Source organism: Ambystoma mexicanum, chromosome 5p (genome assembly GCF_040938575.1).
Source record: "Ambystoma mexicanum isolate Mex_15411 chromosome 5p, UKY_AmexF1_1, whole genome shotgun sequence".
NCBI lineage: Eukaryota > Metazoa > Chordata > Amphibia > Caudata > Ambystomatidae > Ambystoma > Ambystoma mexicanum.
The window spans coordinates 1,004,278,439-1,004,350,527 of NC_090930.1; positions in this window are offsets into that span (position 1 = coordinate 1,004,278,439).

Sequence of the window (72,089 nt, forward strand, 5' to 3'; positions counted from 1 at the left end):
AAGAATGGATAATAATGTACTGTTATATAAACGAGCATACAACTTTGGGACAATTAGGAGTCACCTCGTCTTTTGTGCATGTATTCATCAGTTTACCTGTTTCGTCATACTTTCTAAGACACAGGCGACTTCTGTATTAATGTACTGTTGGGGTATGTTATCCTATGGATTTTGGGGCATGTGTTCCTGTATGCCACATAACAGTTGTGGCAAATTCCTACTGCTTCAATCCCCAGTGTCGTATGACACGTTTTTCAGATGGTATTAGTGGCTGAAAAATTGGAACTGTTTTGCCGTGATGCCAACAATTTGATGGAGAATTCAGAGGACATCTAAGTGTTTTGCCTAGATTATTTCTTGGTATTTTTGGAAGGCTCTGCTCTCGTAGGGTAAGCTTTAAGGGCCCAATTCATGGAATATTTGCCCGGTTCAAAGTGAATTTGCGCTGCTGAAAAGTGACGTTGCACTGCCAACACAAACCCTGATTCATGGAACCATGCAAAGTGTATTTTGTACTGCAAAAATGACTATGCGTTGACTTTGCACTGCAAAAATACACTTTGCATGGTTTCATGAATCAGGGTTTGCGTCGGCAGAGCAAAGTCACTTTTCAGCAGTGCAAATTCAATTTGTACCGGGCAAATATTCCACGATTCGGGCCTTAAGTACAAACAAATGGACAGTATTACAGAAACTCTGCATCAGTCCAAGTTCAATTAACAGAAGGGTCCAAATATTCTCTAGTACAAAAAATATGCATTCTATGCATTTTTGTGGCAGGACTAACGACTATGACTGGAGCAAACATTCCGATGACACAAACATGCATTTCAAGAATATTGGCGGTATTACGGAAACTTTGCACTGGCGTAAGTGCAATTAGAAGTAGGGGAATTGTTGCCTAGCATTAATTGCACTTGAGAAAAGGGAATGTTTCGATAATAACGCCATATTATTTTGCACTATGCCAATTGTTTCCCTAGTGCTATTTGCTCTTGTGCCACCCATAGCCCATTTCAAGAAGTTGAGTAGGACAGCCTGCTAGCTGTTAGTAGAATAAAAGTGGATTTATGAGGACAGTTCTGTTTTGCACCAACATCAAAAGGTGATGAATTGAGAGATTTTAATTAATCACGATCAATTGGAATTCATCTGGACAGAATTGCATTCAGAAAAGTTTATTTCACCCATTCCATTTAAAGAAATGCATGCAAATCAGACTCCATTCCACACCAAAATGGCCCAACCAGCTAGAAATGCTAGGTCAGACTCCTTCAACATACAGGACTGTTCACATGTTGTAGACTCATTAATTGTCATAGCCAAGATGTGATTTGGGATACTAGGCAAGGTGAAACGCTTGCCACCGAAAGAAAATCTGTGACTAAAATCTATGCTTCACTACTTGGATTCGATGTGATTACATTTCTCACTCCGCACAAAGCACTTGGATTACATTTCCTGTATGATAATTATTCAAAACCTTCAGTAGTTGCATATGCATGCCTTGTGCAATGCTGACAGCTTATTGACGCCCGCCTCAGCAAGTGAATTGACACTTGGTGCCCAAAAAAACACATTATTCGTATTCAACGTACAGGTACTCATTTGATTGAATCCAAAGGAGGGCCATTTGAGTGGTTCCTGTCAGGATGTAAACCACTCATTTGCAGATGTGTATCCGTTTGTTTAACCCACTGATCTACCTCACTGCTTGTGCAAAGCCAATCGACTGTATGATCTTGCTTGTACCTCTTTGTTGTGGCACCAAGCAAGCAAGCGAATGTTCATGTTTATTCGTTTTGGCTATTGGGTGGCGCTTAAGCGCCAAGCATAAGCCAAACTATTGCATAACAGTACAGCTGGGGAGAAATGGTATATGAAGAGGGACACAAAGTGTGTAGATGTTGTTTGGGTTTTTACCCACCCATTGACCAGCCAAGGCCATGTTAATCCCTAAGGCCATTCCCACCCACTTCCTTCCCCTCCCCGCCAAAAGAACATCCTCCTGGGATCTCTATGAGCTGACTTTGTCAAGCCTTACCATAACACTTTGGGCTTGGAGTCACTGAAAAGTGTTTTTTCAAGGCAGTCTTCTGAGACTTATTGACTTTGGAGATGTAAATGTGATGCTGGTGTAATAAAAATGTCACAACCAGGTCTGCCTACAGCCACTCGATTTATAAGCACTATGCATGTCCTTCACTGAAGTCCTGTTAAGTCCTGTAAAAAAAAAAAGCATTGGCCTAGCCAGCAGTTTTAGCTTATGATAAAGTACTACGCATTTGCCAGTCACTGCTATTGTATGCCCAGGTATTCCATCCACTGACATCGATTGCCAGTTAATACCACTACACGGTGCCAGACGATTGCCAGTTAATACCACTACACAGTGCCAGGCAAATGCCTTTCCCATACTTACACAAAACCGTTGGCATTGCCAATGCTTGTCTTCTATTGTGGTGACAGTGACTCTGCATATCCCATTGTGCTATTAATTGTGAAACAGGAAGACAGTAAAGATGCATTGAAATTGAGGTGCAATTAAACATATAGCATCACATAAACAATCGATGTATTCATGCTGCTTAAAACTCTCTTAATTTACGATGTATCATTTGGAAATATATTGTCCTCTCTAAGGAGCATATAGTGAAATAAGCAAGGCATACCACCCTGAGCAGCGCGCACCATGCTCACATAGTTTTAACTACCTAGCAAAAACACACACACACACGCACACGTACAGTACACACACATACATTCACACACAAACATATTTCAGTATAAAACAATATAATCCTTTTCGCTCAGTTGCTCCATTTCTCAAAGGCTAAATGAAACTTTGATTCGAAACTGAGTTTAATTTATATTTCTGGACTGGCCCATTTTGCCTGTCAGTCTCTGTTCTATCAATGTAGTAAGTACACGGACTGGAAATCTGCTTTACCTTGAGGTCTCAATAAAGAAAAATAAATGAGTTTCATTTTTTCTCCTTTATCTGTCAACAACTGCTAGGTTGGTATGAATCCTGGCAGGATGTAATCAAAGGCCTGTGTACTGCAATAACAGAGCTCCTCCACTACACTCCCTGTAATTGTTTTCCTCTAGCATGGAGGCCTCTGATGCTATTAATACACTCTTTCATATGCTGGTAAAGTAATATACCTGTGACCGGAAAAGGAAACCGTGCTACATGCCTTTATTTCATTCTTTCATCCAATGCATTCACGAGCGGGATGCTCGCTCCTTGGTCCAATGGGAGACGGGTGCGTGTAATGGAAGCGCGCGCCCTCTCAGAAATCAATCCACGAAGAGGCCGCAGCACAAACTGCGCCATCATCGCTGATAACAGCCGGCCACAGGCGCTGATTCACAGTCTCGCATTTGACGCCGGGTCATGACAAATTGGCATGGCACCTTCCAGGTCAACGGAAGTTAACATGTGCCCGTAGGTTTCTGCTAATTCTTAAAGTTCGCTCAATTCTTCCAGTCGAGGAGGATGGCAGCGTCACACCTTGAGGTAAATTATAAATACGTTATAAACAGTAAAAACGGGTGATATTTCAAATGGCAACTATTTTAACCGAGCATATACAGTACGAGGTGGTAATTACAAAATTATGGTATTTACCACATGACACCGTATTAACCACCCTCCCAGCTCTGAGTTATCCAGCTTAATACCCGTGGTATCCAATGATTGGGCTCATTCTGTGTGTGGTAGTAACAATAAAAGCAGGCAGTTTGTCATCACCTAATCATATATGAGGGGTCATTACAAGCTGAGTTCACGTGTTACAAATGGAAATATTGACCAAATACCACTATTTTTTTTAACCTGTTTCCCAGTCATGATCTGTCTAGGGAAATACCTCACACGTTTTCAATTACCACGGGATGTATTAGAAGTTGAATTTTCAAAACTGAAATCGGACAATATTTATTTACTTCAAAGGTAAAAAAAATGCTGAATTGTAAATTGGTGCCAAAATCATTCTAATGGGCTAATTGTACAATAAAATGCTAACTGCAACATCCAAAGATAACACGTTTACGCTGTTGTGTTCCTTTTATGCAAAAGTAAAGAGTAAAAACAGGTACATCGTCTTTATTCTTTATTTTTAAAATCCGTTTTGTAAAATATGTAAATACTACCTCAAATAATGCTTTGCACACCGCATTCACAATGGATTGCGCAGGAATTCGTTCATTGTGCTGCGTAGGAAAATGCCCTATTGGCGTACAACGAAAAGGTTTTGCAGGCAGAGCAGGGAATCCCAGGAGGAAATGGATTCCTCGTCCTGTCTCCCACTTTTACTATAAATCCGTTTCGAAATGACCCAAAGCAGTACAACAATAAGTAAACTGATTTACACCGTGGGCCTCATTACGACCCGGGCGGTAAGGGATTACTGGTACCGGTAAGGACACTGGTACCGGTAATCCCTTACCGCCCTACTACGAGTTCCCTTTGCGGTTCCTCCCTTAACGCCTGGCTTTACCAGGCGTTAAGTACAGGACCCGCAAAGGGACCTTAGAGCTAATAACGGTACCGCAATTTGCGGTACCGTTATTAGCGCCTTCCCCATTCCCATTGAGCCCTAAGGAGGCTCAAATGGGAATGGAGAAGTGCCCTGGTGAATGGGGAATTACCGCCCCCGCCAACCTTGGGATGGGGCGGTAATAGCTCCAATCACCAGGGCCGAGTCGGTGAGGTTTTGGAGGCAGCCATGGCGCTATTAGCGCCATGGTTACCTCCAACCTCGTAATGACCCCCCCTTGATTTTACACCTTAGTTTACCGCTCTGGGTGGTTGGCAATGACCCCAGAAATGTTTTTAATGCACAAAAGAGAAACTCCTTCCCATCAATACAGTGAAAACAGCGTTTACATTGGGCCATGGCAATAAGGTGAACAGGTGAGAATCTGTGAATCCTCGGTATCGCTACATGATATCCCCAACCAAAATATACGAGCCAGTACTGTACATTATCACCATCAATATGAGGGCGGCAATTCTCATTATTTGCTTTTAAATCTAGCAAGTGGCATTTCCGGAATATAGCTGGTAAGATTCCAGGAATAAACTACATTAGCCCTGAGCCTGAGGACAATTCCAATTTTAATTTTTAGTAATAATGTACCTCAGTACAGGTATAGTGGTAACTGAAAAAGCAAGATATAATTTAAATGACTCCCATTTTTTTTGTTTTAAATACCAACTGTTTACAGTTTGCAATCTCATCACATATTTACAGCCTGGGTTACACAGGAAAGTAATACATGGAGTAGATAACCCAGATCTCTGGGGAGGATAGCTCAGGGGCAACGTGCTCACCTTGGACGCAAGATGACACAGAGCAGCACAGGTTCAATCCCCGGGTCCGCGCTTAGAAACCTCTGGGTATTAAGCGCGTTGTAAATAACCCATCATATCATATTTACCACACGCAGTCATTTGTATGTACTGCTTGCCAAAAATACTTCCCGGGACCCCCCCAACATGGAATTTGGTAGTATTTTAAAAATAGGAGGTATTCAATATCCAATTGTTTTTGCCGTTACCACCATACCTGTTATGAGGCCCAATGCCACCAAAGTCATTTGTATCGCTTGCAGTATTCCTGAACAAAATCTGCCAACATCGTAATGTCCCCTAAATAGTAAAGGTTTTACTTTTTGCAGGCATTTTTGAATTCTGGACGTGATTATTGTTTGAGATTCAAAGCACTCTCCCTGCCCACCCCTCTTCCCCCGGTCATTATTATATTTTGGTCCAGTAACTAAAGGCCAGGGCTGACACCTCCCCTTGGCTTTCATGACAAAAAGCTGTAGACCAGCTGCGAAGGGTTGTGAGAATTGCGGCATCTCCGATGCCCACAGTCCGACACATTGCGTGCGTGAAAATTATGCACAATGCGCAAAACTAGAATCCCACCCCACCGTCTCTTAATCTGGGACTCACACACAAAATGGGCGGATTTCATGCACAGCTCATGATATCACTAAACCACACAGACCCCCTGAAGTAGGCAGTCACTGCCTTGCCTCAGAAATCATGAACTCAGTATGAAATGTGCTGGTTTGCCCACACATGCGTGTATTATTAACACATGACATACAAACAGTGGTGAGCTTCAGTTAAAAGGTTGCACGTTTAAAGTCTCTGCGTTTTCACAGTTGTGCTAAGGACCTGAGCCCAGTTTCACAGAAGTCATCTTTTACAAAAGCAGCGAAATCTTTTAAATGTACCAGGACGTCTTAATCGCTGTGCTTCGAGGCCGTGTTTCAGAGATGGTGAAGCTAGCCAATATGTCAGCGGTGACAGAGAGAGTTGAACACCCCAGAGCACTCTGCACTGACTCCAATCTCTACTTGCATCCCCTGTCACCAAGGCATTTTATCAGGCACCTGCAGCGCGCCAGCCTTTTGATACGACATACACCTATCTTCAGAATTTCCACAGGAGAATTTTGGAAGACATTCAATAAAGTCGCCCACTGCCAGACTGAGGCAGCAGAGCCTCTGGCACTGTTAACAGAAGGTTATAAGACGTCTTGCTATATTTCATTGAGGTGTGCCCGCACCTGTGACAGTGTCTCAGTTACTGCGGTATCCCTTGATCGTCCCAAGCCAGTAAGTATGCATGCACCCAAAGCGAGAACATTAGGATCCAGGTCCCCGTTGCCCAGTTCACAAAGACCCAATTGATAATGAAAGTCTACTAAGGAGAATACTTGCCAGGCGCCTCCTCAAACATATGCTTCCTTTATAAGATTCGATGACAATAATAACAATATGTCATTGCAGCAGTCAAGTTTTTGATCGAAGTCTTTCCAGAGATTGGAAGTGTAAAACCTTCTTGATTGGATTTATTTTCTCTTCTCCTCTTTTATGACCGTTCCTCTTTTCTTTTTTCATGTATTTATTTTTCTTGTTTTTATATATTCAAACATCTGTTTATGGAAATGTTGTTTTGCTAAAAAATTGTTGATTCAATTTTAATGCAAATAAATAAGTAGTTCACAACTTTATTATATTATGTTTTTTTCGATTACAGGTGTATATCATTTTCATTACTGAATGTCGAAATGCTATAATAGTTTTATATATATATATATATATATATATATATTTATATATATATATATATATATATAACACCAAGAAAGTTATGGTGGGGTTAAAAAGGTCAATTTGAGCCAAGTCACACATTCCACAATGCCACCATACATAGCTTAATCAAACCAACACATACATTATTGGGTTGGGTTGATTAAGCTATGTATAAAGTAGCACTGCCCTCTTAGACAAAGACAATTTAATGGAGAAAAAGGTTTGCATTTGGGGTAATTTGCATACCCACAATCACTTGCTGTTGTGGCTCAGAACTAGAGGTGTACTTCCAGCAATGGCTACTAGGTGGTGTTGTGGAATGTGTGACTTGACTTAAATGGACCTTCCTATTTTATACATATATATATTTTTATACGGTCCGTCATGCCACCCTGATAAATCGACTCTGTGATACCCCATCATGGAACTGGCTCTGGACTGGTTGACCTCCTTCCTCTTGGACCGACCTTCCCAGTTTCAACTGGCCCTTTTCTCTCCTCCATCTCACTCTCCCCCTGCAGTGTCCCTCTGGGCTCTATCGTCTTGCCTTGGCTTTTCAATATCTACCTGGCCCCTCTAGCCCACTTGATCTCCACCTTCTCTCCTAACTTCCAGAGTTATGCGGATGGCACACAGCTCTTCTTCAAGCTTCCATCCTCTGCCCTTCCTCTTCCTCTCTTATTCCTGACAGCCTGTCTGCTATTCAGGCATGGTGCACTGTATTTTAATCTCTGCCTTAATGCCAGTAAGACAGAGATCCTTCTCATTGGGACCCCTGCTCCCTCTTTCCCTCCCACATTCTGGGCTGCTTCGATTGGCCCCCTCCCCTGAACCTCTTCTGAGGCAAAACACTGGGGTGTCATCCTCGACTCCTCTCTCTCCTTCTCTCCTCACAAGAAGGCCCACTTTCACCTGCACCTCCTCAGAGGCATTCTCCTTTTCCTCACGTTCCCCCAGAAACTCAGTGTCTCCAGAGCTCTGGTCCTCTCCAGGCTGGACTACGGCAACAGCTTCTTCCTCAATCTGCTTAACTCCTCCCTTTGCCCCTTTATCTAATCCAGAACAGGACTGCAATACTTATATTTGGCCTCAAGCCCAGAGATCACATCTCTCCAGACTTAAAATATCTCCACTAGCTCCCGGCTGCTGCGTGGATCAAGTTCAAGACCCTCTGCATCATCCAGAAGGCTTTCTGGGGCCTGGGTCCCCGCTACATCCAATACTCTCTCTGCCTAAATAACTCCCTGCTAGAACCCTTTAGTCGTCTAGCTCTAACTCCCTGCAGATAAGGGTACAATGTCATTTCATCACCGGATGTTTTTTTGCGGGGTGTTTTTGCCGCAGATTTTTTTTAAAAAAAAATCATCGCATTTTTTGGGGGGGTTAAAAAAATTATATAAATTGGGTGTGGGTGTACAGGGATATAAAAATAATTAAAGGGGATGGGGGTTTGAAAATAAAAATGCAATGATTTTTTTGGAAAAAAAATCAGCAGCAAAAAACCCTGCGATGAAACAGCAGGCGATGAAATCACATGGAACCCAGTTAACATGCTTTTCCAAGGAGAGAGTGGGGCCACCCTTTGCAGGTGCCTTCCTCTGGAATGGTCTCCCTGCCCCTCTCAGACTTGAGCCAGATATCCTTAAGTTCTGAAAGCTTCTCTAGACCTTCCTTTTCTCTTCTTCCTTCCCTCTCCCACTCCCCCGCCAATGTCTCTGTCTGCCTCTTGACTGGCTTCCTGGGTCCTTCAGAGTCTTACAGGGCACCAAGCCCCCTAATTCCAGTCTAACCCTACACTTGGTCTCTCCTGGCCCCCACCTCCCTCAACTGCACTTGTCCATCCGGCCCTTCCCCAACACTAGCCTTGATGGCCTGCACCCTTGTAGCCCTTTCAACACCTTACCTTGCACTTAGCTTGTGGACCTTCCTTCCCCTGCACTCTCTGCTTCCTCTGGCTCTGTCCACCTGGCCTACCCTGGCACTCGCTTTTCTCCCGGGCCCTTCTGCTCTAACCAGCACCCCCCTACCCTCTTCCTTGCACTTCTTTACTGCACTTGCACGATCCGAATGTCACAAGGCCTAGTAGGATAGGTTTTTGTTTGTGTGCTCCCAGTTCCCCACCCTCTTGGCTTGTTGTGCCTTGAAACACTTGTATAGAGGTGCATTATAACTACCTAATAAAATAAAAATTAAATAAGTTGTATATGAACTCTAAACAAGTGAAACATTATAAAATGAATGAAGCCATCGGGAATATGAGATTAGGGATTGCGGTCAAAAATCAACATTCATTTCATAAAAACTCCCAAGAACCCTACTCATCCTGGAGTAAGAAATACAACATATTCAGTACATCAGTAGGGAATCTGATATTCTCATGGGTTAGTTAAAAAAGATGCTATTCCAAATTCATTGATAAATATAATCTACGTTAGGTCTATGCCCTCAGCACTGGCTTCATTATAACAAAATCTTTTAGAACAATTAATCACAAATGGTTATCAAGGAAAAAATCCTGGGTCAAAATCAAGCCATAACAATATACTGACAGATTAAATAGAGCTTACTTAGCATAAAAATAATAAAAATCACTAATTGTACTTCAAATGTGCCCTCATTTTTCTTTACACGCAAAGAAAGGACTGCAATAAATAAGTGCATACCATGAGCAAAAAGTGGGCCTGATTCACAGAGTGTTTTCCAATAAGATTGCACCATTATAAAATTGTTCTGTGAATCAGGCCCAGTGTCTCATTCCAGACCGCTTCTACAGGGAGAGAAGAGGTGTGTATGTGCATGTACTGTGAGGGTAGTAGGAGCTCTATGGACATTCTTAGTGCAGGAGGACCAGACACCTGTATGCTTGCACTGTCTTTAACCTCTTGCACAGTGGACTGAACATTGTTTAGTTATTGGGGTAGTGCTCTGGTGTGTGCATGGGCCTGCTTCAGGTTGTTCCTGTGCACACTACGTTCTCCTAATTGGTTTGTAAAAATATCCCCAAGAAGGCATCTCTAAGTAACAGGTTGACATAATGCAAATACTAAGAAATATATCAATGTGATATGGTTTATTGTAAAGTGCAGCATAACTAGTAAAGTGGCATTTTCAGTAGTAACCGACATAAAATAGAACAAAACACATGACCTACATGCAAAATGAAATGTTGGGTACTCGTCAGTCGATATGTGTGCTCAATTGAGCTGTTGGCTCATGACGAAGTGACAGGTTTCCAATCCATTTAAGCTTCACATCCAGTGAGGAATTCAACCATTGGCATGGGGAGTTTGCGCTCATCTGGCTTTTTTGAAGTTTTGTAATTAAAATAAATGATGGGAGATCAACCTCAGAAAATATGTGGGGCTAATCCGCACACATTTTCCTATGCTCGCTGCACAACAACACATAGTCAAGTGTACTCTGTGGGGACACCTTCTACAAGCGCAGTCCTCCCTGTCACATTTAGCTGGAATGTGACAGCCATGGGTACATCAAAGCATCTCTGAAGGGGGAAGACAACACCTACCTCCGGCCATGGCCAGCCTAAATAAAATATCAAAGGCTCCATAGATCTTCCTCCTCTACTGTCCAAGTTCTCCTGGTGGCAGTGCATACTGATGAGAGTTAATTGAAACAGGCATGCAATAGGGCTGATAGCAGAACTAACAAAATGGGACAGGAAACCCCAACACCTCTTTGATATGCAATGTGTCAACTTGAAGCTAAATCCCACCCCTCTGTATGAAGGGCAGTGAATGGCATGTCTGAGACAATTCTTTACAGTAGGCAACCCCTGCAGGAAGACCCCCTTTCAGAGGAAAGAAGTATGTGAATTGATCGAGACAGAAAGTCTCTTCTTGCCACAAACTTCAAAGGAGACCTGCACTTTGATCAGGAGTCACAGAGAGCTCAATTAACCAGAGAAACTCTTTGATCCACAACCGACAGGAAGATGGGTGGGACTTTGTAGTACATGTTGTCCTCCCTTACCTTTCCTGTTGCAGAGCACTCTGGTTATGACCTCATACATAATAGAAAATTGTTGGTGGTGACCCATGATTGGCTCATTCGGGTAGGCTTAGCCTTCATCAATCACTGGGGCCCATTTGGCTTTAAAAGAGGGCTGAACCCCTCACATAGCAGATTGTACGACGGCTTTGAAAGGAGTAAGAAGAAGGACTCATTTGGACCCTGGCTGAAGGTACAGTCTGCCTTACAGCTTCCACCAGTGAAGGAAGGGCAGGATTTCCAAGAGGGAATCAAGATCCCCTAAACATCTCCCAGGGAACAGAGGGAGATACCGACCTCAGAAGACCAGTCCAGCAGCTCCAGAAACTGTACCTAGTCAGCACAAAGCGTGCCATGCTAGGTTCTGCCAGCAAACTTCCTTGGTGGGAAGTGCCAGAGTGTCTCTGACCAAAGGACAAGGCCATTGCGTGAAAACACTCTCCTCAGCTTTGGGCCCCCCACTTAAAAGGATGTCACATGCCCAGCGAAGAAGCTAAGAGGAATGCCATGACAAGCATCAACTAGCGTCCATCTTTTCAGGACATTTATGAGGCAGTCGAGCCCTCGAACCGAGTGCGTCTGTACCACTGACTGTTGTTACGCTGCAGTGGCTAAAGCCATCCGAGGCGCCTCGACCAGTGTTCCAGATCTGCCAACCAGCATAGAAACAACAATTCTTTACCCCGAGCTACAGTGTAGGCCAGCCTGCAGCCGTCTGTCCTGCCTTGCTTGCTGAACTGCCTGCCGCTTGATACCCACAGCTGCTTGAACTCTGTCGCAGGAGCTACAAAGCACCCTGGAACCGTCTCGATGTTGTTGAGCACCAAGATCATCTCAAGCACCAAGTACATTGTGGTTCTGTCCCCCTGGTCCTTCTCTGAAGGCCCCTACTGACATTTATGACCCTTTGCTCCCCTGGTGCTGAAACCAAATAACCTTGAACAGTTAAGATTGTTTGCTTTTACCCTCCTGTCAGTATTCAAAGTGCATCCCTTTCCTTCGTGTAATGGTCTGTCCTCTGTTTTCCTTTACAGGATGGGTTGTATTTTGTAGTGTGCTAGAATTGTCTGTTGAAATAATAATAAAGTAGATATTTTTTATAAAACCTTCACTGGACAGTCCCTTTTATCATTGGCTAACAATTGTATTTCCCTGTGTTGTAACGAACCAACGATCCACGAACTTGCCTAGATAAGCCTGCCAAATTGGACAAGGAGGTTTATAATTGACTTGTGTTTCCAATCTGTTCGGATCCATTCTGGTGTACTAGAGGTGTTTGGCTGATTGATGGTTTAGAAAGCAATATTCATCCCTGGTTCACTGGTTCCCCTGCAAGTTGATTCGTTACACATCCAAAACTCTGAAACTTACATGACTGACTATGTATAGCTCATGGTTAAAAACAATTTGATGCTAGGGTGAGTGTTGAAAAAAATGTAATGTGCAGCAAACATAGTCTGCATTATGCACTTAGTGATCGAAAGCATACAATCCTTGTATCAAAGGGACATCTGACAAGTAAAATTAGCTTTGGTAATTCATATGTTTCTAAAATGCTCTTTGATTTTAGGCAAATAAGCCAGGAACACTTATGGGTGCTACATAACCACACCCTCTTTATCATAGGGGTATCTTGAAAGAATACATCAGGGGTGTACTAGGTTGTGCATCTTGGAATGTCAAACTAACAGCAGGAAATTATTGAAATGGTTAATCTCGATTGTGATCATTGCCATTTCTTGGTAAACCAAGTGTAATTTTCTAATCGCATTTACAATATATATATTACCATTAGAAAATAACAGTGCTGTTTTAAAGAGTATGTTTACAATATTAGGACAATTTACCTTTTTAATAACTTCTTTTGGCCGAGACGGCACAACAAGAGATCCACATATTAGTCTCTGATATATTTTGATTTTTCCAAAGATATTCGTTTTGTTTGTCACACCCAGTGTTCCTTCCAGGTGCCTATTGCCCTGTAACTTCTATGCCCCATTTTCCTTTTGTGACCATCAAGGGCCTATTAAACCCTCTACTACTGTGCGTGCCTCTGTATGTCAGGAACAGTCTCTTTATTCTTGTTTGGGTTCCTGTGGCCCAAATAACTCCCCAATGAAGAACTCTTTTGCTCATTCAGAATTTCAATATAGATGATGCTCTTTAAAATCTTTCTTCAAATATTTACATTGGGTTTCATGTATGCATATCGAATGCTAAATGTTAGTCGCATAACCATCTAACCGAATGCCTAAACGTTTACCTAACAGGATCTGCAACTTTTCACTCTCCAGATGTTTTGGAATAGAACTCCCATCAGCCCTAGCCAGCATGGTCAACAGTGAGAAATATGGGAGTTCTTTTCCAAAACATCTGGAGAGCAACAAGCGTCATACCCAAAAAGCCCCTGTGGATGTGTGCTATTACAATCAGTGACTTCAAATGTGGGCAATATCGGCAATGCATTTGCTGCTAATTTACGTTAACAGTCCATCCTTTATTAGGGACCATTAACTTTCTTTGCTGGCAGTTCAGTGCAGGCGTTTCCCACACCCCCTGTTATTGGCAATATATTATTTGTGTGCTTTTAAAGACTTCTGAGGTAAATCCTCTTCATGATGAGGCCCAAAAAGGCTTAAACATGTCTGGGGATGCTTGTGGTCTCGTGCAGAAGGGATGTGATCGAGCAGTTTGGGTTGGACTACCCCTTTCGGGTTGGGACCAAGCCTGATTTGTATATGGTCTTTACTGGACTGGCAGGCAAAGAACAATCGTCTTGAGTGTTGCCCACAGCAATGCCAGAGGTTAAGATGTATTATAAACCTTCCAACCATCATCTGTTTTGTTTTGCTGATATATAAAAAGCCTGTATTAAGAAACAGATTTTTTTAGTGATCACAATAAATCATAATGAACATATCCTGACATATCTAACTCGATTACTCGCCTTAAATAATGTGTTTCAACCTGCTGTGTTTTTGGCTTTAGTTATAACAATGTATTTTGTATCCAATCAGACTCCACTAAAAGTATATATTTAATAAAACATTTCAAACTTTTCTTTCCTATCACTAAACAATCGTTTTTATTACTACAGGTTATTTATATATTAGGCCAGACAATAACTATGAGTGGTGTTTTTTGAATAAACCGATTATGAAAACATATTTAGAATCCTCAATGATGGAAATTGCATGTTGATGCACACAGAAACCAATGGGTCCATTTTTGCATATTGGCATAGATACCAATGGCATTTATGAGGGGACACACACGCCAATCTCCTTCTCTGAGTAGATCACACAGATTCAGCAGAGGCGAATGCAATAATTTGGTTTCTCACATTCCGTGTATAATTCCACCAGAGGAATTAGTGCCAGGGAAATTACCAACATTTGGAAGTAATTTCTCCAGTGCTAATTCCTACGAAGGAATTACCACCAAAATTAAAATGAAAGAACTCAGAACTTGGTGGAACAGTAAAAGTGGCGGTAATTTCATTAGTGCCACCTTTCCATTAGTGCAGAACTCCTAATGAGGCCCCAACTCTTAGTTAGCTGTCCAAGCTGGGGCCGCCTGAATCCCAGGACCCGTTTGAAGAAAGTTCTGAGGAGTTCATCTGCTATGTCATCAGCACTCTGGTGCTGAAGTAGGAGGTGTGTTGGAGCTCCAGGGCCTGCCTACTAGTCTGTGCATTCAGGTACCGTATATAAAGAAAACAAATAGAGGCCTGCCTCCTGGCATCCCTCAAAGCACATTTGGATACAATAAGGGAACACCAGAGGAGGGAGGAAGTTTGTATCCGCTGCACTCCTCTCAAGAATTTGAAGTGTTTCTCCTATGTCTTCTACTTCTTCATTTAGGCAATAGGTTGAACTCAAAACAGTTTCTACATCATATGTTTTATTATTTATTTCAAATTGAAACGCTAACGTAATTGAAACCTAGAGTGATTTGTTTTATGTGAGATTCTTACAAATTGTGCATAAATACAATACAATACAATAGAATATAATACTTTAAAATGGCACAGAAAAACAATGAATTAACAAAACTCAAAGATCTGGGATCCTCCAATGAGACAATAAGATTATACTTGAGGTACAACGCCACTCTATATAACATAAAAAAGCAGAAAACAGAAATGCAAACTACAACCCTGCACTTGTCTGACTGTTCAGAAAGGTGGGTGTGCAAACAACTTTGCAACATTAATTCATGTCATGCCTTCTCCAGGAGCAAACTTAAGAATATTTGGTAAAAAGTCCAAACATTTTTATGGGAGGATGCATTCACAAAGATGTTCTTCAATTGTCCAAATCTTAGGTTTTTATATAATTCACAAAGTCATCAAAAGGATGTGGGATTGGGTTTATATTCATCAGCCTAGGTTTAAAAATGAAACATTATAAACTCTGTACTCTGTTTTTTTTGTTTAAAGAAGTTAGAATACCCTGATAAGAAAATGAAAGAGTTCTCACTTCATTAACTTTAAGTTCCAGACTAAAATCTACTATGAAGGTAGGCACTAAAAATACACAACCACAACAGTAATTATTTTGATGTAGGCACACACCTTAAGCATATAGGTGTGATGGTACAGGGTAGACAAATGAAAACAGAATATATGAATCTCTTTGTGTCAGAATTCCAGTTAATGAAATCTTCAAGAATAATTGGATGGTCTAAATACAATAAAAGTATCCCAAATGATTTTAGTTGTTAATCGCAAGTATAAAAGTGTGATATTCGAATCCAGCCGATGGAAACATATAGTAATAAAGTCTTACATGTAACAATGATTCAATTTCAACATTTAAAAAGTTATTCAGCTTTGCTGCATTTAAGTAACACTTATGTTCCAAATACTGTAAGACAATAGAGGATTCATGCTGGAAAACTGATAGTGCAGTTGCAGATCGATTTACTGCAATTCTGAAACTGATTAATATCATCTCCCACACAGGTACGGTGCTTGATCATAAATAATGATCTATTCAGTGAGGGTCCTCTTGCCCTGATTTATGATGTATGTGGACACACGTCCATCTGTGGCATATAATAGACACCCAGTGCGTCTATACTTTGGGAATGAATCAGGCTTCTGTTTTATAAACTCTTATCACATGCTCCTTGCGTCACAAATTCCCTGCTCTTTCTCACTCTCTTCTCTTGGGACAGGGAGAAGAGGCTTGTAAGCTTTCAGGGACTTGGTGAACTTTAGAACTGGGAAGCGGACTGAATACCAACGCTAGAAGTAAAACCACCAGAGTTTGAATACCAAGAGGTACTAGACAATGTCAATAATGGATGTACCAACAAGTAACACAGAGCAGCAGGTGCTAGTGATTCATTTATCAGATCTTATTATTATACAAGAAGAAGAAAAAGTGCTCAATAACGGGTTACGTTTTGTGATCACAAACCAGCATGACCATTTTAGATTTAGAGCCGAAATCTTCCAATTGATCAGAAAATGAAAATGAACATTAAAAGAATACTTTAAAGATCAGGTTAACACGCCCTCAGATGAAACTACAGGATTCCAAAAACCTTCCACTTTTTATCCACCTCCACAGATATTTTTGAATGAATCCTTATTGTTTCAAAAAAGGTATCACAATATATATCTCGTCTTGAACAAGCAAAACTGAAATCATGGTCTAATACCAGTCGCAAAGACATTTATACCCTCCGTAGATTAGTGGAGCAATAGTGATCCACAACGAAGATTACATTTGTGAATGGCATTTTCAATTAAAGACTAATCCTGTTACCTTAATTTAAAACAAAACCCTACACAATCCCTATTAAAACTGATTACAGAGAAAGTATTTAAAGAATTAGGTGAAGGTTGGATCTGCAAACAAGAGCAATATTCTCTTATTCAAGATAAACCCAGCATAAACATGTTCTACATACTTCCTAAAATTCACAAGACCCTGAATGATCCATCTGACAAGAACTATATTCTCAGGAATTACATCACTACTTAAGCCATTGTCCACATATTCAGAATTGTTCCTAAAAATATTGGTACAAAAAATGAAATAATATCTAAAAGACACCAAAAGCGTTCTACAAGTGGAATATTTCCCTTTAATAGAGGATTTGACATTCTTATCATTCTAGATATAGAATCCCTATACAAATGGATTCCACAGTGAGCATCAATTAAAATGCTCAACAAACACCTATTAGACAGACAGGGCATCTTACCTGTCCCCAATCTGTTTATCCTATGATGTATTTAAACAGCATTGACCCTAAATTACTTCCAATTTCTTAATGTATGTTACCAACAAATTGAAGGCACCACCATGGGTTCTGCCGAGGACACTAGCCTGGCAAACATATATGCAGAAATGTTTTAAATAAGTGTAATTTAAGCTGAGACAAACCTGTACTTAAGTAACATCACAAAATGGCTAAGATATATTGATGACATATCGATAATCTGGACAGGGACTGCCACATTAGCGGACAGATTTATAACATGGTTTAGTGAACAAAACACATATCTTAGATTCACCAAGTCCATGAGTAAAGAAGAACTAAAGTTCCTTGACTTGACAATTTATGTAGATGGCTCACTACTGAAAGCTAAGCCTTACCACAAACCTATTGACTGGAATGCCTTAGTTCATTTTGATAGTTGCCATGCATGCACATCACATCAAAGCTAATCTTCATTTTGTCCAATTCCTTAAACTTAAAAGGAACAGTACCTATGTAACTACTTACAGAGAAGAAGCTGAACCCTTACAGAACAAACAAATCACACTGGGGTATTCTAGAAAATGCGTAAAAACTCCTTGAACCAAGCACTATTATGACGGTGATGCTCTACTTAATTTGCAACCAAAAGAAACAGCTAAAGATCTACTGACGTGTGCTACAATTCAACCATAGATTACTTACCATAATCTATTTTTGCATTTACAAAAAGCACCACCATTGACAATACAGTAATGAAAAGTGATATCTCAGAAAAACTGATGCTGCCTAAATCTAATACAGAATTATGGGGTGTAAATCTGATAAAGGGACATTAACCATGCAACCAATGCACTATGCGCAGTAAGATTGTAAAAACAAATTCCATAGATATAAGGTTTCGCAACACCAGGGCCAGTCTTTGCGTCAGTCAGCCTCTAGGGGGCTCTGCACCAGCAGTCCACAGTGCCAGTGCTAGAATACACGTGTAGCATGTTTGTTTCCTAACATTATAAAAATGAATGTGCCTGTTCATTTTTATAATGTTAGCAAACGAACGTGTTACACGTGTATTCTGCCACTGACACTGCTGCAGGCTGGAGCCTCGGCCAGGGCAGTTTCTAGTCCATTTGGTGCCCATGGTGAAACACTAGGAATGCACCCCCCCGCACCTCATCCCATGCGCCACTCCCACAGCACCCTGCGCTCCACTCCCGCCACACCCTGCACACCACTCCCACCGCACCCCGCGCACCACTCCCACTGAACCCTGCGTGCCATTCCCAAACTACACCGTTAAGGAACTCCTACCCAAAGTCAAACCGTCCATCACACAAGGAATGAATTGCCATTTGCAACGGTGGGCCACTTTTTTCACTGGTGCCCAAGGCAATTTTATGCCCCAGTCCCACTTAGGCTGCAGATAATGAGGACTGGGCACACCAAGAGACCATGAATATGGCATGGGATGCAGTATATACAACCAACAAAGAACACAAGATGCTGAAGGGTGTTTGGAGGCAACCTAAGCCAAAAGGGCAATGACAAAGAGACACCTGAACCCAATAAACAATTATTTTAACATTCTTTGAGTGGGAATCAAGTGTATGCTTTGATACAATAAAGTCTTGACTGTTGTAAGGATACATGGACCAGGATTATTTATTTATTCATGCAATGTTTGTCGGGTACCTGCACATTTATTTATTTATGCAATGTGTGTCGGATACAGGTATCCGACAAACATTGCATAAATAAATAAATTATCCATCTCCATGGACCTGACAAACATTACATAAATAAATAAATAAACTGGTTTGTGGCTTAAAGAATATTTACTCAGCAACACTGGTCAAAACTATTATCTGCAGAGTGAAGTAACTCATCACCAGTGCCAAGGAAGTGGTTTAAAGTGTAATTGATATATAGTTTGGAAAAGAAGCGGCATGAAAGAAATAGCGCTGCTTTAAACTATTATTTTGGCCATTTTCTGGGGTTGCAGGGATGCAACATGGGCCCAAACGGGTCTCCGTTTGTACCGTGTCGGGGCCCACGGTGCGTCCCTACAAGGCACGCCCACTCCCCACAGCCCACTGCACCTCGCCTACCATCTCAATGCCAACACAAAACCATTTAGTGACTAATGGACCACCATTAGCAGTTTCCTGCCGGCTTTGTGATGGAAGGGGCTGGTCATAGCTGCAGGGGGACCTAAAGGGTTTTTATCGGTGTGCTTATGCCCCCCACCCCAAGTGGGGCAAAAGTGGTCAGAGGGAGCCTCTGACTTCTGTAATGTCACGTAGTACTTTTGTACTACGTGACATTACGATCGGAAGGGGCAGCGGCAGCACCTGACCTGCGGAACTTTCCCCACGTCAAAGCGCCGCCCCACAAACTGGGGAATTCCATCCTCTCCAGAGGCTCCAGGGACCGGGGCAATTGGGCCCCCTGGGGCTACTGCGCCCTGGGCAGCTGCCCGCCTCGCCCGGGCCAAGAAACGGGCCTTGCCTCGGCCCTCAGGCAGGGCAGGGCAATTGGCAAATAAATTAGCAACATTTGTTGCTTTATTACCTTCCGTCGGCCCCGGGTGGCACCGGCACCACTGGCACCAGCCAGGCCCATGGGCGCACGTGCGGTGTGCCCTCCTCCAGGCAATGGGCGCGCTACAACACTGAAGTGTGGATTGATTGGGGCCGGCTGGTGTTGTCAGCCCCAGCCATTACAGAAAAGAGGAGCGATTAGACCACTGAATCCTGAAGTTGTTCCCATCACAAGCACACACTGCCAAGCAGCAGCAGAATCAGCAAATACAAACAGTTGCTGCATCCTGCCCTCGCTGATTTGGCCTTGTTTCAGGAAATCCGGCAGTTACTATAGCCTCCCGAGGCAAGTACACTTCTTTCCTTACGCTCCCGTCCAGGGGAGGCCTATTGCTGCATAGGTGTTTTATTTATTTTAAAATGGTATTGCAGAGATGACTGGGCCAACCAAGAATGGCCTCTGGAGGCCACAAAGCTAGACACTTTTGTCAAGGCTCAAGCAGTCATGAAAAAGGAAGCGAGCACTGGTGGTGGACTCTCCTCAGGAGATCAAAAGGCCGGTTCTCGGAAGACCTGGGCAGAGTGTCATCGTCAGCAGATCTTAGACAGTTGCAAGTTCCAGCAGGGTTGGATTGGTCCGTCCGTCGGCCATTCGGCCCGAGGCCAGGCCAAAATCACTTCAAGGGTGAGGCCCTGGGGGCCGGTACCACGCTTGGGCCAGTTTGGGGGTTACTACACCCCCCCACACCTTCCCGCTCCCGAGCGTATTATTCGTCGTTCCCTCTTTCCTGGGCATGCACTGCTCACTTTATTTTAGGGCAAGAGTTTAATACAAATCACTGTTCGCTCAGACTTGTCTTATACTCTTCTTTGTCGTTGTGCTTCTTTTGTTTGGAATAACAATCACGCTAGTCTAACGAGATAAACAAACACCTACATGAACACGCCTTGTGAATTATGGTGTGAAGGATGGATGCAGGCGCTGGACCAAAAGCTGAGAGAAGTCTGCACAGCAGCTGGCCTGGGAAAGCAACTCAACAACTACAGTAGAAACCGTCTCCGTGGACGGTTGGCCCATCTTCCGTATAATGCAAATACCTAGACTTGCAGAATGCATGCTTCACTTTCTTTGTTCCATTGGGGGCGACATGCTGTAGCATCAATTCATGGCCTTTAAAATACCCCGCACAGTGCAGCATCTGATCTCCTTTAACACAAACGCTGGGAAATGGCCATGACTAGCTAACGCCACATTAATCAAAGCCAGGTATTTAAAGTATGGTTCATGTGTTGGGGAATCATCTGCTCACACTTTCTGTCGTGTGACCAACCAGTGCGCAAAAGATGTTTCAGAGCGTGGGGCTCTTGATGCCACCCATTTCTGCATTTGATACACCAGCAGCTAAACACACCCTGGGGAGGCAGCTCCTTCTGATAGTCCATTTCTCTCCCAAGCTCGGGACAATGTTCTTTACCATAATGGAGAATGTGAAAAGCGCAGGGCTGCAAGGCTGGGGGGGGGTGAGGGTGGAGGGCAAATCGCACTACGCTTTGGGTACACTGGAGATGCTTCCCCTGATACCAGCAGTACTCCAAGTCTCTTGAAATTAAATGTGTCTATACACTGCACAATGTGCAAGGGCCGCTGGTATTCAAGCAGCACGCAACTAGTAATTTACAAAAAGTAAACTTAACGAGTCCCAAGAAAAGGTTGCATTCCACCCCTTAATAATTTGATTGTTTTTGTTTTTATGTTGGGATGGTAGACATCGTTTTTCTTTGCGATTTTACAGTTTCATGGTGCTGTCGGGAGCTAAAATGAGTGATCACGAAGGAAACATTTAAGAATTTTGAGAGTTCACAAGCATGAGCGAAGCAAACCCCAATACTCGAATTGCCATTTCTCTGCTGCAGTAATGCACTGCAGTGTGTTTCAATGTAAAGTCCACATTGAATGTCATAATTTTTGAACGCCACCTCACCAACATTAACCTTGGGAGCTATGTTGAATTGTACATGCATGTCAACTCTCTGCATATGTTTAAAGTACACTTTACCACTCACATCGAGTAGTGATATTGTTTACGTGTGTCCCTCCTAAATATATTTAACTTCCTGTGAAATATTTGATGCAATACATATTGCATAAATACATGTATTTTAATGGTGAGATAGATGGGCTTGTACAGCTATCGGTGGGTATGTTGCTGGTGCTTGTTCTTGGAGGTTAGAGTAATTTTCAAGACCAGTTGATCACCTTTTAAGAGTGGCTAAATGTTTAAGGTCATACAAATGACATTAGTGTAGATCTGAAATTGTCGAATCTCTGACCTGAATCACAGCAGCAAAATGGTCATTGTTACTAAAAAAGAAGAGCAAAAGCATACTAACATAACCAGGCTTGTTCGGGTTTGGTCCTCTTATTGTTGTTTTCTGACGTTCATGAAATTCAGCAGATGCCAGCATTGACAATTTTGTTAACTCATAGTCCCCACTTCTGCTGCTCAGCCCATGACACATGCATGAGATCACAGGTCAGGGGATGGTGGGGCGCCAACGATGCTTCCCACCTGGGATGCAATCTGTTGTAAGACCGGCCCTGAGGAACACCTAGATACTTCAATATTTCACAAACTGTTTCACAAGAAATGTCATCTACGTGATTCATTGCCCTTGTGGACTAAGACATTTTGGTGAAACCACAAGAAAGGTAAATGCACGGATTATAGAAAACAGAAGCTGCCTAAAGAACAATATCCTAACAGTCCTACTGGTAAAGCATTTCTTAGAAGCTGCCCATAATTACAACAACTTCAAATGGGTAGTAATAGCCAAAATAAGAGGCACAAACCAAAATGCCGTACATAGTAAGCTTTCACAACTAGAACAGACATTTATTTTTTATAAAAAGTAGTAACACTAAGGGTCTACACAAACTTATTAAATGGCACAACATCACATTATAACCATGGCTCATATCAGGCATCTTGCTATGGCTATTATGACAAAGGAGGTCAAGCCTGTAGAAACGAATGTTCAATTCCCATTACTTCTGCATGATTGAAGGATCACGACTTCTATTTCCAAGATAACTCAGGGACATCAGGAGATGCTGAAGTACATTTTCCAGATTAAAATATTAATCTTTTAAGTCCATATCATCTAAGCAATTTAGTGAAATAGTGATTTATATACTTAAAATCTTGTGAAATCCTAATAAACAGTTTAATCACATTTTAATTTTATCTATAATAGAGTTTTTAGGCAACATAAATATACAATCACAAACTAACAGTCAGTCACAGACTACAATCGATGGTGCATCAGTGAGATGTGCATACATGATTGGATGACGGGAACGTGATGATGTTATCACAACCATCATTACGCATACAAAAATGAGGCTGCCATGAGGTATAGTTGGTGTCCACAAACCAGTCCTGCTAGACCTGACACATGATATGGATGTCGAAGGGTAAGAACATGAGTTTTAAAGTGCTCTAATAATCCTAGCTGATGCTTCACTTTAAACTTGACTTACCATTAGTCAATTGTACAGCCACAAACCTAACTACAAATTCATATTTTGCTCCTACTAGAATCACACCACACAGAGCATAGTAAGCCAATAAACGTTTAAATAAAATTACATAGAGAGCAGGAGAAGTTAACCGAGAAAATTCCAATTCCAAGTATTTAATTATATTTCTATAACCAGTTACTAAGATATAATCGAGCAGTACATATATAATTTCACACTAACTGTTTTGTGACTTTACATAGGTTTAGCAGGATTTTATTCTTCATTTCCATAAACAAAGTGACAGGGAGCAGCTACCTACACCTTACGCACAACTAAAGGTAATTCAATCTTCTAGATATGCCAACATATCATTAATGTATGTTGGCATGTGATTGCATGCATAGCATCTGATAAATATTATTGTTTAATTTTCAGTTGGGCCTATGACAAGAAAATATCTTCACCACAGAAAATTATAATACAATATGAGATGAGATGAATTCTCCCTAAACAATTGTGCCCTTCGCTAAATTCTGATGAAATTAATTCTCCTTAAACAATCCTACCCTTGTCTTAAGTGTGTACATTGAATACTCTAATTTAATAATCTGTACAATAGTGAGTATGAGTTGTAACAATATGTTTGGGGATTACCTTTCCTTTTGGCATGTTACAAGAGTAACACTTTTATAAGTTTTAGGTTTATCATATATGATTGAAACTGGCAATAATTGTTTTTGATTTGAATATTCATTCTTTACGTGTTTTAAATGTATCAAAGAAAATATATGTACAGCTAGTCAAACTCCACTATTTTTAATATGTAGACCCTACTAATTTTAGTTAAAGGTTTAGGTTTTGATAATGTGTTTTTCTGAGAAATGCAAGCATAACATTCTTATAACAACTACAGTATATACTAGAATTGATATTCAGAAATTAACATGGCAATATTTTAAAAAGAGCCACTTTATAATTGTTAAAGAACTAAATTATCTCTCTTTTTATAACTTCTTTAGCAAAAAAAGCACATCCTTCTCCCTTTGAAGATAAATGTGGTTTTCTATGGGTGCACGAATGTCAGCAACGGATGCAGTGGCTCTGTCAAATGTGCACCTGATAATGTGAGTCCAGCCATTAGAAATACCTAGGGCACAGTTCATAGAAAGTTTTGCGTGGCGCAGAGGGAAAAGCTACACTTTGTGCCGCGCAAAACTCATGTTGTCAATTCATGGATTGGACTTTCCGTGGGTCTTCATTTCCTTTGCGCAGGTCCTTACCAACTGTGCGCGGTGATGAGTGCTTGTGCAAAGTGTGGGAAAGGCCAGTGCAAAGAAACAAATAAGGATGGAACATGCATATTCCCTATTTGTTGCGCAAAATGAGGAAGAACAGGGAATAATATGGGTGTGTTGTGGGACGCACCACAGAAAAAACTAACATGCTTAGTCAAGCACAAACATAGCCCAATTTATTAATTCCTAACTGCAACTTCCCGGGGTGAAAAGGCACACACAAACCTTGTGATCTCACTGTCACATGATCCACAATGAAAATACAAAGCACAAAAGTCATGTATAAAAGTGTGCAATGCACACCGTTACAAAATAGGACTCCCAGGATGAATCCCGCTGTAGTGGCCATGATCATTCATGTTCATTGAAGAAGGAGGAGGAGGCGCTTGGTGAGGGATAGGATTTTCCATCCTTGCACAACCCCATTTTAGATGCCAGACGAGGAGGTGGATGCAAGGTAAAGACCTGGTCAGGTAGTGTGAGGAAGACCGTGCATCACCCACCATCTGCTCCCATATACTCACATCACTTGAGAAAGTGTTAACAGCCCTACATTTTTTGTCTAGGGGCTCATTTCAGCACACCCCTGCCATTGTTTGGGGATATCGCAGCCCACGTAATCCTGGTGCCTACACCAGGTATTGCACGGCATAACATAATTTGTGCATTGGCACAAATGCATGCCACGCTCACTGCAGGCAAGGCAGAGAGTAATCCAGGTGTTTTATGCCATAGCACACTTCCCACGGGTGCTAGGAGCCATTGATTGTACTCATGTTGAGCTACATCGCCACCGACAGAGTGAGCACATGTACCGCAACTGGAAACATTGGCATTTAATCAATGCACAGGTCATCTGGGATGTATAGGGATGTAAAGGGAGTTATGATGCACATGAATGGAAATTTCCCCAGAAGCACACATTATAGCTTCATTTACTGCCATTATCCACTGTACAAGGACCTGGCATCGGGAACCTTTGGCAACACCTGGCTCATCGGTAAGTATCAACTATCACACACATACTAGCAATCACATGACACGCAGAAGACCAGCCCATGATATGATATGATACGATATGATAGTTATTCATAACACACTTAATACCCAGAGGTTTCTAAGCGTAGACCTGGGGATCAAACCTGTGTTGCTCTGTGTCGTCTTGCTTCCAAGGCGAGCATGTTGTCCCTGAGCTATCCTCCCGGGACAAAATGACAATCCATGATAACAACAACCATTTCCACCTATGCAGGGGACAGTGCCTACCCGCTCTCACAATTCTTGCTCACACCATTTAGGAATCCTGCCACCCCAGGTGAGGTAAGGTCTAATGCAGCACACATAGCCACTAGGGCCATATTGGAGCGCATGTTAGGGGTGTTTAAGTCATGCTTCTGCTCCCTTGACCACTCTGGTGGCATATTGGTTTATGCCCCACCAGTAGTATGCCATATCAGTGAGGCATATTGTGTTCTGCACAATGTTGCCACACAGCATAGCATACCAGTAGAGCTGCAGGAAGGACATCACATTCAGCCACAGGCACTACCAATCGCCTTGGCAGCCCAAAGAGCACAGCGTCAGGAAGCACACAATCAGGTCATGTAAACCTACTTCACCTGAATAGCAGGCCCTTTGGAGCACACACAGTGATGAATCAAGGCTAATCCACCTTGCCCATAACAACAATTTGAGAATGTGTGTCTGGGAGAGGTAAACAGTGTGTGTCCATAGTCATCAAATCAAGTGCACAAACCAATGACAGTTATAGCATGTGGAAACAAAAGTATCCTTATTGCTGACTCAAAAGCACACAACACTATCAATGAAAGCTGTTAGCAGTTTGACATGCTCACCACCAATAATTGTGCACTCCGTCACCCAACAACACACAGGAGACCAGAAGAAGAAAGGCACCTCATATAAGGTATGTTGGAACAAACACTTGCGAAGACTGCTCTGGTCACCCAAGGCGTGTCTTACCCTAATAAACAGGTGTTTTGGCTACTCCATTCTCTACCAACAATACGGTTCATGAAATACATCCAAATATAAATGGTCATACAGATTGAGAAAAGTCCAAGTTCATTTCAAGAAAGATGTCCATCCCACATGGCAGCTTTTTCCCTTGCGAGTCTGTTGCAGCTAAGTCATGTAGCAATGAACTTCGCTGAACCAGCCTAGACTGTCGAAGTGTGGGGTGTGCAGGACTTCCACAATCCTGTGTCCTTGCATAGCAGCTACCATCTTCCCTTGTAGAATGCCTCAGAAGAAAAGAAAACACAAGGTCAGTGCAGATAACACATCACTGCACCCACTGACACTGTACCCTGTGCCCTGTGCCACACTGAGTGCCATGAAACAACTGCAATCAATGATTTACCAGCCTCCCATCTCCATGTCTCCCTCCACACCCATGCTGCTGAATCAGCTCAGCTCAGACCAACGCAATCAAAATCACCCCACAGAGTGAAAACAACCCCACACACAACAGTACCGCTGTCTGGCCCCCTGAGTGCCATGCAATGACTGCAACAAATGACTCATCTGCCTCCCATTTCCATGTGTCACCCCACACCCATGCTGCTGGACCTGCTCACCTCAGACCAATGCAATGAAATACACCCCATATAGTGACAACATCCCCACCCACAACAGCACCACTGTGTGCTCCACTGAGTGTCATGCAACAACTACAACAAATGACTCATCTGCCTGCCATCTCCATCTTGCCTCCCTCCACACCCATGCTGCTGTACTGCTCACCGCAGGCCAAAGCATATGAATACACCCAACACAGTGAACTCATCCCTGCCACCAATGACACTGTGCTCTTGTGAGTGCCATGAACCAACCTGCACAAAGGACACACCTGGCTCACATCCACATAATGTCTCCCTATTTCCCCTTCTCAGCTTGCATAGACATGGAGAAAAACAGCTGGACAGCCTTGAGGTGTCCCTTATGGAACAATGTAACTCGACAACTATGGTCTACACAGGGGCAAGAAATGGTGGGGTAGCACCCCTGGCCATCCAGGTCCCTACCCTTGATGCCTTTGAGCTTTGCCCTCCAGAGTGGGTTGAGAGAGGAACTGTGTTGAGTAACGTGGCTGGCACAGTGCATCAGAGTCAGGTGCACAATGGCTGGGCTAGCACCCTTGGACTGCCAGGGCACTGGCTGGGACACCTCTGAACTATGCCCTCTGGAGACACCTGGGCAGGGCTTGTCACACCTCCTCGTCTGCTTCTATAAGCTTGCATGGGCATGCAGTGCAGAATAAAACAAGGACATGGTAAAATAATACTGCATGGAACTGTGAAACTTGACAACTGTGGTCTACTGAGCAATGCCCTTTGCGTGCCTGGGGTAGGTCCTCAGCCCTGAAAAGCTTGAATGTATTTTGCAGCTGCATGCCCTGCCAAGGTCCCTGCAGCTTCCCCCCACACCACAAAACCACCTTGGCGTTCACTCCTGAGACCACACAGAGGGGGTGGTTCTATGCCAGGAATCCAAGGGCTGTACCTGCTCAGCAGGCTCATGGAAGAGCTATATCGTGCCCTGGCCTGAGCATCATGATGGATGGAGGTGCTGCCCCCTCTCATGAGCACCTGCCTCAAATGTGGGTCAACCGTTTGCCTGGCCAGCTGTTGATTCAATGAATCCTGCCAGGGTCCCTGTACCTTCCTGGAAGGAAAAACACAAATGTGCCCTGGCTAGATCACCACTGCTGCCCCTTCTCAATCCAACCCTGGGGTGCCTGGGTTGCCTACGGGTCTACTGCAGCCACTACCCAGTGGGTTCTGCTGACCCTTGGCAAAAGGGGTCCAAGGACCTTATTTTCTGGTTTCACTTTATAAAGGAACCATCTATTGGCTTCGGTAATGCTTGTTCTGCTTGTGACTTCAGCAACTTCTACAAGTCTTAAAGTTACAAGAGTCAATTTTCACTTCTGAAATGAATTTAGGTTTATGTGATTTCTCTTTGATGACAAAGAAAGACAGTCCTGGTTACCTCGCAATGGGTTAATTTGAAACGTATGCATATAATTTGAGTCCCACGCTGAGTGCGGTTGGTACAGTGAGATTATTATTTCAGTGTAGTCTTATAGGGCCTCATTACACGGATGGCGGTAAGGATTTACTGGTACCGGTAAAATACCGGTACCAGTAAATCCTTACCGCCTTACTACGAGGTCCCTTTGCGGGTTGGGGGATTTAATGCCTGCTTTTTGCAGGCGTTAAAAACCAACCCGCAAAGGGACCCAGAGAGCTAATTACGGTACCGCAATTTGCGGTACCGTAATTAGCCCCTTCCCCATTCCCATTGAGCCCTATGGGGCAAAAATGGGAATGGGGAAGGGCAATGGTGGAAGGGGGAATTACCGCCCCGCCAACCTTGGAATGGGGCGGTAATTCCCCTTTCCGCCAAGGCGGTGCCGGTATTTTACCAGCATGAACCATGGCGCTAATAGCGCCATGGTTCTCCGCCATCCGTGTAATGAGGCCCATAGTCTTTGTGGTGGTCAGACGACACCTGTTTCGACCTCGAGGGGTCTTTATCGAGGCAAGGTTTGGGATTAGCGTGTGGAGGTATTGCCCCAGCTTTGGCTCCCTTGGGGTTGGAAGTGTCCTGTAGGGCCCCAGTTTTGGGTCGTCAAATTCACCTGTGGCTGTATTTACAATCCCCAGTCTCTTCTAATGGAAATTAGGGTTTGTGAGCACAGGACCAACTCAGAGCCTGCTGGTGAAATCTGCTGTTCCTTTGCTCTGGCATCCCTTCTGTGGTCACACTTTCTAGTGCTCTGTCTTCTGCTATTCTTGCCACCCTTCAAGCTCCTGGGGCAACTTCTTTTTACAACTCTTTCCTATAGCAACCTTTCATGCCCATCAGGTGGGTTAGTTGGCTTCAGGTGCAGGCCCATAGAGTTGATTGACTGACCCTGCCACAGGCTGTTAAGCTTGCCTGTCTGACCTTTAGCTTTACATGCCTCTTCAACCCTCTTCTTCATCACAGTCCCTGAGGGATTCTGGGTGATGTAATTAATTTTGCGGAAATTAGGTTTTTCTTCTTCCTTATTATTTCTAACAGTGTTTTTACTTCCCCTGATGTCATTAAGAGAAGGACTGTAGGGTTTACCCATTAGAGAAAGATGGTACAGAAAGTTATGTATTCCCGTCATTCATTTTGGTATACCTTTGGCATTGGGAGGATGTAAGATTTGAAGGTTACAAAAGACCCAGGCGCTAAGTACGCCAACTTTACCACCATGGTGTAAACTACTTTTACACCATGGTGGATGGCGGATTTACCGCCCCATTCCAAGGTGAGTGGGGCGGTAAATCCCCATTTCCCATTTTCCCTTCCCCATTCCCATTTTTGCCCCATAGGGTATAATGGGAGTGGGGAAGGCGCTAATTACGCCACCGTAAATTACGGTGGCGTAATTAGCATCATGGCGGGTTAGCGCCATGGATTTTAACGGCTGCTAAAAGCAGCCGTTAAAATTGGAATCAGGCGTTAAGGGTTAACGACGGCGTTAACCCTTAACGCCTGAGTTGTAATGAGGCCCCTGGTCTTTGGAGACAACACTTTGTTGGATCACACCCTTGGAGTTCACCCTTCCATTCTTAATAGGAGATTGAGATATATCAAAATGACAACAAGCCAATTTCTCCTGTCACTCAGTGGCAAGGGCATCCCTCTCAAAGGAGAAATTCTGTGTCTCACCCTCTGAAATCACCCACTACTAGGGGCCTTGTCTACATCCAGGTGATCCCGACAGTACACCACCCCCAGGATTGGGATAAGGAAACCTCTGACCACTCCTGGCCACCTGGGAGGAGACTTTAGGTAGGGTTTTAGTGAGGGATCCACAGGATTCTCCACATATCCTTCCCCTAAAGACCTGACCTCCCGGTACAGATTCCACATTCCCCTCTTCTCTGGCCACCACTGCATTTCTATTGTACATTCCAATTTCCTAGTTATGGACTGGATCACAGTCATTGGAAGTATCACCAACCTCTGATTTAGCAGGCAAGTGCAAGGATATCATTCTTTTCCCACTTTTAACCATAGTTTCCTCACTTTCTAAGTTTTGTTGGGCGATGTTAAAGACCCATTCATTAGAACAGGGGACTTTGGTACCCAAAACTAAGGAAATGGGAAGATCAGCTATCCCCATCACACGTATTGAACATCTTTTTCGAAAATTGTGACATTAAGAACAGCAATGGGATGTTTCTCAGGTTGCCCATGTACGCTGTTTACTTCTGTATAACCGACGATCTTCCAGCCTCTCGTACCAAACTGGCTTGCCATTCTCCCTACCAATGTTCCCTCTAATTATTTTTCTCTAAGTGCGGAAGCGGTTGGTTTTCGTGCACATCTTATTTTCCATGTGCGCCTCTGACAAACGAGGTAAGCTATTTTGTGAGAATGCGTAGTTAGTGAGCTATCATCTAGGAAGAGATTTTGAAGGGGATATTTTCTTTCCTCAACCCCTGCCGTTGTTTTCAAATCATTGCAACAGGTGTATTTTACAGCACTTTATCCAAATATGAAGGTTAAGAAAATGCTTTAAATGTGATTACAAAGAGAGCTCATCAACCAGCCCATACTTCATGATTTGCCACAGTACCTAGCAAACAAACTCTTATGCCTCATTACGACCCTGGCGGAACGGGTTAAACGGTGCCGTAAAAGGCTGCGGCGCTGTTCAACCCGTTCCGCCACATTACGAGGTCCCCTCGCGAGACACGTTAAGCATGCCTGGGAAAACCAGGCGTGCATACCGGGTCCCGCGAGGGGAAGAGGGAGCAAACCGCGAGCCATCTCGTAATGGCCCGTTGTTTACTCCCTCTCCCATTCCCATTGAGCCCTATGGGGGCTGAAATAGGAATGGGGATGAACCGTGTCCGTGTCCTCGAGTGAGGAATTACCAGGCCATCCGAACTCGAAATGGTCCGGTAAATCCTCATTCCGAGGACACGGACACGGATGCGGTTTTGCTGGCAGCCATGCCGCAAATTGCGGCATGGCTACCGGCATAACTTGTAATGAGGGCCATTGTATGCTCGGCAGGGCTATCACATGGTGTGGTGAGGCCCGGGGCAATATGTTTGGTGAGGCCCCTTTATAATTTTTTGCACAGGGCCAGCAGCGTCGCCACAAACAGGAGAGGCGATACATCTCCCCTTGTTTGTGTGGAGGAACCCAAATAGGGTTCATTATTATGACAGCAAATCAACTACAGCAAAGTTATGTTTCTGTTCTAAAGACAAGTACACTCCAGACTAAGAATTTTGTCATATGCATAAATGTATATAAGATGGCATGACAAGGTGTGGTGCATGACACTAGCTTTAGGGGGCGCCCTGACCCTTTGTGTGCATTAAAACACACATCGTAAATAGAGACAGGTAGATGATGTTCAGTGGTGGCTGATACATTTTTGAACTGGAGAGACCTAAATGTTTGCACCAATTATGTGGGATTGACAGAGCACAGTGAGGGAGCCCAAAAAAACAAGGGGTGCTTCAGAGGGTTTCTCACCGCAAACTTGTTTTGAAAGAAATACAAATGGTGCATTTTACAGCACTTTCTTGAAAAATTAGGTTAAAAAGCCATAGAGTTTGCAATTGGTTTGGTATGGTAGCACATGGAAAAAACCCAGTAGATGTAAGACACGAACCGCGCACAGGAGATTGTTCCATTGCATTTCATGCTGCCTTTGCCCACAGCATATGCCAGTATAAAAAATGTTTCATGTTGGATTTTCCCATACATGTCCATGCAAGCTGCACCAATATATGCCAGTATTACCATATAAGGACTCACAGCCAGTAAAGAAATACCATGCCACAGAGAGTATATCCAGGCTGGCTGTGCCCCATAAGTGTTATTACTGGCTAGACTGGCCAACATTCAATGTAGGCCAGTCTAGCCACCTGATAACACTTATGTTTTCTTTACCTATGCCTGCCTGAAGATGAGTTGGGGCCCATTTCAACATAACGGTTGTGGGCTCCCAATTGCTTAGAGCAGAAATCAGATGGAGGCACCTGTTGGGTGCACACATCATAATGGAGACAAAGAAATACAGCCAGGAGTTAATAGCCGCTGATTATCACAAGACGGCCAGCCGGCAGGGAGCTGAAACACTAAATGCCCACTGAAAATTTTAAATCCCGGTGTTCAAAGGCAATGAGGTGATAATATTTCTGTATACCCCCATCTGAAAGGGCTCCAGCAAAACGCAGTTGTAAGGCAAGCATTTGAAAGTGCTCATTTTAAGCCCCAGAACGAAAGCAATATAGAAATTAATATATTGCCGTGTTACAAGACTGATGACTGGCAACATGGAGGCATTTGCTGGTGTCACCTAAAGCCACTTTCAACTGAAAGAGCTGAAAGGCCCCGGTGAGACAGCCAGCTAACTGGGAGCTGAAACACTAAATGCCCTCTGAAAATCTTTAAATTCTCCTTTGCCAGCAAGTGGCTGATGTGGAGGAACCAATGTCAAAAGGCAACAAGGTGATCATACTTATGGGTACCCCACGGAAGTGACAGCCGGAAGGGCTTCATCAATTGCGGCTTGTAAGGCAGGCATTTGAAAGCACTCATTTTAAGCCCCAGAATGAAAGGAATATAAAAAGGAATATATTGCTGTATTATAGAACTGATTACTGGCAACATGGGGGCATTTGCTGTGGTCCCCTGAAGCCCCTTTCAACTGAAAAGTCTGAAAGGCCGTGGCACTGTCCCTAACTCTACCGATATTTTTGCTTTGCCCTTGATGCATGGTTCCCGGCATCCTGGGTAAACCAACCCAGCAACCCCCAACCCTTAATTTAGGGGTGGGAACTGTCACATACAACACTTTCATCCACCATTCACACAACTCCTTGCATGCATGCATTCATAAAAACAAACACATAATAGTCACCAACATATATGCGCAAATACATACACAGATATTTTAAATACACATATATGCACACAAACACACATTTAATTTGAAAACAAAACACCTCCACAAAGCAACCCAGTAGCCTCCCCTCCACCCGACAGTTTAGGTGTGGGGCTGGCACATATATATATAACACATGAACCTATGCATTCAACCACCAGTTACACAACTCCCTGCATGCACGCATGCATAAAAACGAACACACCGTTGACACCAACACCATTGACACCAATACACACACACTTAATTTTAAAATAAAACACCTTACCTCAATTCACCCTTCTTCATACAAGCCTGCGCTGCCACGGGAGATCCGGGGTGGCCCTCCCTCCTCTCCAGCACCTAGACACAATGGGCCTCATTATGTCCCAGGCGCTAAGTGTTTAACGGCGCCGTAAAAGGCTGCAGCGCCGTTAAACACTTAGCGCCTAATTACGAGGACCCTTTGCGGGACCCAACCTTAACCGCTGGTTTTACCAGCTGTTAAAGTAGGGACCCGCAAAGGGACTTTGGTGCTAATTTCGGTACCACAATTTGCGGTACCGTAATTAGCACCTTCCCCATTCCCATTGAGCCCTATGGGGCAAAAATGGGAATGGGGAAGGGTCATGGCGGCATGGGGAATTACCACCCCACCAACCTGGGAATGGGGTGGTAATTCCCCATTCCGCCATGGCGGACTCCGGCATGGACCATGGTGCTAATAGCACCATGGTTTTCCGCCAGAGTCCTAATGAGGGCCTATGACTGACAGGAGAGGCCTTCTCCCCTGTTGTTCAGTGTGTCTGAGCATTATTTCTCAGTTTGTTGCGGAGCCAAATGTCTCCACATACAAACAAAAAAAGTATTTTGTAGGGGACAGGAACATACTGAGAGGCAGGCATCACCGTCCCCTGTGTCAATAAAAAACACGGGTGGACTGTGCTGCCTTCCACTCCATGCAGGGGGGTGCCACGAGGCCCCCCGAAGAGGGAGGCCCGGGGCAGATTGCCCCCTATCCCCTCCCTCATGACGGCCCTGATGCTCGGCATGAAAAGAAAAGGTATAGTTGTGGCTAGTAATTTGTTGACATTGCTCAGAAACAATGAAATACATGGTTTATGCCATTGGAAAAAAAACTTGAGTTTGTATTAGGGGAGTTTTCCTGAAGTCCACTTGGAGTTAAGACTCTATAAAACTATCCCTTGGTGTACAGGTCCCAACTCTTTGTATAGGCCTGTACTACCCAAAGGATCTTGTAGAATGGCAGTGGAGCCAAGCTTATCCTATGAGGAGGATGTGAGCTGTAGGTAAGTACACTGAACCCAGTCAATACAATAGTGTAAAATAACTCTTACACACTGAAAGTTATATTAAAATATATGTATTTTATACAGAAAAGGTAAGTAAATACTCTTCTTGACTAACCAATATACATAGGAATTACTCACAATACTTTTCAAAGGTGACTGCTTCAATTGTAGTTGCTTGCGGTTACATTTGTTACAGATAATTACTCTAATGTCAGTTCTACTGTATTATTCGTAGTGCTGTGCACTCGCATTCATTATAGAGAAATGGTCATTGCATTCAAGTAATAAAGTCACATAAATCCATGTCTGCAGGAAGGAAAAAGGAGGATTATTCATACTTTACCAATAATTCACTTTGTAGTAACACTTTTTAAGGCTATCTGGCGCTTTGCTAGTCCAATCCCTAACTATTCAAAGGTCAGTGTAGGAGTGGAACAAAAGTCTTATGTAGCAACTGGAAATTAAAGGTTCCTCAGGATACTTTAGTTACTTAAATCTAAATGCTTAGCAAGATGACACACGTTATAGGAACCCTGCAAAGGACACCCTAAAGGAGCACAAGATGTTAGGCCTTGGCCAGAGGTATTGGTGGACACCCAAACACCTTGTAACACACTCCAGTCACATTGGAGCGACTCTTTGACTTAAGGTAAGTTCTACCTTTAGTCCCAGAGTACCATAGGTTAGAAGGAGTAAACGCAGCTGGATTCTCTCCTGTGCAGCAGCGATGGACCCAGTCTCCAGATTCATTGGTCTGGTAACGAAAGGAAGAACTCTGAATGGGATGTCACAGAAGCAGTCATGAGAGAGGAACCTCAGCAAGGATTTCTTTGGTTTCCCACATGCAGTTTTGGCACCTTTTTATCAGCTCCAACAAAGAATGGTTATCAGCTTACTCGATTCTGCAGTCCTGCACTCTGGTGAGGGGCCTTGGATGAGTGGCATCATGCCTCTGGAGGTTCAACTGGAACTCACCAAAGTTCTGGGCAATTTCATCCTCACAAAGAGATTGCACTGCAAATGGGTCAGAGTTCCCCTGTTATTTGCGGTATGCAACCCTTGAAGTTCAGAACACCTCAGGGGATGGCTCGATCTGCAGTTCATCTTGGGGCTGGTTGGTCCCACTAGCAAAAGGGAAGGAGTCATCCTCTTTGGAGCTTCTCTGTCGATAATAAAACAGGGTCAGGAGGACAGCAGTGGTCGCTTCACGGTTAGTGGACGGGTCTGCAGGCATCTCTGGTCGTCTTCAGCTTTGGATATTCTGTTCCAGCGGCTGACTTGCCTTCTGCCTCAGGAACCTCACCTTTTATTTGGATTTTCCATTCACTCCTCCGCAAACTCTCCCAGAAGTTTACAGAAAGGGACAGGTTGCTGTCCAATTACGACAGCCAGCCCCCCAGTGGCAACGTGTTCCATTCAGGCCCTCTGTCAGACAAAGGAAAGGGGAGTGTTAAACTCCTCCCCTGCTTCCTGTTTTCACAGGACCACTGGATCCTATTCTGGAACACAAAGGGTTTGTGCAATGGCAAAACACACACACAGACCTCCCCCTCCCAGAATGGTAGAAGAAGGGCTAGCAAAAGTCAACCACACAAGAAATGGTAAAAAAAGAAAGGAACAACTAGGGGTCTCACTAGGAGAGGGAATTAAGCATACAACTGATACATCTCCCTAACACTGTGCATTGCAACAATCAAATATTGATTATCACAATTGATGTGGCTGGCAAGAAATTCAGAAATTCATTATTTAAAAGATGAAACAATGGCAGCTAAACAAGTGGGCCAAAAATCATGCCAATACATGTGCCACTTTTATGAAGTAATTGATAGCCAGAACAAGACTCCCATACTGTGTGGCATGATGTAAATTGTAAGAATAACCATACCACATATTATGATACCCAGAACATTACATTTTCCTGAAAAGAGCAGTGACAACCTTGACTCAATAGCAGTCCTACTGATATTACATACCACTTTATTCTACTCCCTAAAATGGAAAATGTGGGCAAAAAGAAAACAAGGACCACAAATAAACCCAACAAAAAATGGGACCCCATGAACACATTCAGAGCCTACATCCTGCTTCTACCAACAAAATTGCACTGATATTTTCAGAAAAGTGACCAACAAAGCAGTGGCATAGGAAGGAGCTCTAATAATATTACCACCCAATCTCAAGAGGCATTTTAAGGGGAAAGAACATCTTAAATTAAGTATAAAGTATCCTTTTTTGTAAAGCTAATGACTTTTTTACTCCCTAAAATATCATTTGATTCCAAGAGGGTACTAAAATCTGATCAGATCCCTGTTTGCAACCCTAAAATAGGAAATTAAATGACTGGAAACATAATAGTTGTTTTCCACAACCTTCCGACTCCATTTTAGATGAAATTCAGTATGAGCTTCACTAAGGTTTCTTATGGATCCCCTTTGAAGAAAGTGACAGCTGTTTGAATATTCATTGCCATAATGTTATGTATAAGTAGCACCAGAAATATTCCATGTCAATAATCCCTTGCAGAGCAAGTGGATGATATTTCAATGCTCCTCTCCACATATAGGGTAATGTTAGCAATGCTAAAGTAGAAGAGGCTCAGCATGGAATTTGCCCTCAAAACCCTTAGAGAGCAAATTAATATTTGAGGTTTATAAATCGTTAATTTGCGTGGGTACCTCTACAAAGTACCTGTGTAACATATCCACAAAGAATAGGAATCATGGTATGAGGTTCCACATCCAAGTAGCCTGCTTACTTAAAGCCTGTAGCCAATATTTTAGCTGATAGTTGGGTTAGATAGTGTGGGTAATGCTTTTGCTAAGGCATCATTGATTAAAGAAATTCCGGTACTTGAACATTATTACAAGCAACACAAAACTGCTGTGGCTTGTGCCTGTTTAGTTCTTAAGAAGGTGTGAATTTTCAGTGCGCGCTGCTCAAACTCTTCTGAGCTACACCTAGAGGGAAGCTGGACAAGAACACATGTGCACAGCTTAGAGAGACCATTGCTCCTTACTCCCGGATATAGCACCATTCACTTTAAGGGGCAACTGTTTACACAGGACTTCCCTTATTCTCTTGATTCCTCTGATGAACAATGAATCATGATCCTTTCCTCCACTGAAAGGGAGGTTTCAGAACCTGGTTTTAAAGGGGAAGTACAAGTGGGACAAGTAGGAAAAATAGGCTCAGACCAACACCTCTCAACCTCAGTTTGATTAGAGTCTATCAAATATATTCTGGATGACCAGTTTGTATCAGCTTGTTCACATCCCACCCTAACACCATATGTGAGGGGTCAGTAATGCGAGCCAGACAACTGCTTGTAGTTTGTTCAGTATTTGATTTTTTTTTCAAAGGACAAATGCAATTAAAAAATACTCTACCGGGGAATTCCCTACCTAGTCTAGTTTCAAAGGGAAAATCTCCTAGCATATGCAAAACTGGCCAAACAAAACAAATCAAAACAAAGCATAAAGCCCATAAATAAAATATTACCAAACAAACAGTGTCTTGGATGACTTCTATCTGGCCTGGGTAGATCTTCTTCTCCTGGAATATCCAAAGTCAATATCTTCTGAGGAAAAGTAAAGTCTTAAATCAGTTCTTAAAAAGTTCAAAAGAAACAAAAGTTCACTTAAAACAATTCCACTGGTAACAGTTCCTTCTTGGTTGGTTGAAACGTTCCCCTTACAAATTCCACAAAGAAAACAGCACCAAAGGTAATACTGGATGACCTCATCCAGGATATCATGCATAAAGTTCAAAACAAAAGTACCACTTCTACGTTAACAACAACTCTTATTCTGCAGCATCTTGAATACAATTTGTTAGGATGCTTCTTCTAATGAAGTTGCTCTCTCCTTGGCAACTTCCTTCTGCAAATGATACTCCTCTGCCTCATAGTCTATTATTGCTTCAGCTACTTTAAAAGGAAAATGATCTGACAAAATGATAGACAACCGCATCTCTACTGCTTAATTGCAAATGGCTACTTTAGGAATAGGTTGGGCAACTTTAAACAAGACTCTCTGACCTCTACAGTTTGGCAAGACACTCTTCTTTCTAAGCTATAAGAAAGGGCAGCCTCTTTGCATATCCTTTGTATCTTTTAGCTACAACGCAAATCTGTGTTGGCTTGTAGACTGCTTATTTCCGTCACCTTCAACAGTCTCAGCTTCACAGATAATTGATTAATTCTTTTGAACAAACACCCAACTTCCTTCCCCAGCTTTATGCACAACTTTTGATTCCCAGTAGTTACCCCAAAGCTGTATTGCCACTTTTCCAGCCTTAGATAACTTTGTCACCCTTGTATCAGATAATTCTGTGTTTTTATCAGCTTCAACAACTTCAGAGCATCAGTGTTCAAATCTTAATTGAGCTGGTTTCACGTTACAAAGGAACTGTCTATTGGCTTGTGTAATGCTTGTTCTGCTTGTGACTACAGGAACCTCTACAAGTCTTAAGTATTTGTTCTGAATGTTAAAAAAGTACATTTTTTAACTTCTGAAACAAATTTAGGTATACACTATTTCTCTTTGATGATACACTTCAGTTTACAAGCTTGCATTCCCTTTTATTTGGGCAGCGTTCTACTTTAACAAGGATCGGGAAACACAGTTTCTCATATGCAACCTTTCTGTGATGTGAAATATTCTTTTAACCCTTTGGGAAAGTCAATTACTATGTCTTGATCAATTACTGATAATGTTCTCCCACTTAATAGGATACACACAACATCCTGGTAATGGTTTTAAAGGCAACAATGGGAAAAGAAAGATTTTCTTCTTATGCAGGCACTTTAACATGTGCTGAAAACGTGTGATACAAATTCCCTTTGCTATTGAAGACTTCCCACAGCTCCAAACAACTTCACCCACTACAAGTTCTACGCGAGTATGAATTCAACTGGCTGCCGTTACCAGCAAGGTAATTTATGTGCTTTGGGAGTATGGAGCTTCACTCACCGGCTCCAAAGTCACTGCATTTGCAGGTGGCTTCCACTTCCTGACTTTCTTACTTCTGCTATCAGTTCTACAGGCTCTCTTGGGACCCACACACCTCTGCAGCATGGGCATCTGGGGTCCGTCCTCAACGATGGAGAGTCTTCTTTTCTCCAGCTCCCCTCAGCTTGTTTCTGCACATGTGCCTCGGGTGGATGCAAAACTTCAGCTCTGCATTCATAGCAAATACGCACACCGGGAAAAACTGCTTCTTTCTCCCAGTCTCTTCCAATGCAGCCACAGCAAAGTAGGGTGTGTGGACACAGGACCAACTTAGAGCCTGCAGGTGAAATCTGATCGTCCTTTGCTCTGGCGTCCCTTCTGTGGTCACACTTCCCAGTGATCTGCCATCTTCATGCTTTAATTCGTCTTCTGCTACGGCTGCCAACCTTCCAACTTCTGCTCCAGCTTTTTTCTACTGATCCTTCCTGCAGCAGCCTTTTATGCCCCTCAGGCGGGTTAATTGGGTTCAAGTGCAGGCCCTTAGAGTTGATTGCTACAGGCTGCTAGTCTTGCCTGTCTGTCCTTTATCTCGACATGTCTCTTCAGCCCTCTTCTTCATTGCAGTCCGTGAGGGATTGTGGGACATGTGGTTTGTTTTAAGGAAATTAGGTTTTTCTTTTTTCTTATTATTTCTTACTGTGTGTTTACTTTCCCTGATGTTATTAAGATAATGGCCGTAGGGTTTAATCCCTTGAGAGACAGATGGTACAGAAAAGGCTATATTTCTGTCATTCTTTTTGGCATATCTTTGGCATTGGGGAAGGTTAACGGTTCACGAAATACCTATTTTTTGAAGACAATAATTTGTTGGATCACACCCTTCTAGTTCACCTTTCCATTCTTAATAGGAGGTTGAGGTATATTAAAATAACAATAAGCCAATTTCTCATGTAACTCAGTGGCAAGTGCATCCCTCTCCAAGGAGAAATATTGTGTCACTCTGTGAAACCATCCCACTACCCTGGGCCTTGTCTCCACCCAGGTGGTCATCCCTCTGTACACCACCCCCAGGATTGGGATCAGGAAGCGTCTGCACCCTCGTGGCCACTTGGAAGGAGACTTCAGGCAGTGTTGTAGTGGGAGATCCACAGGATTCTATACACTGCCCCACCTGGGCCTTTTAGTGAAACCACTCTGCCGGTGGGCTTCGCGTTGAATCCACAGCACCCCTCCAAGCTGGTCGAGCCCCACGTGATATGATATCAGAGCATTTCCTGCTGGGGGTGTCCTTCCGCCTAACAGTGGGGTTGAAAAACAAGCTTATGGAGCCATTCCAGGAGGCAAACCTTTTTTCTGGCCAGTAGATGTCAGGGTGGCCTGCCCATTTGCTTCCCCACACTCCATGGCACTGATTTGGTGCACTCTTTTCATCTAGAGTTGGCCTGCTTGGCTGGCCTCAGCTGTTGTTCCAAGCAATGAGCTTCAACCTGCCTTGGGACTGTGTTAATGGCATGCCCCCTCAGGGAGTGCCTCTCAATGTGGGTGACTCTTGAGATGAATCAGAGGTCATCATCCCAGAAACCCTGACCTGGACCCCTTCTCATGTGTCCAGGGAAAGTTGCTGCTGACTGATCCTCACCCTGGGGGTTGTATTATGCAGGAGTATCGCATGAGAGGAGGTTCAGATCAGGAAGAATGGTAAAATACTCTAAATAGTTTGCCTAATGACCATACCCTATTAATGGCTTATTATCAAGTTGAAAATCCTGAGATTGAAATGAATAAAACCATTGCGGACTTCAAGTCCCATAATGTTCAGGGGTTTAGAGTTGCAGAACTGTAATGTGCAGTTTAGTGGTTGTAATGACCTACACCTGAGTGGGACCTTTAAACATTTAAAGGCCTTTCCTTTCAGGTGTGGGCCATTAAAAGGAAGCAGTGGAAACAGCAGAAGCTGGAAGGAAATGGAGACACCTGAGCCACCGCTCTGTTGCGAGCGGGCGTCTGGGTTGTGAGAGTGGCAGAGGTCGGAACCCTGAACGCAGAGGACATGCAACGGGTAGGAACTCTAAGAATAGCTTTCCGGTGTGTTTAAGGGAAGCTCTCCTGGTCATGCATGCTGTGCCAGTGTGTTAAACAACATGTATAAACCCAAGGGTATATACAGACTCTCATGGCATTTGGTAATTATTCTTTTCTTAAATTATCTCTTTACATAGAAACCAATTTTTTATTGTTTTTCAAAATATTCTTTATTTTATATAACACATGAAGAGAAAGTGAAAAAACTATGCATAAAAAAGTTTTCATTCATTAAAAATACATGACTAAATCTGATTCAAAATGTATTTCAATTAGAAAAGCGCACACCCCCACCTCTGACCAACTCTGTAACTCATACAAACCTACCAGATTAATTCTCACACAGTGTGTGGCTATCACCAGAGTGCAAACAGAGCAGAGAAAGCTCCAACAACAGGAGGCACGAGCAATGGGAGCATTACCAGACCTATCAGACGCCTGTGCGAACCAGACAAAAGAAGTAACAGGAGCAGCGAATCCAGTGGAGATGTGCAGAAAGACCAGTGAGTTGTCCTTTGTCAGGTAACCCCGGGGGCTCCGAAACAGACAGTTGGCTCTGAACAAAAACATTTTAATGCTGAACTATTGAATTGAAGCAATTTGGGAGCAACTCTTTTCTTAAGAAAGATCCAGAGAAAGAATATTCTAACTATCATTGTCAAAGCCAAATAAAGGCAATTAAAGACAATCAAAGTGAATATGATTTACAAAGACCACTTGTAGAAGAAGATCATAACCAGCATTGCCTAAGTTAAAGAAAGGCAATTAAAGTAAACCAAAGATGGCAGGATAAAATCATCAAGGGGGAGAAAACTATAAACTGCATTGGCTGGGGCAAATGAATAAGTGTGAAAGAAATTGTCAATGTTTACTGCATCGTTGTAGAAGAAGTTACAAACCCAGTGTGATTGTTGGAAATCAAAAGAATTATCCATGAAACAATTGTTGAGTTAACTTTCCCCACTGAGGATTGAAGTGTGGAAGGTTTGAAGCAAACCTCTCCACAAAGTACTGATAGTAGTTGTCAGTGTTTTATTCTGTCCGGTGAGTATATCAGGAAAGGGACAATTAGTGGTTAGCCCTGGCAGGCGAGTGGGCAAGGGAGCAGCGAAGTTGAATAACTGCAATGTTACAAATGTTTGTGGTGGAAAGAAAGCGGTACATCCACTGGAGTGCTTTGGTGTAATATTGTGTAACCATCCTGTCAAAACTGTGTTGCTTATGAAGAAGAAATGTGATATAATGAAAAGTGATTAGTCTTTAGAGAAGAGGACAATTATATTGCATATTTGATGTATCGAGACAAAGCCTTTTTGGTTTTTCAATCGACCGATTATAAATACTTTAACCATTGTTTTGAAGAGTGAGTGATCCTATTTTGAAAATAAGACATTCCAATTGCCAGGTGAAGGATTTATGGAATGAGAGGATTTTTGTGTTATGCTTAGAGTGGAAGTTTGTTATTGAAAAGAACTTGCATAATTTTGGACTTTGGTTTGAAACATCCTGAAACATTCCAGAATTGATCCAGGGAAATGGGAAATGGGAAATGGGATTCAACCCTGGATGCAAGAATTTGTTTATTTCTCTGTTTGAATTTAAATGTTATTTTATGAAGTTTGAACAGCCAAATAATCCCTGTATGATTATGTTGTATGTATAAGTGTGAGGATCAGAGATAATTGCACATTAGGTGATTTTCCTTTAGCCTTAGGTTGAGAGGTAGGAACACTCTTGTTAGGTTAGGAAAAATTATACGTTTGTGTCAATCTTATTTGTTAATAAAATGGCTATTTGTGAGAAAACACAATCTACTTTTCCGTCTCACATTTCTGACCCCTCACACTCTCCCCTGCAAGCACAATGACTTGCCCAGCAGCCTCTGGGAAACCAAAGTATTTGGGCACCAAGGGGGAGTATGGTTTCAAAGCTGAAAACGAAAGGAATAAATAGAAGGGCACAACCAGGAGTGGAGCCTACAACTTAATTTGACCCTACCTGCTAAAACCCATCCCGCCCGTACACAGAAAGGATTTACAGATTGTTGATTCTTGTGTGTGGTGGTGCATGTCAGTTCTAAACTGGTGGAGCCATTTGTCTGGGTAATTCCGATAATGAATGAGACTCCTCCATGGCAACTACTTACATTACCCACTGTGTTTGGTGTTCAACTTCTTAGAGGGATAAGTGACACAAGACTGAACAATAACATGGCTGTGATTCTGTCAGATGTCCAGGGCTGCATGTGCACCACACTGAATGGAACAATTTGCGTGTAACTTTTGCCAACGGTGTGGGTAACCCGCTTAACTGTGTCTGTGATATGGATTGGGGATCACAATTAAATCACATGTACTAGGGATTTCCAGTTAGTGTAGGTCACAAGTTGCTGTTACCCTTTGTACACACTACACATCCCTATAACTGATTGATTGGATGGTTGAGTGAGGTCGCTGGATTGGTCCTGCTGTGGTTGGCATCGGCCTAAGTGGAGCGCTGAGAAGAGGATCAAACCTGATTATCCAGAGGAATCAAAAGTCACAACAAGATTTCTCTATGTGAACCTGTGGAAGGATCATCAATGATGGAGCAGCTGTTGAATCCCCCCAGACATGCACACCCACATTCTAGAGTGTCCCTCGTTCCATGGTATGGCCAGTGCAATGGTCTGTGTGCAGGGCATGTGGGTGAGACAGCAGATGGACGGAAACAGCTGGCAGGGTTGGGTTAACCTATTGGGAGAACCCCAACCATGCACCTGCAAGGGATCCCTGAGTGGATCCCATCCTCTCCACGCTGGCACTGGAGCCACCATGCTTGCTGGGTGCACTCCTCTCTCTGACTTGGTAGGGGGTGGGTGTTGGTGGGGGCACCACAGTTATAAGGGAAGTCCAGTGTGAGTGCATCTTGGAGCAGAGGGACACCTGGCTGTTCTGAAAGGAAGCCTCCCTGCGTGGACGGGTGCATGCCACGCTGGCTGAGCTCAGAGCAGTGGCACAGCCAGTCGTACTCCATGGGTGGACGTTGAGGTTCTGGCTGCCCCCCACTGTGGGCGAGCGATGGTCCTGCTCGCTGGAGCAGCGAGAGACATGCACTTGTTAGTAGGTACCTTGAGCTTGGCCCCACGTGGCTGGACTAGGGTTCGGTACCCAGTGTGCCCCAGTGGTGGTGGCAGCGGCAGCCTAAAAACCTGATGCACCTACCCTTGCCCCAGGGCAGCTGGCCATGCCACATGTTGCCATCTGTGGTGTCCCATGTTTGCATGTGTGGGACAGCCCTAGAGTGCATGCTTTGTACGTGTCTGATGTTCAACCTCTCCCCAGGCATTCTTTGTCGCAGATCAGGAAAAAAGATCCCCTTCCAAGTTCATCTAAGAAAATAACACCAATGGTAATCCTGGATGTCCTCTTTCCAAGATTAATAGGCAGAGTTCAAAGATTAGGTTAACAACTTCTTCGACAACTTTACAATTGATTAAGACCTCTGCAGTACATTTGGTATAATTGTCAGAATGTTTGTTCTTGGGTTATTGCTTTCCTCTTGACAAATACCCTTCTAGTACTGTTACCGTGGGAGCAGTCTCCTGTGTTCCTCAGTATACAGCTACTTCAACAAACATCATTGTGACATCCACTGACAGTTTATACACCACCACAGTTCAGGTACTTCTGCTTCTTCTTCTACAATTTTGTACTTCAGAATTATTAGGCACATAAAACAAGACTCTTCGACCTCTACAGGTAGGCAAGGGACTCTTCTTGCCTGTACTCCAGGAAAGGGGCAGCCTATTTGCCTCTTCTGTCTGCCTTACTGCCACAAGTATAACCTGACTCTGCTCCAAGACTTTCTCTTGACTTCAACAGTCTTTAGCATTACTCTTTATCCTCTTCTGTATGACTCTTTTACAAGCAACCATTTCCTTTCCTCAGCTTTGTTCACACCTTCTTGGTTCTAATGACTACCCAGCAGCTGTATTGCCACTCTTCCAGCTTCAGGTAATAATGCCAAACTTGTATCAGAGAAAACTGGACCTTTAGCAACCTTGTAAACCAGATGAATAGTTCTTAATAGGGCTGGTTTCACTATGGAAATGGATTGCCTCTTGGTTTGGGTGTGCTTGTTCTTCTAGTCAATACAACTTCCGAACTTAAGGAATAAATGTTCTGAATAGTACAAGGTTCAGTCTTCAAATGAAAAACAGTTTTATGTATACGCGGCCAATGTTTCAAGTAGAAATCAGTGATTTTATTTCTATTCAGTCTCACAGAGATAGTTTCAAACTCCCTTAAGAAGTCAGCGTTATGTTTCGGAATGGTTTACAACAAGCGTTTCCCTTCAATGAGAGACAGGCGACCACACTGGCAAGAGCGAATCACTGGACAATGGAAATAATAGGCTTTTCTTCGTGCACAAGCACTATTGCTCTCACTAATAGTGTGTGTGATACATTTCCATTATTAAGAAGAACTTCCACAACGACAAAAAGTTTATACTCACTTTAGAACTTATGCTAGTTACTTCTGAGCTGTTAAAAGATACCAGCAATGCTTGTATAGTGAACCTGAATGCCAAGCTTCATGCACTGACTCTAGGAACACTCCGGTTGCGGGCTACTTCACTTTGCCAACTTCTTCAACTGCTACTGCTACTTTGGGACCAACACCCTTTTGCAGCACAGGTGTCTCTAGTCCGGCCATGCTAATTGGAAGTCTCCTTCACTCCTCATTCTCTCGCCTTGCTTTCGGGGCTTGGGTTTCAGCATGGTCACAGCTCTGCCATCACAGCTACTAAGCGCACATGGGGAAAGCTCCACTCTCAGCGAGTCTTGCTCAGTGCAGCCACGGCAATGCAGGGTTTGATAACACAGGACCCTCTCAGAACTTGCATGTGAAATATGCTGTCTCCACGCTCCAGTGTACTTTCGGAAAATTGGCAGCCTCGTGCTCTGCCACTAATGCTTCTACTATCCTGTTGCAGCTACTTCCTCCTCTCTTCTCCTGCTATAGCCTTTTATGCTTCACAGGTTTGGCAATTAACTTCAGGTGATAGCAATTGGTTTTATTTGTCCGACCTCTGCAAAGGCTATGAGGCTTATTTGCCTGACTACTACATGTTCATGCCTCTTTGGCCCTCTTCTTCGTCTCCATTCCTATAGGATTCTGGGACATATAGTTTACTTTATCAAAATGAGGTTTTTCGACTTCTTGAGTATATTTAAGGGTAGATTTAATTCCCTTAGTAATTGTAACAGCAGGGTTGTATGTTTTCACTGTTCTAGAGAAAGATGATTTAGAGAAGACAACATTTCCACCATTCCTTGTAGTGTATCTATGGTAGTGAGGAGGACATTTAGTGAGGAGGATATCTTAACGGCAACGTGCGCGCCTTGGAAGCAAGACGACACGAAGCAACACAGGTTCGATCCCTGGGTCCGATGAATATGCAACTAAGACAACAAAACAAAAAAAAAAACAATTCCCGTATCAGTGCCTCGATGCCCGCGGGCTGTGTGAGCGCTTTAAAAATGTAAAATAAAATAAAAAAAATTTAATTTTAGGTACCAAAAAGATTCCTACTTTTGGCACGATATGTTTTGGTGTTACAAATTTAGGGTTTACCCCCTCCGATTCCATAGGATGTTTAGGATTATTAAAATGACAGTAAACCATAACTACTTCTTGTCCAGTAGTAAGAGTCTTCTTATTCGAGGAAAAATTCTGTGTCTTGTCCCATGTAATCTCCTCACTTCCCTGGACCTTGTCTCTACACAGGCTATCCTCCCACAGTACACCATCCCCAGGGTTGGGATCAGGAAGTGTCTGCATTGCCCTGGCCACCTGGAAGGAAACTTTAGGCATGGTTTCAGTGAGGATCCACAGGATTCTTCACAGTGGCCTTGGAAGACATATTCTGCTATGGAGCGAGTAACCACTCACCTGGTTAATCAAATGGCCCTGAACTGGATGGAGATGGAGCATTGGGCCCATACTAGGTCATTGTCAGTGCTAAGAGCCACCAGGGAAAATCCCTGATGAGTTAGCTGGCCACTGTGTTGCGCATGGATGCCTGGGGCAATTGCCTGGGTGGAGCTGCCACAGGTGCTGTTCTTGGTGGTAGTAGCAACATTCCAAAAGAGAACTATGAAGGCTAAAGCGGAGAAGGCTTCCATGTGAACAGTAGCTGAACATGGGTAAGTTGTTCCCAAGAGATGGGCAAGTGCTTTTTGGATGAGACGGTTAATGGCCTGTGTTGCCATCAGCTGATTGAAAGGGAGTTGAGTTTGGATCCCTGAACCAGGAGTGGAAGAGATGGGTGCCCTTGTTCTGTACAATGCAGTAACGCAAATGATCCCAAAGAAGCCAGAAGGAGACCCGGTTCAAGCTCCAAGTTGTTAAGGGAAGAGTCCCAGACAGCCGGGGTTGGCACTGGGTAGACCATAGCTGTCAAGTCACCCTGTTTCTGTCAGCAATAATGTACTATGTGTGAGTGTATTTCTGGCCATTCTTTTGCCAATAACTTTGTTCAAATCTGCTTGTACATCTGTGGGGAGTCACCTATGCAACACATGATAAAACACAATAATAGTCTTGGCCGATGCCTCCCTTGTCTCTGTCAACCACTTTTCTTGTATTTGTTGTGTTTAAACTATGGGGTCCTCATCTCCCTTCATTGTGGTGCCTATGATGGAATGCATGTCGGGTCTAAAGGACTTCATGTTCCTCACCACTCTCCACATGTGCGCTCAGCAGTTATTAGACAGGGTGCCATTGTGAGCAGTGTCATTTAATGTTACTTCTTGATACCCCGTCTTTTTCCAAATCTCATCTGCTTGTTCCCCTAACAGGGAGGCAAACATGCTTTTCATATCTCTCACAGCTAAAGTGAAGCCCGTGGTGTGTTTCTCAAAGGCATACATCCACTGTCCACTCCTGCTGTAAGGGAATACAAGGCATTAATTAGGTTTTGCCATCCCATTTAAGGTCAGTGCACATACTGTGGTCCCCCCAGCCCCTTCTGGCACTGTGTTCCCTGCTGGCGGAGTCGGGCGACCCGCACCCATTTCTTTGTCTTAGCTAGGGCCATCCGACCGGACAGCAGTCAGAGCTTTCTCCTGTGTGACATTACATACTCCACCTCCTCATATTCTCGCCCAGTTTCTTTGTCCTCTTCCTGTTCCTTAAAACCCCTCTGCCTGTCCTCATCAACATCCCCATCCTGTGATCCCTCACCTTCACCACAAACACTACCCATATCGTCTAGGGATGTGTTGTCAACAATGTTCCCTCTAAGGTGTGTGTATGTGCGCTTGCCCAGCTTCCCTCTGGGTGCCACTCAGAAGAGTTTTAGCAGTGCACACAGACAATTCCCACCTTTCAAAGAATAAGGCACGAGCCACAGAAGTTACCTGACAGTAGTATTTTCTCTCAATAAAGCTAAATGACACAAACTAGTCTCAATATTCTGGTTTAGCCTATTTAAATAATTGCACTATGCAAGCATGACTGTAAAACCCTAAAAACTGACTATATCCTCAAGCAGTTAAAAAAACGAATGTGAAAATCTGACTCCATGAACAAAACATTGTACTAAAATATGCCTGCACAGATTAACTAAATAACCTTCACTCCTCGCCCATGACGCCCATACTGTACTTTACCGCACTTACACCATATAATGCTAACTTCAACCACAGGCCAAATTGAGCTATTGCCCGACAACCTTGTGTCTGCCTTTCTTGGCTCTGCAAAAGGTCCCTAGAGTTGAGCCAATGCCCTGTGATGTGAATAACGTTCTAGCATCAGAATTTCTGTTATTCATGGTGCCTTAGCAAAATAGTCACCCCCACTATAAATCCCAACTGTCATCGAATACTGACTGAAAGTAAGCAGGCTACTTGAACATATAACCTGATCCCATGCTTCCTATTCTTTGCACATATGTCAAACAGGCACCCTTGCATGTTAACGCATTATAAAACTGAACTAAATATTAATTTGCCCGCTAAGTCTTTTGAGTAGGCAAATGTCAAGCTCTGTCGAGAGCACATTGCAATATCATTTACTTGGCCTAGAAGGGATTATGGGTATGGAATATGCATTGCACGACTCATTCATAGCATTATGACAACAAATATTCAGACAACTACATTGCTTTTCACACAGCCGCGTCCTTTCCATGTTTCCAGTGTTCCATTGGGCATAGACCTTAACAAATTATATGGTATTTATATGGTAACCCTCTGCTATACAAACATTGTTTCACTGAGCACTTGTATAATACTACCCAATAATATTAGTTGGGAATGTTAAAACATCTTGTATGCACTGCAAAATAAGCGTGAATGCCAATTTGTGACTTTTTCTTAAGCTGCTCATCACTTTTTTACAGAGCCCTGCCAATTATTATTTGAGGCTAGCACAGGAGCTGAGTGTTTGGGGGAAAGGGGCAAGTAAGGACAGAGGAGAACACTCCTTGGGGGTGAAGAGCAAATCAGCACGTTTCAAAAACCAGGTCAGACGTTTTAGCAGTACAGTACTGTGAAGGAAATATGGTGTTTGTTTGCATCAAAACATAGAAACTCTAGCAACAGTCTAGGAAACTGTTGCTTCTGTTTCTTTCTATGCTCAACTGCTGAGGATTTTCTATGTAATCAGGTGTTCTGTGTTTCAGTCCCGAGTTACAGGTGAAGGCATGGCATCTGTTGTACCTCTCAGAATTGCTGCCATTAACCTAGAAGGCAAATCTATATGAAACCTCAGTGAGGCTCTTGTTGAATGTTCTAAAGCCTGTGGTGAGGAAGGGAGAGCAAGTGTATAGGCTGTATTATGTCCCAGTCATTTCATTTCCCATGCAAGAGTCACAAGCAGTGATAAGATAAGATTTGACTCCCTACTTGGAATCAAATGTTTTTTCATGTAGAAAAAAAGAGAAAATAAAAGCAATTCACTTTGTCAATGGTGATACATTTTGCTTTTGAAAAGATGTTCTTTCTCCTTAAAGTTTCTCTAGAAATTGGCCCGTAATATTATTAGCTTTCCTTCGTATGCCACTGCTCTGCTGGTAACTTGTTTGAAAATATCAGTGGAACTTCTTGAAGTGAAGCGGAGATAGTGTCCTATCTGCTCATTGTTTTCCATTTTTTGTTAGTATTATTTTTACTCCTTGTGTTTTTGTTTGGCACATGTTCCTCTTTTTTATGGAGTAAAACAGGGTATTCTGTATGCCTCTTAGCTATAACACTGGTAAGTGTTGTCACTCCTCTGTTCACAGGAAAATGTAATGTTGATAGTAAGCAGAGGGATAAGAATTCTGATTATCGCACTCTGAGGGGAAGTTATTCTGATGGAATAGTCATCCTGACGTACATTATGAGGGAAACTCTGCTGCCCCATGAATTACTTCACTAAGGTGGCACATGGATTCGTATTGCCATGTTTTCTGGAACATTCTTTTAATTTGCTATTATTCCATCTGGAAAATAATGCATCATGTCTGATTTTTTCTCCCAATCACATTAGTTATGTTAATCGATATGTGTGTTTTATTATACAAATTAGTGTTTTCCACATAAAAGACGCCATGCATTGTCAACAAGAGAATAGCCACGGCTAAACCTATTGTTTATATTGAGCATACAATGCCTTATTTGTGCACACACTTTTTTCTGCATAAGAGCACCTTTGCTAGGTACTGTGGCAGATCTTCAAGTCTTGTACTTGCTGTTAGATACAACTTTTACGCTCATTTGCAATTGATTGCAGTGGTTGCGGAATGGGAAAGCCCCTTCCAAATTCTCCTGAGAGATCATAGCTCACTAACTACACATGCTCACAAAGTAGCTTAACTTATTAGTTAGTTCCACACATGGAAAATAATGTGCACAGGAAAGACCATTTCCGCACTTACAGAGCATGTGGATGTCAATCTCTTTACTATTGATCTTAAGAAGAATGTGTCCTGTCCTCCATTCATCAGCACATAGAGGCATACCCAGCTCCTCCCTTTGTCCCTGTTGCCGGTTTGCATTCCCACCCTGCTTGTGATAGCTCCCTCTCTGCCTTTTGTATTGTGTACTGTAACTGTGAGTGAACCTGGTCTTCTTGTTCTGTAATTCGTGAATCTTTGATTTCCCCGTCCTCCCTGTCTCCCCCTCTACTGGGGGAGAACATGTGGGGTTGGTGTATCCTAGTGTGGTTAAAAGGCAGCAAGGGTAAAGCATGGGTAAATGTGCAGAGGAAATAGATGAAAAGGAGGGGGGCAAAGAGACAGAACAGGAATAGAAATAGGGAGAAAGTGATTGAGTAATGTGTTGGGGATGCTGGTTGTGCAGCTGGTGGTGCTGCTGTGGTAGTGTGATGATGCAGGATCCTCTCACCTGGATCAGGTGTCATGTGGACTTGGAGGCAAGGCTCACATATAGGTAGGGCCACAGAAACACTTCACTTTGCTTTGTGCTTCGCTTCACCAGAAGTGCAGTGTGCCACAAAACAAGGGACAAGTAGAAGGTGCACATGCTTTGCTTTGTCAGAAGTGAAGCATGATGCAAAGCCCATGTGTGGTGAGTTTGAATAACTTCTTCACCTTTTTGGAGAACAGCAAGATAAAAGTTGCATGCTTGAGCAAGAGGAATGCCCACTTCCATTTCTCTGAAGCGAAGTGTGATGTAAGGCACAAGAGCGGGTAATAGAAATGAATGCTTCACTTTTTCAGAGGCATGTGCAAAAGGTGAAGCAGATGCAAGAGCATTTTAGATTACATTTTGCAAACTCTGCTTTCCAGTTTTGGCTTGCCATTTTGTCTCACACTGTGCTGGCAATGGGTGGTTCAATGCAAATTGCTGAACACCAACCATCATAGAAGTATTTAACAAGAACAGAGCAATCCAACAAACCATGAATCTCTGCATTACCCATTTCACATACCCTGCAGTACTGCATTCCACTGACAAATGCAGCACGATCAACAAATTATTCATAAGCATGATAAGGCAACATATTGACAGCTCCAAAGCCACCACAGGTATCCTGCCCATATCGGCCCAAAAGATTTGAAGATGAAATTTGTGATAAGTACTCCAGAAGAACTGACCAAAACTCTTGCAGCCCTGAAATCCACCACCTACAAAGACAACGTTCTTCCCTCCTACTCTATTGTTGAGGGCATCACAGGTGAAGCACTACAATCAGTTCTTAACATAAGCTATACATCCCTCACACAAGGCACATTCAAAGAGGCATTTAAATGGGACAGACCCGCACAACCTGACCAACTATTGCCCCATCACTTATCTCCCCATCCTCATCAAAGTGATTGAGAAGACCGTCATCATCCAGTTGCATCGAAGTATCACTCACCACACTATCCTAAAGGACTTCTACTTTGGTTTTAAACCACGATTCAGCAAAGAGACTGCCACCATCCACGTTATCAATGGAGCTCTACTTATTCCAGACAAGGAAGTCTCTGCTTACTTATTCTACTTAACCTCTTTGCCGTCTTGAATATCTTCAACCTGGAAGCCCTCCTAAACATCCTTGCCACACAGAGTAGCCTCAACAGAAAAGTTCTGCAGTGGTTCATCTTCTAACTAGCCAACAAAGCAGTCATCAAGTCATCAAGTTGTGCCCATGAAGATCCCAGCAATGCTTATTAATCTGTGGATTCCAAGAGGATCCATCCAGTTCGGCATCATTTTCAAACTTTACATGAGAACTCAGAGGACCACCTTCAGCAACATTGAGATCATATCTACCAATATGCAGATGATGTTCATCGTTGCTAAAGATCCATTGCATCAATGACATCCATTGACTAAAGAACTGCCGGTCCCTAGTCAAACCCTGTTTGTCAAGTGACTACCTGAAGCTCATGCTCAACAGGACCATAAATATTAATCTATGAAACCACCTGAAGCATGCATAATCCAAATTTGGAAGGCAGATATGAAGCTGGATACAAATAATACCTCATCTCTTGCAAAATCTCAATTTTACCATCAACTGTGACCTCTCATTGAAAGCCCATATTGTCAAGAAGACAAGCACACATTGTCAAGAAGACCCAAATAGCATGGTTCCAGCAGGCACTCCCCTGCAAATTCAAGCCTTTCACCTAGTGCTGGGCTTCAACATAGTTGTCCAAGCCCTGTTCATCTTCCAGCTGAACAGTGGTCACACCCTATTTGCAGTACGGCAAGATGCCACCTGGTCCATTTGAAAGCCATTTAGCATGCTGCAGTACACCACGTCACAGGACTAAGAAGGCATTATGTTCAAGACAGCCTACATCACCTACATAGTAGTCAAGCTTAAAGCCCTACCCCATCAGAGGCCAATGCACCAGAATAGCAAGAACATCAACATACTGTGCACTGCAAGGGGAAAACAACAGGAAACACCCTGTCTCTTGAACATGTTACCAATGCAGTTAAGACTACACTCACCTCCTTCCTACAATTCAGGAAGGGCTTGACGACCACACTCCTAAATTAACATCTTGCTAAATGTTGATCACTTCAATCAATCCAACTTCCATCCTCCAGAGCTCCCCCTCCTCAGCCCCTGGCCCATTTCAGATCCTGTGCTACTCTTGCATCCTACTTGCAAGCAGTTAGGCATGCCCCTTATGTTATGTATTTATTTTATTTATTGTTATAGTTGTTTTTAGTTCAGATAACTATTACAACTCTACAATTATCTTTACATAACATAAGATTTAGAATAAGTACATATAGATTATCATCATCTAGCATATCACATACATTGTTTTCACACTCTATTCATACAAAACATTAATCAGTTCATATTCGAAAAATCATATTAATACAAAAATTGTCTTATTATAGTTTATAACAGGCTGTCCATTGGATCTACATGGACTTAAAATCTATTGACAAAATAGTTAATTTAAATTTGATTGCCTGACATAGGCTATCCCAAAGTTCTACACCTCACTAATATCAAGGGAGTGCTAGTTGGAAAAGGTGGTGACATAAATTGCAAGGTGCTTAGGTGCTTCGTGTGGAGTAATTCACATGTTAGAGTTCAAGATTGATTCTATCTACAGTAGATCAAACATTATAAATGGCAATATTCATAGACTCAGACGGCGAATGTATACAATAATACCAAAAATGTATAGTGGATATCATTGCATAATGATGAATATATCGGCCATACATGTTCGTTTATAAGCACTCAAGCGTAGGACACTCAGTTAAAATGCATCTAACTGTCTCCAGATTCTCCACTTTTTTACAGATTCGACAGTAACATTGCTTTACAGGTAATTGCCATTGTGTGCCATATGTGCTCTAACTGGCAATTGGGTCTTCATCATCAATAATCAGAACCTTTGTAATGCTGGACTGGGACAATGAATTAGGTACCTCTGTGGTCTATGATAGTTATGGACAATACCTTCAAGCTGATGGTAATTATGCAGACTGCTCATATGATGCAAGTCTCTTTTCTGTAATCATTTTTTGAAGGCTAATTTAACAGCTTTGTAACATCCACAGCGAAAACGATCAGCAGACCAGTTTAATTCGGTATATAGGTCAATACAGATAGCATCACATGTACTATGGGATTTGGTTTCATTTAACTGAATGATGTTTTCCCCTAAGATTCTTAGCATCTGACTCTCGGGATGGCACAATTCTTTAAACGGGGGAACGCCTCGTTGTAGCTGAATAGTTGCTTTGAGGGATGTCAACCCGAATTCTACTCGGATATATTGGCTAGGGCAACTAAGCGGAAGACCAAGAATAGTTCGCCAAAAGTGGCCTTCAATTTTATCTAGCCAGAAAAAAAATTTGATGGTTAGAGCTTTTAATCCATGAGCCACCACTGAGACGAGCCACTGTGTATGCAGCATCATAATGCCTTTCAATGAATAGCCTGCACAATGTAATACGAAACTACGAACTAGCATAGTTATTTGCTTATCTCGTTGTATCTTCCTAGCAATTAGAGATTGATATCCCTTATTGCTGTCCATATCTACTCCCAGGTATTTATGGGAGTTGGTGTATTCAATAGTTCCCCAACTTAATGCCATTGTAGGCCTATTGACTTTCCTTGACGTACACAGCATGGTCCTAGTTTTATTTAAATTGATGGTTATGCTGTGTTCAGTGGTAAAGCGGCCCAACTATTCTAAAACAGCTTTCATGCCCTTGAAAGTATGGTCAACAATAAGTAGGTCATCAGCATACAATAATGCTGGGACCTTTGTTGTCTTAAATTTAACTGGGCAGTTGGCATGGTTTTCAAGTCATTTGATCAGTTGAGCTATATAAAGATTGAAGAGGAGGGCCGCTAATAGGTAACCTTGTTTAACCCTTTTATTGATTTTAAATGGGGTAGACAGACACCCTTCATTGTCAAGGCGTATAAAAGCAGTGTTATTCGTATGTAACTTAATCAGAATCTCCAATAGCCATTTGGGACACTTTAGTTCAGACAGAATTCCCTATAACTTCTGCTGATTAACTCTATTGCAAGCTGAGCTAAAGTCAACAAATGTTACGTAAACAGAAACAGAAAACTTCTCAATATATTGACTCTCACTTGCAACCATTGGCAGCAAGCCTAGCTTCATTTGTTAAGGATTCAATACACATTATTCAGCAGCTAAACCTTATACCGTGGGAACAAAACTACTTGTTTGTCACTTTGTACGTTGTACAACTATACACCAGCATACAGCATAACAAAGATCTAGAAAGCACGTTGTTTTTCCTTAAAACAAGACCAGTCTCATTTCTTGAGCAAAATAAAATGATTATTGAGATGCTTCATTTTTGCTTGCACAACAACATTTTCATCTTCGACAATATCATTTTCAAACAACTGCAAGGCACTGCCATGGGTTCAAAATTTGCTCCGGCCTATGGCAATTTATTATTTTTTTTTTTAGTTGCAACATGCCTGGAAACATCCTCTTTTTCACAATACCATCAAATTCTGGGGTCGTTTCATAGACGACATACTGTGTATGACGTAATGTGTTCTATGGGCTATGGGGTCTTTTACTCCATAGGGTCTCATATGTTTTTCTATGTGTGTTACACCGCACCCTACGTGCCGTAACACTGGGGCGTCCTAGCGGACCTCCACCATAGACTCCATACCCGGGGACTGACTACTGTCTCCCCGGGCATGTAAAGTCACCATTGGCTTTACTAGACCTAAATTTACTAACAGAACTGGTACCAACCATCTTATTGTGGACGTACCATTAGGGGTAATTCGATTACTCCTGGATCTGTTACTCGAGGGGGCACTGTCCCGTCCCCCCTCGTCGAGTTTTGGCTGGTGGCAGTGGAAACTAATTGTTATGTCCGACCCCGAACATAACCCTATGGGATTCGTCCCATTGTTGGAGATTAATACTTTTTCTCGTTAATCTCTAACGTACCACCGGTCTACTTATCTTAAATAAGTTTATCGGATGGTATTTTTTGCCAGGACTCGGTTTTTAAAATGGCGTCTGTGTTCGTCTCTGTGACTCCTAAACCAAAGGTTGAGCCCCTTGTCCACTTTTGGCGGGCCTCTGTACAGAGACCCTCCAAAGTAGTGCCATTCTGTCTGGGTTACCACAGGGGTGTGGGAGGGGGTTTAGGCACCCTGGACCGAGTTGCCTTGCCAACTCCGGTCGCACTCTGGAGTGATTGGCCCAAGTGGTGAGCCTTCCCGCTCACCACTTAGCATGTGTTGATTGACAGCTAGGCTGAATGAATGGGGGTTTTCTGCATAAAAGCAGGGCTTTTGGGACTGGATCTTCAGAAGTCGCCACAGGACCTAAGAATCCGACGAGGGTACCGCTGAGCCGACCTGCACGACGACACCTCCGGTGGAGCCCTGCTGAACCGACTCACCACTTCCCGACGACAGAGGAGATCTCCCTGCCGGAGAGTCTCTTCCCCTGACTGGTGGGAACAACCAGTCCCCTTTGCTTTTTATTCGCCTCAGGACGCAGTGGTCGAATTGCCCATGCAGAGCACCTCGGCAACCGGATAGCCACTACCCCTGTACCGTGACCAAAAGGTGGTGCCTTGTAACGGAGCACTCCGCGGCTGGTCTCTTCCCTGGTGGTGCACCGGACTTCACGACGACGAGATCATCTCTACTCTTGGCAAAGACCCGACGTGCATCCACCACCAGGAACAACTGCCCCCGCCGGAGCTGCCCTCCACAACAAGGTACCGTGTCCGCCTGGCTTCCCTTTCGATCGGTTCGAGTGAGGTGTCTTAATCCTCTCCTTTCCGTTGGGTCACCTCCAAGCTTTTCTCATTTATTGTTCTGAACTGGTTCAATCTGCCGATAACAATTTGCTACAAAGACTCGAAGGCCTCTCCACTAGAGACTTTTTGGGACATATCGCCTTGCCTCTCTCCGAGTGGGCCTGGCCTCTGAACTTTACGCTCTATTGTGATTCCTGCCTTCCTGCCTTGCATTTTTGCCCGTGAAGTATTGAACTGTGTTGATTTCGTAACCTGCCTATCTTTTTCTCTCCTGTCCTAACTAATATTAGAGTGCCATCTAGGTTGAGGTACACACCTCTGTCTGTAAATAAGTGGTGCCGGTAGAACCTAGACTTGTCGAAATATTACTAGGGGGATTGATCGTTTCGTCTTCGTAGAGTAACTGTGTTTGATTTGTTTGCCGTGAAAGTGCCATAGTGTTTTTGATAGATGTTTCGTTATAAATACATGCCTTAATATCTTTACACTAAGCCTCGTTGCGTGTTTGCTTGTCTTGCTGTGAAGAATTGCCCTATTTTGTATACTCCACATACTGCTCAACTCTTCCTGAGGGAAGTCTGACTGCTCAGCCACAGCTACCAAGTGAATCTGTGTGGTACAGACTGCTACCAAGTGGGTTCACCGCCAAACACCTGTAGTCCTAAATCTTTTGCAGTGGTCCCAGAGGGAACTGCACAGGTTTCCGCCTAACAAGTGGGGGCCTGGTGGAGGGTGCCCCTGGATGCAGGGGGGTGGGGGTGCAGGGGGACATGAGTGGGGGCCTGGTGGAGGGTGCCCCTGACTGGTGGGGGGTGGGGGTGCAGGGGGACATGAGTGGGGGCCTGGTGGAGGGTGCCCCACAGTTCTGGGGGGTTGGGGTGCAGGGGGACATGAGTGGGGGCCTGGTGGAGGGTGCCCCTGACTGGTGGGGGGTGGGGGTGCTGGGAGACATGAGTGGGGGCCTGGTGGAGGGTGCCCCACAGTGCTGGGGGGTGGGGATGCAGGGAGACATGAGTGGGGGCCTGGTGGAGGGTGCCCCACAGTATTGGGGGGTGGGGGTGCTGGGAGACATGAGTGGGGGCCTGGTGGAGGGTGCCCCTGGATGCTGGGGGGTGGGGGTGCAGGGGGACATGAGTGGGGGCCTGGTGGAGGGTGCCCCTGACTGGTGGGGGGGTGGGGGTGCAGGGAGACATGAGTGGGGGCCTGGTGGAGGGTGCACCACAGTGCTGGGGGGTGGGGGTGCAGGGAGACATGAGTGGGGGCCTGGTGGAGGGTGCCCCTGGATGCAGGGGGGTGGGGGTGCTGGGAGACATGAGTGGGGGCCTGGTGGAGGGTGCCCCTGGATGCAGGGGGGAGGGGGTGCTGGGAGACATGAGTGGGGGCCTGGTGGAGGGTGCCCCTGACTGGTGGGGGGTGGGGGTGCTGGGAGACATGAGTGGGGGCCTGGTGGAGGGTGCCCCTGGATGCAGGGGGGTGGGGTGCTGGGAGACATGAGTGGGGGCCTGGTGGAGCGTGCCCCTGACTGGTGGGGGGTGGGGGTGCAGGGAGACATGAGTGGGGGCCTGGTGGAGGGTGCATCACAGAGCTGGGGGGTGGGGGTGCAGGGAGACATGAGTTGGACATGAGTGGGGGCCTGGTGGAGGGTGGCCCTGACTGGTGGGGGGTGGGGGTGCAGGGAGACATGAGTGGGGGCCTGGTGGAGGGTGCACCTAGATGCAGGGGGGTGGGGGTGCAGGGAGACATGAGAGGGGGCCTGGTGGAGGGTGCCCCTGGATGCTGGGGGGTGGGGGTGCAGGGAGACATGAGTGGGGGCCTGGTGGATGGTGCCACGGGATGAAGGGGGGTGGGGGTGCAGGGAGACATGAGTGGGGGCCTGGTGGAGGGTGCCCCTGGATGCTGGGGGGTGGGGGTGCAGGGATACATGAATTGGACATGAGTGGGGGCCTGGTGGAGGGTGCACCACAGTGCTGGGGGGTGGGGGTGCAGGGAGACATGAGTTGGACATGGATGAGGGCCTGGTGGAGGGTGGCCCTGACTGGTGGAGGGTGGGGGTGCAGGGAGACATGAGTGGGGGCCTGGTGGAGGGTGCCCCTGGATGCTGGGGGGTGGGGGTGCAGGGGGACATGAGTGGGGGCCTGGTGGAGGGTGCCCTACAGTGCTGGGGGTGGGGGTGCTGGGAGACATGAGTTGGACATGAGTGGGTGCCTTGTGGAGGGTGCCCCTGGATGCAGGGGGGTGGGGGTGCAGGGAGACATGAGTGGGGGCCTGGTGGAGGGTGCCCCTGGATGCTGGGGAGTGGGGGTGCAGGGGGACATGAGTGGGGGCCTGGCGGAGGGTGCCCTACAGTGCTGGGGGGTGGGGGTGCTGGGAGACATGAGTTGGACATGAGTGGGGGCCTGGTGGAGGGTGCCCCTGGATGCAGGGGGTGGGGGTGCTGGGAGACATGAGTGGGGGCCTGGTGGAGGGTGCCCCTGACTGGTGGGGGGTGGGGGTGCAGGGAGACATGAGTGGGGGCCTGGTGGAGGGTGCCCCTGGATGCTGGGGTGTGGGGGTGCAGGGAGACATGAGTTGGACTTGAGTGGGGGCCTGGTGGAGGGTGCACCACAGTGCTGGGGGGTGGGGGTGCAGGGAGACATGAGTTGGACATGAGTGGGGGCCTGGTGGAGGGTGGCCCTGACTGGTGGGGGGTGGGGGTGCAGGGAGACATGAGTGGGGGCCTGGTGGAGGGTGCACCACAGTGCTGGGGGGTGGGGGTGCAGGGAGACATGAGTGGGGGCCTGGTGGAGGTTGCACCACAGTGCTGGGGGGTGAGGGTGCTGGGAGACATGCGTTGCTGATCAGTAGTGCAAGGTGACAAGTGGCTTGGCTTGGGGGCATGGCCATGGTGGATGGGCTGCCTGCGGGACATGGGCAGGGTGGTCCCCTGTGGTGTGGGCTGGCTGCAGGGGCCGTGGAGGGTGTAGAGGGAACACCTGGGAGGACCCACACGGCCAATTTACAAGTAGTGCTCCCCGCGCACCCCTGAAATACATGTGCCCTGATGGAATCGCGTGTGATACTTCCTGCGCACCCCTGAAATACACGTACCCTGATGGAATTGCGTGTGATACTTCCAGCGCACCCCTGAAATACACGTACCCTGCTGATTTTGCGTGTGATACTTCCCGCGCTCCCCTGGAATACACGTGCCCTGATGGAATCGCGTGTGATACTTCCTGCGCACCCCTGGAATACACGTACCCTGATGGAATCGCGTGTGATACTTCCCACGCACCCCTGAAATAAACGTACCCTGCTGATATTGCGTGTGATACTTCCCGCGCACCCCTGGAATACACGTGCCCTGATGGAATCGCGTGTGTTACTTCACGCGCATCCCTGATGTACACGTACCCAGGACAATCGCGTGTGATACTTCCCGCGTACCACTGAAATACACTTTCCCGCTTGGCGTTTGCTGTTTGGCAGCCCTGTGAACTGGTCCAGGGCTAGCGCAGCCCTTTGCGATGAATTGGGAATTTTGAAGGCTTTTCCTTGCGCGAGGGCGTTCTTGGGGGCGTAACTGGCGCTGCTGCAGGGTCGCTGTGCCACTCTGCGCCACGGCTGGTTTTGGAGGCTGGAATCCATGAATACGCTGTGCGATGAAATGGATTTTATCGCACGCGGCTGGCACAGTGTATCGCACGGGGACACTGTGCGCCAGCCGCGTGCGCCACTTTTGTGCGAAATTCTATGAATTACCCTGAATATATTTACATTTCCAGAACACTTACAACACTCCCATGTTTCCCTTGTGTTCTCTTACAAGTCATTACACAAAATCTCCTAGTTTACCCCTTCCCATATCCCTGTGTCCACTTTTTCTTCTCATATATGTTCCATAATTCTATAATAATACATTGCTTTTCTAATTTAGAACCCATATGCTGCGTAACTAAAAAGGAATGTATGTTTTCTAACATCCTTTTATCAAATGTCCCTTCCTCTGGCCATGATTTAAACATTTCCCCTTAGTCACTTGTACCCATTCCCTGTAGTACTTTAACATTTTTACTTTATGCCCTGGAAGCACCTGGCACAAATGATTGAGTTCCCATACTAACATTAATCCGCATACAACAATCTATTTGTACCAACACGTAACAGCGGAACCTGCAGCACAAAAATCAGCACAAAAATCTAATTGAAACCCCATGCAAAGCCAATTCTTTCCTCCCAATTTCTTAAATCATGTTTCCCAATCATTAATGCGCTTCTTAGTCACACCACAATTGTCTCACTAACTTTTCTCCTATTACTCCTCAAGACGACACTCATACACAAAAGACAGCATGTTATTACACCTGCCATGGCCTAAAAATTGATCGAGCACTAACTCCATGCACTTTGACACTCTAGATATTCTTGGCTTTCTCCCGCGTGCGCTACAACCAGTTCAATCCCTCTGGCCTCTGTTCCCATGATAATATTTTTCCTCCAAATCCATTTAACTTTGTAATAGGCCCAGTGTTCATTCTCTGCTCCCAGTCACCTTGTTACAAATGTAGCTACTACCCTACTGACAGTGGCACGTGGCAGATGCTTTTCCGGATACCCGCTTAATAATTTCTAAGCTGGAAACTCTGGCCCATTCTTTTAAAATCCAAATAGCTGTTCGCATATGGTTTCAGTTGTCACCCTGCCAATCTCATCGCCAGCAAGTTCCAAAAACAAGCTTTTGTGCTTTTTCTCTTTTTATGTATGGGTGTTCAAGACTACTGCCTATGAAAAAGTGTGTGCTTTTAAATCACATTGTGATCTCATATTATATGCATACAATTCATACAATTTATTATTATATATTTATTTGTGTATAGCTCTTAAAGAACTTTTACAAAATATAATCTCACCAATTCAACAATTCAAAACCATTTTCATAACATGTCAATAGAATGCAGTACATATACACAAAAGGAGCTTTCTGGAAATGTATATTGGAGATGAGTAAATCTTCCCCAATGGAATACATTCAGTTAGAGTTGGGGCTGGTTTCACTCAAGAGTGAGTTGCTTATTAGAAGAGGTATACTCCATGTTATAGTCCGGAAGATAAGGGGGACGGAAAGGGTGAAAGACCCCATAGAGGGGAAAATTAACCAATGGAGTTAATGGTTCTGTCCATTCTTTATTGGTTGCTATGTATCCCTTTATGGGAGGGCAATTCAGTTGTTTTCGCCAAGTTTTATTACATGTTGTTTGGTGCAGCAATTGGTGAGGGTAACCAAGCATGCAAGCTGGCACATTTTGTCACTCTGAGTAGTACTTCAAATGGTGTGCCCGCTAAAATTGTAGAGGAATGTAAAGATGTGATATCATCCCCTTCCTGGAGAGAGGATTCCCAGGACGAAAGAGTGTCAGCACACTCAGATCCAGACAACTTTGTAAAGTATGAGAGCTTTGTCGAAAGATGTCAGGCCCTCTTCAATTGTCAACCCACAAAAGATATTTTGTTGGAGAGCATTTTGAGATTTTCAGTGAAGGGTCATTTGAATGTAGAGGAGAAACATAAACTGACATTGGGCAAACAGATAGACAGACTAACAACACAGACCCCCAACAGTGGCCACCAGACTGGTGGGGAAATTATGTGGCACCCTTGTTTATAGGAGAGCTGCAACAAATATCAACTTTTAAACCCCTTAAACAAAATTTTAAAGAGGGTATACTGAAATGGGTTTGGCACAATGCTAAAAACCTTCGGCAGCACTTAACCAATATCAATTGAGACCCTCTGATACACCCCATTATTTTAACTACCAGCCAAAATCCTGCCCAAGTGGCTCTTGGTTTTGTCCTTAGAAGATGTGGAGGAACCCCCTATCTTCGAGCAGTTTACTACCCCCATTCCTGCAGAGGCACCAGAAAACCTGAATGTCCAACAATGGATGAGGCAATCAAACCATCAGTGTGCACTAGTTGTCGCTTTGCCCTTGTACCTACAAATAGATTCAGGGCCATCATTCCCAAAGAAAGTGGAGAAACTCCTGCCGCTCTACAGTGTGAGCAATATCTCAGGCAGTCTGGAAATGACAAGGGTCAGCAATCCTCCCTCTCCAGTCCTGAATAATATTCCCAATCCTGTGAAGCTACCCGGATTCTGCATTTGGAGAAGACCTGGGAATATTGCCCAGCAGAGTCCTGAGAGCCAGTGTAAGGAGACTATGTAGTTATTGGTTATGTGACCCGTCGATGGCAAGTTGATTATCAACCTGGAAGAGGAGGTCTAATTGCTGTGAAAATCTAAGAAGAGGTGCAGCTGGCAAAAGTGGAGATGTATGCGCAAAGGAACTTGGATTATAAAGTCAAAATGTCCCTGACAAGTTAAGTGTCTTTCCTGATTTTACAAGTCAACAGATGGTGGTACGAGCCAAATTGATTTATCCACTCTAGGTAAATTAGAAGAAATAGTATATGTACAGAGAGCACAGAAGCTATTTCTATCAAAAGTCAGAGATGGCCTTCCAGCTAGATATTTCTGCCTCATGTGACTATGCGTTTAGAGGAAAGGGAGCTAAGATCCTAATCAACCCCTTTGATTTCAGATATGTTGCCTGCAGGCGTAAAACAAGAGGACCCCATCCCTGCGTTATTTTCTCTGTGCTATACCCTCTGTTCTGGGGATCCTCATGAATTTGCCATGAAGAAAAAAGCGAGTTTCCTGTGGCAAACTAGCAAAACTTGCAGTATAAGAGCCAGGATAGAGAGGTCTTTAAGGTGTGCTGTAACACAGTTGGCACTGTTACAAAGTCACTCATAATAGGTAAGGGAATGAGATCCTGGAATCCTTGCAGAACGGTGACCACTGCCTGCACCCCTTTGCTAGACATTGAGGAGGTATACTGGTGGCCCCATGGGCCTCAACCCCATCTCTAACCAGATCAAATATGCAATGCATTGACCAACTACTGCAATAGCCATAGCCGGCAAGTGGAGGGTGCCAACCTAACACCTTCACAGCTGTAAGTAGTTACTGTATTGCACAGACCATTCAGCATATGGACTACAGAGGGTTCAATTCCATTGAGTCCGCATTGCAGTTGTCTGCATATTGCAAGGGAACTAGTTGCTTCACCACAGCTTTCCTAACACTTTTAGGCATTGTAGGTATAATTAAAGTGGGCACACATTTTTTTGGCCCACACCAACCATCTCATCTAATGGCAGTTGATGGCTTATTAAGTGGGGGGGTCACCACAAGACGAAGAACTTGGGCAAAGCAGTGCATGTGCATGGTTTCACCTAGCCTCAGGGTAGCTACAACATTAGACCCTTTATATGCAGCCACACAGCCTGTTTACAGCAACCTCCTTTACTTTCTCCCAGGGATAAACTCCCCTTTGGGACTTGCTGCCAAACCCTTCCACAGACAAGGTGGCCTGCTGGCAAATCTTGTTCAGTGACTGTTGTCCTGGAAATTGCTGGAAAAAGATATGTTGACCCATTGTTGCTATTGTTACTAATTATTATTATTATTATTATTATTATTATTATTATTATTATTATTATTATTGCACAAACCTAGGTAGGGGAGCAGCGGAGCAGTGCACATGTCATAGAGCAGACCAGTTATACGAGAATGTAACAGGTTATCAAGTAAACAGTGTTAACAATTTTCACAGTACAATATGCAGCTAGGGGCAGGTATAAGATAGTTAGAATCTAGGTTACACCAAGCTGTTGTTAGAAGAGCCAGGTTTTCAGTTCTTTCCTAAACTAAAAGAGACTTCAATTAATGTGTATTGTCATCAGGATGGAGTTCCAGAGGACTGGTAGCAGAGTGTAGCATGAGACACACTGCTTCCTAGTTGTCCCCTTCCTAGTAAATCTGGTTTCCAATCTGGTGATGGTCTAATTGTGAGGTGACTCTGCGCCACCCGATGCTTTTGCTTTGGCCATCGGGTTGGTCAACATAATGGTGGGGATAGCATTATGGGTGAGGGATACGGTTTTGAACCAGATCCTAGCCAGAATGGTTAGCCAGTGGAATTTGTGCAAGCTCAGGGTGATGTGGTCACATTTTGTAGAGCTTATGATGAGGCAATCTACTGTGTTTTTCAAATGATATAGGGCCATCCACAAAAAGGTGGGTGAAGTGAGGGTTGTACCCGTCCAAGCACATTTAGTAATGTCACTCTTAAGTAAGTTCCTGCTTGGAATGGTGGCCCAGGAGTACAAATGTGTTCTAGGTGGGTTTGACCTTTAGGAAGGCAACTATGGTCCATATTTGAATGGTTGCAAGGCATGCGCAAATGCAAGTGATATCTTGTGGGACCATTACCTCTTGGCACAGCTGTGTATCATCTGGAAATTGGTGTAATGAGATGTTGGGATCATCTACGAGTGAGATTAAAGTGGATAAAGATGATTAGTGAGAGAATGGAACGTTAAGGGACTGCACAGGTGATGGGGTAGCACTTCAACCAAACAGGTAGCAAGAGAACAAATTCAGGGCTGTGCCAGAGAGGCACAGGGATGGTGACTTGCTTGCAATGATCCACAGGGTCAGACACAACTGAGATTTCCAGAAGAACTAGCAGGCACACGTTCTTCTTGTCAATAATTTGAGGTGCATTGTCGACCACCTGGATGGTGTTGTTTCACTACTGCATTTGGGGTAGAACCCAGATTGGTAATCTCAGAGCAGACTGAGGTTGTTCTCTTTGTCTAAGAAGTTGGTTGGCAATTACCTCCTGGATGATTTTGCTAATAAACGGGATACCTGTGATAGGAGAGTAGTTTGCTTGGTCTTCTGAGTTGAGGCTAGTTTTTTTAAGACATGGGCATTTAAGCCCAGTGTTTAGGAAATCTTGAAGGTACTCTCGCTGAAGACGAGTGGTAAGGGCACTTTTTTAAGGATGTTGTCTCAGAGAACATTCTTGCTGTTTCATCTCACCTTGAAGTATGTGAACCTGCACACTAGCTCCCCAGATGAGAGGGGATCAAAATCAGTCCATGGTTCAATGGCCTGAGGCAGGATATAGGGAGGGTGGTCAGAGGATTTGGGGCCATCAATATAGAATCTGATGGCATTCATCTTGCTAATAATGAGATTATAGATAGACTAACACTTCTACAAGGATTCTGTTGCCCCATGCCTTGTGTGGGGTTGAAGCAGTGTTTGCCTGCTGTATAAATGGCATTTCTCCTGTTAGATGATGCAATATGGTGGTGTAATTAGTAGTTTTGCTTCGGATTGTAGAGTGCCCTATTTGGAACATAACACCTTCATGGGTATACTACGGTCTTGTGGTTTGTGGGCCTTAAGCAAGCAATTTTCAAGAGGTCTAATTAACCTTTTTTTGATAGATACCTCTTGAGTCTGCTAGGGGGTTGAAGGTTTGGTTCTGGCATGGCCCAATTTTTCAAGAGTGAAAATATCTGACAACTCCTCTGAGGTTTGGCTAAAGGTTTCTTACAGTGAGGTGGTGTTTGCAGATGTGGGGAAGTTGGAGAAACTGTTATGCAGTGCTGGCACTGAAAAATATTTGGAGAAGTGAGGTTTGACAATAGGAAGTTTATTATTACCTTTGTGGACTGTCATTGTGATAAGGTGAATGGGGTGAATGCTTGGTCTGTTCAGTAGAGCGCTAAGTGCTCTGCACAGCTCTAGAGTTAGCCTTTGCCAAATTAGTCATGCCAATCTCGTCTCACTGTAATCAGGATCCGCCTCATCATAGTCTTGTGTTGTCTGCTGCATAAGATTGCCATCACTGTATTCGGAATTCCCCTCATTGTTATCATGAATTGGCTGTTGTATAATATTACCATGCAATGGAATGCACCCATGACTGATGAGGCAAGCTACAGTGAATCTAATGGATAGTTAAAAAATTACGTACATTTATGGACTGAAGGATGAGCGCAAACTAGCACCCCATTAGATTAATTGTGTACAGCATATTCCTTTCCTCAAAACATGTGTTAATAATAATATTTCTATAGCACATCTAGCGTTAAAAGTGGTGGGAACCGTATCTAACAACTATCTATTGAAATTAATTATTTTTTGTCCAAAAATGTGTGGATGTGGGGACAGCCCTAATTCCTAGTCAGGCCAATATTTTGACACTTTTGTGTGATTTAACAAAATAAATGCCCCTCACACCGCATCAAACAAATACCTAACAAATTACATATATGTTAGTACATTTTTCAATTGAGGTGGGCTTATGACAGGTTAGCCCCAGTTCTAAATAATTGCTTATAAAACATGTTCTGTAGTGGATCTAACTCTGAAAATGGTTGATCAAACTGGATCAAATGAATATCTAGCAAATTAATTACTTTTTATCCAAAATCTGATGAGGGTGAGTTGGCACCCCTCCTTTGCAGCCAAATATTTCAGCACCTGCCTGTGAACTAACAAAAGAAAATATCGGTTCATAACGGATCTAATATCTAGCAAAAGACATACATTTGTGTACGCTTTTTTATTGAGGAGGGCTGACTAGCATTCTATGGGTTAGCCCCCTCTAAATAATTGTTTAATACTCATGTTCTGTAGCAAATCTAATGTTGAAAATAGTTGATAAAAACGGATATAATTAATATTTAACAAATTACATACATTTTTGTAAATGTTTTGATCAGAGGGGCTACCTAGCTGACTACTGGTCAGCCCCCCGCCCCTCTAAATAATAATGGCTTAAACGTCTTGTTCTGTAGCGAATCTAATTTTAAAAATATTTAGTCTAACTGGATCTAATAAATGTCTATTGAAATGAATGACTTTTTAAACAAACTTTTTCAGAGGAGGGGGCATGCCCTCACCCTTTTCAGTCAAATATTTCGGTACCTGGTTGTAGCCAAAAAAATGCCTGATCATACTGATCTAATGAATATCTAAATAATTACACACATTTTTTTTGCTTAGTTTGATTTATGGGGGCTGACTACAGGTTAGCACCCCCAACAAATAATTGCTTGTAACTCATATTCTGTAGAGGATCTAACATTAAAAACGGATGATCAAATCTGATCTAATAACTATCAATTGAAATTAATGACTTTCTGGCCAAACTTTTTTTGGGGTGTATGATCCCCTCAGCAGCCAAATATTTCAGCATGTGTGTGTAATGTAACAAATCAAACGCCTGATCATACCGGATCTAAGGAATATCTAACAAATGCCATACAGTTTTGTACTTTATTTGATTGAGGGGAGCTTGCTACGGGTTAGCCCCCCAACAAATAATTGCTTATAACTCAAGTGCTGTAGTAAATCTAACATTGAAAATGTTTGGTCAAACTGAATCTAATGCATATCTATTGAAATTAATGAAGTTCGGGACAAGTTGGCCACTGCTGTCTGTGGGGTTAGTGACAGCGAGGTTCTGCTGGCTTCCATCGGCCCAGATTGTAAGGGCACATGCACCTTTGCTGCACAGGAGTACAGTCTTCATCATCAGTGCTGGCACGCTCCTCCCGAGCTTAGAGATCCGAGGGAAACATCAGCGTTTGTGTATGTGTTGCCTAGCAACATTAGGCAACGTGCAAAGACACACCACCTGCCTTGTTTTTGTCCCGCTCGCCGGCTACAACATCCAACTGTGTGTGAAGCTGGGGTTGGAGTTGGGGACAAGTTGGCCACTGCTGTCTGCGGGTTCCATGACAGCGAGGTTCTGCCTGCTTCCATCGGTCCGAATTGTGCGGGCACATGCGCCTTTGCTGTACAGGAGTACAGTCTTCATCATCAGTGCCGGCCCACTCCTCCCGAGCTTAGAGATCAGAGGGAAACACCAGCATTTGTGTACGTGTTGCCTAGCAAAATCAGGTGATGCACAAAGACAGACCCCCTGCCTCGTTTTGGTCCCGCTCACCAGCTGCAACATCTGCCTTTTGGCAAAGCCAGGGCGAAGTTGGGGACAAGTTGGCCACTGATGTCTGCGGCTGTCCGAGGCGAGAATGCGCTACACTCTTGCAGCAATGCCACCCTGGCTTCTTGCCACTTCCCCAGTATATCCAGGCAAGTCATCTCCTGGTCAGGTTTGTTTACATCAAAGTACTGGCTTATTATACATGGCTTTAACTATATCTAGTTCAACAACTCCAGAAAGCTTTCACTCGGATGTCAGGTCAACAAGTAACTTTATCAAAACTAATCTCATTTATCCCTCGGTCTCCAACATATCCACTGCAGTCTTGGACACATTTCTAAGACTATCACAAGGGGGGCAGTATCCCCGGCGGCATTACCGCTGGGGCTATTACCGTTACTGCCAAAACTCTGGTGCTATTAGAGCTGGATTACTGTTTGGCGGAACAGTAAGTCCCCATTGGGCCCATTCGGGAATTCTCTATTCCCCATTGGGCCCAATGGGGAATTTTCGGTGCTACTATCGCCGGCTGTGTTAGCGCGTGGTAATAGTGGCAAAAATCGTTAAACTCATGGCGGACTTGCCCCCAGCTCAGAGTTGGGGGTAAATCCTGCCAAAACCGTGATTTGGCAGACCCTACAATGCGGCGATAATAGCGTTACCACTGCATTTAAGGATTATCGCCAAACTCGCGATGAGGCAGTAAATGTTAATTTTCTACGTATCAAAGAAACATGGATTTTGCCTCAAAATACAACTGTTGCTGCCTCTCTGACCACATCTTTGACTTCCTTTGACCATGTCCCTCATGCCACTAGTCGCGGTGGGGGTACTGGCATACTCTGCCATTCCTGTTTCTCTTCTATTCCTTCCCCTGTTACTATTCCACCTTATTCCTCATTTGAATTTACTTATAAAATATTTACTAAACATCTTTCTATTTCATTCATCATTGTTTATCATCCTCCTGGCCCAGTCGGCTCTTTCTGTGAAGACTTTGACCATCTTTTGTTTCACATTTTGCCTAGCCCCACTCCTGTCTTATTACTAGGCGACTTTAATCTTTACTTACCTTCCACACATTCCACTATTCCTTTTCTCTCTGTTCTTGATTCCCACTTTCTTTGACCTCTTATGACTCCCCCATCACACGTAGCTGGCTCCTCTCTCAATTTAATGTTCCTCTCAACTTTCACTGCCTCTCCAGTGCTAGCTTTACCTATCTATCTCTCGGATCATTATCTACTCTCAGGGTCACTATTCTCCCCAACCTCCCAGAACTCTTCTGTTCTCTCTCTCCCAACAACATTCTTTCGTCGCAATCTATGAAACATTAATCCCAATCTTTCTAATACTACCTGTACTTCTGCCCTCCCTTCTTCACCACTTTTCTCCACCCTCAATGCTAATGAGGTGGCTTCTGTTATTTCCTCATTTCTTTCTTCCTCCCTAGATCAGCTTTATCATCTGTCCACTTTTCACCCTACTCAGAAACCATCTTAGACTCCCTCTAAATAGTTACACATAACTCATGTTCTGTAGTGGATCTGACGTTGATAATGGGTGATGAAACCGGATCTAATGAATATCTAACAAATAGTTACATTCTTGTAAATTATTTTATTGAGGGTGGCTGACTACAGGTTAGCCTCCCTCTAAATAATTGCTTGTAACTCCTGTTCTGTAGCAGATCTAATGATGTAATTGTTGATCAAACCGGATCTCAGATCTAATGAACCAGATCATTTTGGGGAAAAGATAATGAAAAGGGGGGATAACCCGGTTCAGATGAAATAATGTGGGGTTGGGGTCAGCTAAAGTCATCATTTAATTTGGTGTGGAGTTTAATACTTTTTTGTTATAGTAAGGGGTTTATTAGAGCTACTTTTATTACTTAAAATGAGGCACTGAATCAAAAAACCTGAACAATAAAGTTGATATTACATAAGGTGACTAAAATGCTGCACCAGTTGGTTATTCACAGA